The 68,817-nt window shown below is 55.2% G+C and overlaps 2 protein-coding genes across 47 annotated transcripts in view; both read left to right on the plus strand.

Annotated features, from left to right (window-relative positions):
* Positions 1–3,067: 3,067 nt before the first annotated feature.
* Positions 3,068–57,986, plus strand: MAST3 (microtubule associated serine/threonine kinase 3). Of its 46 annotated transcripts, none has more exons than XM_054539910.2 (29): positions 3,079–3,144; positions 12,886–12,917; positions 28,602–28,690; positions 28,767–28,839; positions 29,022–29,042; positions 29,586–29,664; positions 30,131–30,288; positions 30,494–30,569; positions 30,853–31,062; positions 31,180–31,281; positions 31,557–31,689; positions 35,014–35,072; positions 35,480–35,565; positions 37,098–37,306; positions 38,496–38,634; positions 41,169–41,301; positions 41,407–41,572; positions 42,312–42,413; positions 43,825–43,947; positions 45,597–45,706; positions 48,177–48,310; positions 50,050–50,294; positions 50,751–50,978; positions 51,285–51,511; positions 52,024–52,146; positions 53,158–53,321; positions 53,718–53,899; positions 55,489–55,907; positions 57,622–57,986. In XM_054539910.2, exons 1-29 carry the CDS (start codon positions 3,106–3,108, stop codon positions 57,805–57,807), a joined length of 4,047 nt encoding a protein of 1,348 aa, XP_054395885.2. In that variant the 5' UTR covers positions 3,079–3,105; the 3' UTR covers positions 57,808–57,986. The 46 variants fall into 46 exon arrangements, with proteins under 46 accessions (XP_054395897.2, XP_054395899.2, XP_054395885.2 ...); XM_063719349.1 differs by having other exon boundaries at positions 28,770–28,839; XM_054539922.2 differs by having other exon boundaries at positions 3,068–3,144; positions 28,770–28,839; positions 53,158–53,294; positions 55,489–57,986.
* A 1,479-nt stretch (positions 57,987–59,465) lies between these two features.
* PIK3R2 (phosphoinositide-3-kinase regulatory subunit 2) overlaps positions 59,466–68,817 on the plus strand; it is a 17,363-nt gene continuing 8,011 nt past the window's right edge. The window contains exons 1-9 of the mRNA XM_024238433.3: positions 59,466–59,601; positions 61,707–62,450; positions 66,713–66,805; positions 67,163–67,213; positions 67,298–67,429; positions 67,523–67,736; positions 68,209–68,294; positions 68,445–68,553; positions 68,651–68,749. Of these exons, the coding sequence (XP_024094201.1) occupies positions 62,129–62,450; positions 66,713–66,805; positions 67,163–67,213; positions 67,298–67,429; positions 67,523–67,736; positions 68,209–68,294; positions 68,445–68,553; positions 68,651–68,749 (1,106 nt within the window). The 5' untranslated portion in view covers positions 59,466–59,601; positions 61,707–62,128. The remainder of the gene's footprint in view (positions 59,602–61,706; positions 62,451–66,712; positions 66,806–67,162; positions 67,214–67,297; positions 67,430–67,522; positions 67,737–68,208; positions 68,295–68,444; positions 68,554–68,650; positions 68,750–68,817) is intronic.

The raw sequence follows: 68,817 nt of genomic DNA on the forward strand, positions 1-68,817 counted from the left end.
CACCTCAGCCTCCCAAAGTGCTGGGATTACAGACATGAGCCAGCACACAAGGCCAACACATTGTTTTTTAATGTAACTATGTCCCAAGTACTGAAGGGGGCATACTTATACTGAAAAAACATTCATTGTTTATGGAAATTTAAATTTAACTGGGTGTTTGCTTTGGAAAACAGCCTGGTTCTCTTTTACAAATTTAAAACATAGAGTTGCCGGGCGCGGTGGCTCATGCCTGTAATCCCAGCACTTTGGGAAGCCAAGGCAGGAGGATCGCTTGAGCCCAAGAGTTTGAGATCAGCCTGGGCAACATGGCGAAATCTTGTCTCTACAAAAAATACAAAAAATTAGCTGGGCATGGTGGCGTGTGCCTGTAGTCTCAGCTACTCCGCACTCCAGCCTGGGCGAAAGAGCAAGACCCTGTCCCAAAACAAAACAAAACAAAACAACCCAAAACATAGAGTAACACCATATGACCCCGGAAGTCCATTCCTAGGTATGTACCCAAGAGAACCAAAACATATCCACAAAGGCAGGGGGCGGTAGCTCACACCTGTAATCCCAGCCCTTTGGGAGGCCAAGGTGGGTGGATCACTTAAAGGTCAGGAGTTCGAGACCAGCCTGGCCAACATGGTGAAACCCGGTCTCTACTAAAAATGCAAAAATTAGCTGGGAGTGGTGGCGAGTGTCTGTCGAAATCCTAGCTACTCAGGAGGCTGAGGCAGGAGAATCAATTGAACCTGGGAGGCAGAGGTTGCAGTGAGCCAAGATCCCGCGACTGCACTCCAGCCTGGGCATCAGAGCAACACTTCATCTCAAAAAAAAAAAAAAAAAATCTATGCAAAACGTTGTATGCCAATGTTTATAGCAGCTCTATTCAGAATAGCTACCAAAAAGTGAAAAAATCCAAGTGACCACCAACAAATGAGTGGATCAACAAAATGTACATGTACATATATACAATGGAATATTATTTGGTCATGAAACGGAACGAAGTACAGATATTTGCCACCACATGGGTGCACCTTGAAAGCATGATGCTGAAAGAAGCCAGACACATAAGGCCACATGTTATATGTTTTCATTTTTATGAAATATCCAGCACAGGAAAATTCATAGAACGGGAAGCAGATTGGTAGTTGCCAGGGGCTGAGAGAGGGGGAATAAGGACTGGCTGCTAATAGGTACAGGGTTTCTTTCAGGGATGATACAAATGTCCTGGAATTAGATCGTGGTGATGGTTACACAACTCTATGAGTATGCTTAAAACACTGAATTAATTGCACACTTTAAAAGCGTGAATTTTATGGTATGTGAATTATATGTCAATTTTTAAAATTGTATGAGAAAAACAAGTTTTCCCTGGCATCCTGTATTATTTGCTCAATCTGGCCACCATAACTTGATGCAATTCTACAGTACCTCATGGACAATCGGGCCCAGTGACCCTTCCTAGGGTCCCCTCGAGCCTGAAAACATACTCCAGTGTCCAAACTGTACAGTGGGGCAGCCAAAGACAACTGCGGCTGCAGAGAAAGTGCGAGTCCCAGGGAAAGAAAAAATGCAGGTGCTAAGCCAGGCACAGTGGCTCATGCCTGTAGTCCCAGCGCTTTGGGAGGCTGACGCAGGAGCATCAGTTGAGGCCAGGAGTTCGAGACCAGCATGGGAAACATGGCGGTACCCCATCTCTACAAAAAAAAAAAACACAAAAATTAGCCAGGCATGGTGGCATGTGCCTGTGGTCCCACCTACTCTGGGAGCTGGGGTATGGGGGCTGAGGCGGGAAGATCGCTTGAACCCGGGAGGTAGAGGCTGCAATGAGACAAGATTGCACCACTGCACTCCAGCCTGGGTGACAGAGAGAGACCCTGACTCAAAAAAAACACCAAAACTCTTTGGCCTGTAATCCCAGCACTTTTGGAGGCTAAGGTGGGTGAATCACCTGAGGTCAGGAGTTCGAGACCAGCCTGGCCAACACGGTGAGACCTCATCTCTACTAAAAATACAAAAAATCAGCCTGGTGTGGTGGTGGGCACCTGTAGTCCTAGCTACTAGAGAGGCTGAGGCACGAGAATAGCTTGAACCCAGGAGGCAGGGGTTGCCGAGATCATGCCACTGTACTCTAGTCTGGGCGACACAGCGAGACTCATTTCATAAATTTAAAAAAAAAAAAAAAGTTTTGGTGTTTTGGCCATATGTGGTGGCTGACACCTGTAATTCCAACACTTTGGGAGGCCTAGGCAGAAGGATCATTTGAGGCCAGGAGTTCAAGACCAGCCTGGGCAACCTAGTGAGATCCCCGTCTCTAAAAATAAAATAAAAAATAAAAGTTTTGATATTTTGTTCATCATAAATGTTTTCATTAATTTTATGCTTTTAAAATGTTATTTCTCTTGATGGCTGAGTTTTTTGGGGCCCCCTTAAATTTTGCACAGGGGTGAGATCCTCACTTGCCTCACCCTAGAACTCGTTCTGCTGTGCGTACTGGGCACATTTTTGTTGTTGTTTTGTTTTTGTTTTTGAGACAGAGTCTCGCTCTGTCGCCCAGTCTGGAGTGCAGGGGCGCTGTCCCGGCTCACTGTAACCTCCGCCTCTTGGATTCAAGCGATTCTCCTGCCTCAGTCTTCTGAGTAGCTGGGATTACAGGCGCGCGTCACCACCCCCAAGTAATTTTTTTTTTTTTTTTTTTTTTTTTTTAGTAGAGACAGGGTTTCACCATGTTGGCCAGGGTGGTCTCGAACTCCTGACCTCAAGTGATCTGCCCACCTCGGCCTCCCAAAGTGTTGGGATACAGGCGTGAGCCACTGCGCTCTGCCAATGCGCTGGGCACATTGATTAACCTATCTTAGCCTCAGTTTCTTCATCTGCAAAATGGGGCTGAATGATGCTCCGTTACTTCTGAGAGGATTCATGCAAAATATTTACTTCTGTGCTCTGCTGGAGGGGCGGGGCCAGCTCGCCCAGTTGGGGCGGGGCCCTGTGGTCGGGCTCCCCGGGAGGGGCGGGGCCAGGCCGCGTCAGCTGACCGGCCTGGCCAATGGCACCTGGAGGCGGGGCCTGGCAGGCCGGGGCGGGGCCGGGGGCGGGCCTGGCGGCGCGGACTCCCGGGCCATGGACGAGTCGAGCCTCCTGCGGCGCCGCGGGCTCCAGGTGAGGCCCTTGCGCGGGCGGGCGGGAGGCGGAGGGCGCGGCCAAGTGCACGCGGCCTGAAAGGTGCCGAGGGGGCGGGGCCTTCACGGGCTGTAGGGAAACTGAGGCAGAGGGTGGGGAACGCTCAGATCGCTTATTTTTGACCACCCGCTTCTCAAAGTGCTTTTTCTCCTGGTGGGAAGGGGGAAGGTGCCCCCTTGGACATCTAGGGAAACTGAGGCTCCAAGCGATGGCGTGGGAGGAAGAGGCTGAGGGCTTTGCCCCTCCCCACCAGCTGTTCTAATAATAATGCTAGCAACAGCAGCCAGAGAGCTCACCATATGTTCATGGTTGTTTTAGTCCTATTACTAGCGATGTATTAATATTAGTTCATATGTATTAATACCTCCTTGGGTCGTCGCTGCACCACAGTACACCCTCAGCTCAGCCCTACGACGACCTAGGGAGGTTGGGGCTGTCAGGCGCCCATTTGTCAGAATAAGGAAACTGAGGCTCTAGTCCCGGAAAGCCACTCTCCAGAGGTCGCCTAGCTGGGATTCGATCCTGCGCCCTCAACCAGCTCTCTTACGGCACAAGGCGCTGCCAACCAGCAGTGTGACCTGGGGGGAGGGCACCCTTGCTTCTCTGGGCCTCAGTTTTCCAACGAGCCATAGGGTCCTCCTTTTACCGAGTTTATGTTTGGGAGGCTGTGTCATCAGGAGGTAGGGACACAGGAGTCGGGGACAGCAGACCTAAGTTTGAAGCCACACAGGGGCTACATGACCCTAGGCAGCCACCCCTTGACTTCTCTGGGCCTCAATTTCCCCATCATAAGAAATGAAAAACGGGAATTAAGATTTGGCCATTTTCCTCTGGGACTTAGACCACACCCTTAAGAAGCCACCAAGTTTTCAGGTATGGAACCTGGCATTCAGCACTTACCCAACGAACATTTATGGAGTGCCTGCTGTGTGCCTGGCTCTGGAGAGGCAGCAGAGTGTTCTGCAACCTCTGGAGCTGCCCTCCTAGAAATCCCAACCTGTTGGGGGAGGTAGACGCCAGAGCAGCGGTGACCCCACGGAGTGATCAGTTGTGATAAGGGACTCAACAGCAAGTGAAGGAGGCGCCTGACTCAGGCATTGCTGGGAGCCCTGGGGTAGAGGAGGCAGCCAAGGGTGGCGAGGCATTGCAGCGGGGGGCGGTATTTAGGGAAATGAGAGAGGTTGACAGAAGCTGGAACCTAAGGAGGACTGAGCAGGTGGAGTGGGGGTCGGGGACTGAGGTTAGCTCTGGGCGGGTTGAGGGGGTGAGAGGAATGGTGCCGGCGGGTCTCCAACCTAGAGCCGCACCGGTAGCTGCGGGACTGCGAACTCAGCAGGTGATGGGAAGCCAGGTCGGGAGTGGTCAGGGAAGGCACGGGCTGAGCTGCAGATCAGAGACACCCGGTCTCTGGCCGCGCGGGGGTGGGGCAGAACAGGAGGCGCTGAGGCCAGAGGCAAGAGTGGGGGACTTGGGCGGAAAGGAGGGGGCGGGGCGGGATTGGCGAGCAGCGTGGTGTTGGTGGGGGGGCAGCCCCGCCTCCAGCCCCAGTTAGATGCCAACCCGCCCGCAGCCTCTTAAAATAGAGAAACCGCCTCCGGGTAGGCGAATGGGGGTGCTGCTGACGTCAAGAAGTGGGGCCTGTTCCATGGTGGGGGGGTCAAACATTTCCTGATGGTAAGTTCTGTGTTACAAAAGGGGAAACTGAGGTTCAGAGAAGCATAGCCACTGTCCGGGTTTCACCAAGTATAGGTGACAGAGTCAGACAGGATTTGAACCCAAGCAGTTCCGGCTTCCTCTCCAAACCAACCCAGCACAGGCGTCCCTCCACGAAGGTGGAAGAATGAGCACGGATTTCCCGACTGAATGAGGACATTCCGGGCAGAGGCCACAGCATGTGCAAAGGCCCAGAGGCATGTAGCCTTTCTTACCTGTTTATATGGGGAAACAAGAACTTGAACCTATTTCTTAGCACTAGAGGCTGATGGCTAGGACTTAATGCTTCCAGGGCCTTCAGTGCTGATTTTGAAGAGGTTAGACTTTCCCCCTAGGGTGATGGGGAGCTATGGAAGGTGCTGGAGCAGGAGAGGACATGCCCATATTGAGGGGCTGGGAAGACTCCTCTGGAGGGCTAGAAACAGGAGTAGGGGAATCAAAAAGGGCAGGAAGCCAGGAAGGAGCATGGAATGAAAGTCGAAATGTGCCAGGTGTGGTGGCTCATGACTGTAGTCCCAGCTACTCAGGAGGCTGAGGCAGAAGGGTCTTTTTTTTTTGAGAAGGAATCTTGCTCTGTTACCCAGGCTGGAGTCCAGTGGCTCAATCTTGGCTCACTGCAACCTCCACCTCCCGGGTTCAAGTAATTCTCCCTGCCTCAGCCTCCCGAGTAGCTGGGATTACAGGCATATGTCACCACGCCCGGCTAATTTTTGTATTTTTAGTAGAGACGGGGTTTTGCCATGTTGGCCAGGCTGGTCTCAAACTCCTGACCTCAGGTGATCCGTCCACCTCGGCCTCCCAAAGTGCCGGAATTACAGGCGTGAGCCACTGCGCCCAGCCAAGAAGGATCTCTTGAGCCCAGGAGTTTGAGGCTGTAGTGAGCCGTGATCACGAGACCCTATCTCAAAAATAAAAATAAAGGTCCAAGTGGGAGAAGATTAAAATAATAATAAAATAATAGCAAAGTGGGAATAACCGTTCATATTAACAGGCTAAGCCCTGTCATGCATTCAATTCTCCTAACAGCCCGAGTGGTCAGTGCTATTATTCGTTCCATTTTTCAGAGAAAGAAACTGAGGCCCAAAGAGGGAAGTACCCACCAGGAAGCCAGAGAAATTCTAACCAATCTGGCACCTGAAGGTGTTGTCTTCATCAGCCCCAGTTTGGGGTCTCTTTTGACTGGAAACCTTGTTAATGGTCCAGGAGCACCCCAGCCAATCAGGGGGTAGATCGCTGATGCGAGCCAATCAGATTTCCTGGAGGCCAAAGGCCAAAGAGTCCATTCACAAACGAGTGCTGACTGGCCAATCCAGACGGATAGCCAAGGGCATCCTCTCCGGTGGTGACAATGTGAGGCGTGCTGTGTTGGCTGTGTGCAGGAGAGGTCTGAAAAAGGATCCGGCCTGGCCCGCGGGCGGCCAGTTTGCGACAGCCCCGGGTCCAGGGAGGAGGTGGAGACCTTCCCAGTTTGGGTTAAACTCAGCCTCACGCATAAGGTGTGCAGGCACCGGGTAACGTGAGCTGTTATTACTACTACTACTATTATCTTATTACATTTATCATCTCCTGCTTGGACCTTTGCTTTACACATGACCGAATTTCAAAACACCAGGTCCCACAAACAGAGCATCCCCCAGCAGAGAACGGCTAGAGCCTGTATCTGGACTTTGTCTCTGCCGCTGCTGGGGTGGCTCCCCTAGGTTCAGCCCTCAAAGGTGATCCTGCTTTCTCATGGAGCGCTTCCACTTATTTTCCTCCTCCTCCTCCTTCTCCTCCTTCTCCTTCTTCTCCTCCTCCTCCTCTTCCTCCTCCTCCTCTTCCTCCTCCTCCTCCTGGAAGCCCTCGGGCTGGTGCCATGTGGTCCATGCTGACTTCTCTCCCATTTAATTCCAGGGGCATCGAACTTCCAACCGGGCTTGGTGCCCAGCAGGCTGAGTCTCACCTCCCTTTGCACGTGCTGTTTGCTGGGCATGGACTGGTGTTTTCCATGTGCCTGCTGGCTTTGTCTGACACCCCCTACACCAGGAAGCCCCTTACCTCCCCTCTCTGTGTGCCTCCAACCCCACTTCTCCCTTCGAGTCTCTCTTTTTTTAGACAGGATCTTGCCCTGTCACCCAGGCTGGAGTGCAGTGGCCCAGGAGGGAGTGCAGTGGCGCCATCTTGGCTCACTGCAGCCTCCATCACCTGGATACAAGCGATTCTCACTGCCTCAGCCTCCTGAGTAGCTGGATTACAGGCGAGCCCCACCACACCCGAGTAATTTAATTTTTGTATTTTTTAGTAGAGATGGTGTTTCACCATGTTGGCCAGAATGGCCTCAAACTGTTTTAAACTCTTTTTTTTTTTTTTTGAGATGGAGTCTTTCTCTGTCACCCAGGCTGGAGTGCAGTGGCGTGATCTCCGCTCACTTCAAGCTTCGCCTCCCAGGTTCACGCCATTCTCCTGCCTCAGCCTCCCAAGTAGCCGGGACTACAGGCGCCTGCCTGTAATTTTTTGTATTTTTAGTAGAGACGGGGTTTCACCGTGTTAGCCAGGATGGTCTCGATCTCCTGACTTCGTGATCCTCCCGCCTCAGCCTCCCAAAGTGCTGGGATTACAAGCGTGAGCCACTGCGCCCGGCCTTTTTTTTTTTGAAACGGAGTTTCACTCTTTCCCTCTTCTTGCCCAGGCTGGAGTGCAATGGCACGATCTCGGCTCACTGCAACTTCTGCCCCCGAGTTCAAGCGATTCTCCTGCTTCAGCCTCCGAAGTAGCTGGGATTACAGGCGTGCGCCACCACATCCTGCTAATTTTGTATTTTTAGTAGAGACGGGGTTTCTCCATGTTGGTCAGGCTGGTCTCGAACCCCCAACCTCAGGTGATCCGCCTGCCTCGGCCTCCCAAAGTCCTGGGATTACAGGCGTGAGCCACCGCTCCTGGCCACCTTTTTTTTTTTTTTTTTAAGACGGAGTCTCACTCTGTCACCCAGGCTAGAGTGCAATGGTGTGGTCTCGGCTCACTGCAACCTCCGCCTCCCGGGTTCAAGCAATTCTCCTGCCTCGGCCTCCCAAATAGCTGGGACTACAGGCGCCTGCCACCACATCCGGCTAATTTTTGTATTTTTAGTGGAGACGGGGTTTCACTATGTTGGCCAGGCTGATCTTGAACTTCTGACCTCGTGATCCGCCCACCTCGGCCTCCCAAAGTGCTCGGATTACAGGCGTGAGCCACTGCACCTGGCTCAAACTCTTGATCTTAAGTGATCCTCCCACCTCAGCCTCCCAAAGTGCTGGGATTACAGGCATGAGCCACGGCACCCAGCTGCTTCGGGTCTCTCTTAATCCCTCCAGTATGGGGATGCTCCTGCTGTGCTATGTCTTTCCAAAATGGGATTTCCTCAAGGTGGGGCTAAAGCTTGTGGGGGAGGCAGCATCCCCCAGCCTGAGCAAGCGCAGACGGGTATACCATAAATATTACCTTTAAAGGGCTGTTTCAGGGGGTCGGGGCCTCCCCAACCTCCACTCCTCTGGGTGGGAACCACTCCCAGGGGAACAGCAGGCACAGAGTGGGCTGTGGGCGGAAGCAGATGGTGCGGGGACTGAAGGGCCCGGGAGTGGTGCCAGGAAGTTCTGTGTGGTCCAGCTTCCCTGGGAGCCTTTGCAGGGAGCTGCCAGTTTTGCCTCACCTTTCTCTGCCACTTTAAAAAAAACATCTTCAGGCCAGGCACAGTGGCTCACGCCTGTAATCCAGCATTTTGGGAGGCTGAGACGGGAGGACCGCTTGAGGTCAGGAGGTCAAGACAAGCCTGACCAACATGGTAAAATCCCATTTCTACTAAAAATACAAAATTAGCCAAGTGTGGTGGTGGGCGCCTGTAATCCCAGCTACTTGGGAGGCTGAGGCAGGAGAATCGATTGAACCCGGGAGGCAGAGGTTGCAGTGAGCCAAGATCGCATCATTGCACTCCAGCCTGGGTGACAGAGCAAGACTCCATCTGAAAAAAAACAAACAAACGAAATATTCACATCTTTTTGTCTTTTGGAAGCAACTTTCAACTGGTGGTTATTATTCACCTCTTGATCATTGTCTTTACTCCCATCCATCAAGGTCCCCCGCAGCACCAGGCCCTGAGCTTGCTACTCATTGATTCCTCCAGGAACCCTATGTCACTGGGCCATTTTCCACATGAGGAAACTGAGGCACAGAGGGGTTAAGTCACTTGTCGGGTCACACAGTGCAGGAGTGGGGGAGCCAGACTGGGAACCTAGGACTGTCAGAGTTTTGGAAGGACTGTCAGAGTTTTGGAAGGAAATGCCTGGATGGGGTGCAAGTGGGTCCCCCCACCAGGGTTCAAATCCCTCCCTGTTTCACGTGGGGTAGTGGAGGAAGTGGTATAAGATCCCACAACTGTCTGGGTACAGTGGCTCATGCCAGTAATCCCAGCACTTTGGGAGGCCAAGGCAGGTGGATCACTTGAGACCAGGAGTTCAAGACCAGCCTGGGCAACATGGTGAAACCTCATCTCTACAAAAAATACAAAAATTAGCTGGGTGTGGTGGTACATGCCCACAATCCCAGCTACTCGGGAGGCAGAGGTTGCAGTGAGCCAAGATTGCACCACTGCATTCCGGTCTGGGCGACACAGCGAGATGCTGTCTCAAAAAAAAAAAAAAAAAAAAAAAAAAATCCCACAACTATTGGAAGGGGCAGAAGGAGACCCTAATGGCCACGGTGATGGTCACCATGACTGCTTGAACTAAACGTCGTGAGTTGTCTGTCCTCAGACATACTCAAGCAGTCAGGGAGAGCTCCGAGGGGTAGATTATTCTCCTCCCATAGTGACAGCTTGGTTTTCTGAGCGCAGAGCAGCTGAAGTCAGGCCTAGGGTGACGCCACACCCCCGCGACCCTTCCCCGCCTCTCCCGGGAGGCCTTGCCTTCCTAGCTGGGTCATCCGGCAGCCCAGCAGCTTCCGCCCCCCTCCAATTGGCTGTAGGGGCCGATGTCGTCACTGGTTGCTATGGCGAACACCCAGCTCACGACGTGGGCAGCCTGGAGCCCACCAAAGTAAAAATAGTCGTGTGTCCCCAACGTGGCCGCCCTGATGTGTGTGGAGGGAGGGTGTCCTGAGACCCAGTTTCCTGCCTCTCACTCCACTAAGAGACGTGGGCAGCCGGCTTTCCTCTGCACCTAAGTTTCCCTGCCAGTAAAACAGCCCCTGCCCGCGGTTCGTATGAGGCGGCTCAGTAAATGCAAGGACATTTACCAGGTATTATGATAGCTTCCATAGTCCCTTGCTGAGCTCAACAATAGTACAACAGCACACAACGGCAGCAATAGTAATGGCTGATCATGATTAACCCAGAACCCTACTCACATCATCTCCAGTTACAGATGGGGAAACTGAGGCACAGGGCATACAAATAACTTGCATGGCCAGGAAGAAACAGAGAATTGAACTGGACCCACGTCTGGGTGTCCCCAGATTCTAAACTTGTGCCACATGGCATTTTGAGAATTTAAAAACCCTCCTGATTGACCGGGTGCGATGGCTTACGCTGTAATCCCAGCCCTTTGAGAGGCTAAGGCGGATGGATCACTTGAGGTCAGGAGTTCGAGACCAGCCTGGGCAACATAGTGAAACCTTGTCTCTGCTAAATATACAAAAATTAGCCAGGCGTGCTGGCACACACCTATAACCGCAGTTACTTGGGAGGCTGAGTCAGGAGAATCTCTTGAACCCGAGAGGCAGAGGTTTCAGTGAACCAATATTGCACCACTGCACTCCAGCCTGGTGACACAGTGAGACTCCATCTAAACAAACAAACAAACAAACAAAAAACTGTTTTTTTGGCCAGGCATGGTGGTTTACGCCTGTAATCCCAGCATTTTGTAATCCCAGCATTTTGGGAGGCCAAAGTGGGTGGATCACCTGAGGTCAAGAGTTCGAGACTAGCCTGGGCAACATGGCGAAACCCTGTCTCTACTAAAAAAAAAAAAAAAAAAAAAAAAAAAGTCCCAGCTACTCAGGAGGCTGAGGCAGGAGAATCACTTGAACCCGGGAGACAGAGGTTGCAGCGAGCCGAGATTGCGTCATTGCACTCCAGCCTGGGCAACAAGAGCAAAAGTCTGTCTAAAAAAAACAAAAACAACAACAACAAAAAGCCCTCTTGAGCAGGCCATGTCTGAGGATGGACTATGAGGTCACAGTGGAACACAAGCTCAGGGCTTTCTATCCTGCATGTGGTGAGGGCACCCAGAGTTGGTGCAGGTCGGCTTGCTGAGCTCTAAAAGGGTCTTCAAAAGGGAGTCACCCATCAGCCGTCCTCCCCATGCCCCCGCTGGTACCCAGGGCCCAAACCTGCGTAGACTTTGCAGCGAGTGAGGAGAGAATGGCGTTCAGACCTAGACCCAGGAGGAGAGGGACAACTGAGACGGGACAGGGAGAGGACAACTCAGGAATCTCTGTTTTCTCAACAGATTATTAGTTTTTAGCCACTACTGACATATTTCTTCATAAATACAACTAATTTGTAATTTTAAATAAAATAATAATTATTATTTTTTAGACTTAGGGTCTTGCTCTGTCACCCAGACTAGAGTGCAATGGTATTATCATAGTTCACTGCAACCTCCAATTCCTGGGGTCAAGCAATCCTCCCACCTCAGTCTCCTGAGTAGCTGGGATTACAGGCGTGCGACACCACACCTAACTAATTTCTTTTTTTCTTTTTTGAGACGGAATCTCGCATTGTTGCCAGGCTAGAGTGCAATGGCACCATCTCAGCTCACTGCAACCTCCGCCTCCCAGGTTCAAGCGATCCTCCTGAGTAGCTGGGACTACAGGCGTACAACACCACACCCAGCTAATTTTTGTATTTTTAGTAGAGACAGGGTTTCACCATGTTGGCCAGGATGATCTTGATCTCTTGACCTCGTGATCTGCCCGCCTTGGCCTCCCAAAGTACTGGTATTACAGGCACGAGCCACCGCACTCGGCCCTTCTTACTTATTTATTTATTTATTTATTTTTGAGATGGAGTTTCGCTCTTGTTGCCCAGGCTGGAGTGCAATGGTGCAATCTCGGTTCACTGCAACCTCCGCCTCCCGGGTTCAAGCAATTCTCCCGCCTCAGTCTCCCAAGTAGCTGGGATTACAGGCACCCACCACCACGCCTGGCTAATTTTGTATTTTTAGTAGAGATGGGGTTTAGTAGAGATGGGGCCAACATGTTGGCCAGGCTGGTCTTGAACTCCTGACCTCAGGTGATCCGCCCACCTCGGCCTCCCAAAGCTTGGGATTACAGGTGTGAGCCACTGCGCCTGGCCAGCCCGGCCTTTTTTTTTGAGACAGGGCTCAAGCAAACCTCTTACCTCAGCCCCCCAAGTAGCTAGGAGTACAGGCTTGAGCCGCCATGCCCAGCTAAATTTTTTTTTTTTTTTTTTTTTTTATAGAGACGGGGTTTCATTATGTTGCCCAGGCTAGTTTCAAACTCCTGAACTCAAGTGATCCATCCGCCTTGGCCTCCCAAAGTGCCAGAATTACAGGCGTGAGCCACCGCACCTGGCTAATTTTTAAAAAATTTTTTGTAGAGATGGAGTCTTGCTGTGTTGCCCAGTCTAGCTTAAACTTCTGGGCTCAAACAACCCTCCTGCTTTGGCCTCCCAAAGTACTGAGATCACAGGTGTGAGCCACCGTGCCCAGCCTAAAATATTTTTTAATGCAGGTATGGTAGGAGCCGGGTGGGGAATTAGATTGTGAATCTGGAGGGCCTCCAGGAAGAAGGGATGTTGAGTTCAGACATGGAGTATGAGCTGCAGTTAATTAGGGCCGGAAGGGAGGGAAGGCTGTTCTGAGAGAGCGCACAGATAGTGTGCAAAGGCCTTGAGGCAGGGCTGAGCCCAGTGTGTAGAGCAGAAAAGATGCATTGGTTGGGGCAGGGGATTGGGGATTGTGGGTGTGCATCAACGGCCAGGGGTTCTGAGGGCTAGTCTCTCTGAGAATGATCCCCATTTCTGTCTCATTGCAGAAGGAGCTGAGCCTGCCACGCCGAGGACGTGGGTGAGTTCACCTGGGGCTGGCGGGCTGGGTGGGCCCCGGTGGTCTTGGAAGTGGATATTTCAGCAACAGCCACTGAATTGTGAATGTATTTAATAATTACAGCAACACACCTCATGTTCATTCTTGCCCTCGTGTTTGCAAAGTACTTCACAAGCACCTGGCCTCTCGCCACAAACATGGGAGGCCATGCCAGTTTGCAAATGAGGAAGCTGAGGTGCAAAGGGGTTTCATCACCAGCTAAGGGCACTCAGCTGGGAAGGAGAGAAACTTGTCTGGAATCCAGAGTCCAGATGTTGAATTTCAACCGAAGTGTATTAGAACTGGCTTGAATGCCTCCCATGACGGGGAGCTCACTTCCTTTTGGGGAACACCAGCAGAAAATTATCTCTCAGCTGGGCACGGTGGCTGCCGCCTGTAATCCCAGCACTTTGGAAGGCTGAGGCAGGCGGATCACTTGAGGCCAGAAGTTCAAGACCAGCCTGGCCAACATGGTGAAACCCCATCTCTACTAAAAATACAAAAAAACTAACCAGGCGTGGTGGTGCACGCTTGTAATCCCAGGTACTCAGGAGGCTGAGGCAGGAGATTCGCTTGAAGTGCAGTGGAGGTTGCAGTGAACCGAGCTCCCACCACCAGACTTCAACCTGGGCAACAGAGCGAGACTCCATCTAAAAAAAAAAGAAAAGAAAAAATCATCTCTCTCAGGGTCACATCAGTGTTCCTGCAGGTTGGGTTTTTTTATTTTGTTTTGTTTTTGAGACTGGGTCTCTCTCTGGCAGGTTGGGTTTTTTTGTTTTGTTTTGTTTTTGAGACTGGGTCTCTCTCTGTAGTAGAGTGCAGTAGTGTCATCTTGGCTCACTGCAACCACTGCCTTCCAGGTTCAAGAGAGTCTCCCACCTCAGCCTCCAGAGTAGCTGAGACTACAGATGCGAGCCTCCACACCCGACCTGTGTGTTTAGTAGAGACAGGGTCTCACTATGTTGCCCAGGCTGGTCTCAAACTCCTGGACTCAAGCGATCTGCCTGCCTCAACCTCCCAAAGTGCTGGGATTACAGGCATGAGCCACCATGCCCAGTCTAGGTTACCATTTTTTATCCCCAAAGCTTAGAGAACATTATTGTTCAATGCCTTCATTCATTTACAGATGAAAGAAACCAAAGGCCGGGGTGGGGAAGGTTTTACCTTGAGCTAGTGGTCTGGAAGTGTGTGACTGTGGACACCCCATCTTTGGGAGCTGCTTTTGCCTGAGTTGGGGGTGGGAATCACTCAATGAACATTTTTTGAGCACCTGCTGTACACTGGGCCCTGCTGAAGGCAGAGGGGATACAGACAATTCAATCTCAGAGCAATGGTTGAAGTTTTGTATGCAGGAGAGAGATTAACCAGAGAAAGAGACAGAGGTGCTGGGGGTGGCTTTATCCTGAAGATCTGGGGCCTCTTGGAGGAAGTGACCTTTGAGCTTAGATCTGGAAGAAGAGGAGGAGCTGGCAGCAGGGAAGTCTGGGGAGAATGGCATTCTAGGCAGCAGGAACAGCGTGGGCAAAGTTTCTGGGGTGCCAGCATGCTTGGCATTAGAAGAACAGCATGAAGACAAAGGTAGCTGAGTGGAGTGAGTGGAGATGAGGTGGCAGGACAGGAAAAGGAGGAGGTCCTGGGAATGGGGTCAGAGTGGCCCCGAAGCCCAGGCCATCTGCTCCTGTTCCAGTGGGGATGATACAGTTGGTGGGGAGGTGCTTGAAGGCTCCAGTGGTTGGGGGTTGCTGGGGGACTCGGACATTGCCCCCAGAGCCGGCACTGTTTCCAGCCTTGGCCCAAGCGGTGGGCAAAGTGTTGGACCGTGAATCAATGAGGACTGCCGAGGGCAAAGTCCTGGACCTTGGGGCAGGACAGAGCCAAAGACTCCACAAGGGATGTCCATTCCCTGCCACCTTCCCTGTGCCCTACTGGGTCCACCGGGGCCTCAAGAGGGCCAGAGTGAGACACAGACACCCCCAGACCGTGGGGTTTGCGCTGAGAGGGAGGGAGGACAGAGCTGGCGGCGCCTGGTGCTGGTGGGGGTACAGGGACAGCTTGGCGGAGGAGGGGCTGGTGGGGTTGGGATCGTATATGGGTGAGGGGGGCGACCTTCCTGGCAGAGGAAACAGCTGGAAGCCAGGGGACTGGAGGTGTGGTCAGAGCCTCTAGTGTGCGCGGGGATGCGGAGACCCGAGCGGGTTAGGACCTCAGTGCTGAGCAGCTGGCCGGGATGCGGGGTTGGGGAGTTGGGGCGGACTGCGCTGAGATCCCGGCTCCCAGAGAGCCCCAGGGCCAGGGCGAAGGCTGAGGCCGGGCCGGGGCGGGGAGAGGCAGGGTCAGGCCATGGAGCAATCGCGCCGACCGCGGAGCCAGTGACCGCCCTTCCCTTCCGGGACGCAGCTCAGGGGCTCCCGACCCGGCGGCCTCGGCGTCCCTGCGGCAGACAGGGCGGCACCCGCGGCTCCCCTCTCCCGCTGCGCGACCCTCGCTGCCGGGCCGGGCCTGCGCGCAGGTGCGGAGCTGCGAGCCCCGCCCCGAGGCGGAGCCAGCCGGGCCCCCAGCGGCCCAGCCCCCGCGTCTAGTCCGCCGCACCAGCCAGGCGTCTGTCCCTGCGTCCGTGTGTCCGTCCGTCGGTCCGATCGCGCCACGATCAGGGCTTCCGGGGACCACCAAGGGGGCGTCGGTACCCGGCCGCACAGAGGCGGCCTCTGCCTCGGCATGAAGTCCCGCAGGGACAAGCTGCACATCCCGGCGCTGACCCTCGAGTGAGTGTTGGGCAGGGCGGGGGTGTGGGGTGGTGCAGGGAGGACAGGATGACAACTACCCTCCCCCCACGTCTCTGTTCGTGTCGCCCAGAAACGCACCGCCGCCTCCGGGGAGCCCTCCCGGGCCATCGGTCTGGCCCCGCCCTCACGTCCTGAGCTGAACCCAGAATCCCCGGTCTTGGGCCCCTACTCCCTGAGGGAACCGCAGCCGCCATCCGGAGATCCGGATTCGGCCACACGAAGGGGCGGCCTCCAGGTTCACCGTCCCCGGCCTCTTTCTTTGCAGTCTGTCTCCGAGCAGCCAGAGCCCGTCCCTGCTGGGTCCCAGCAGCCCCTGCAGCCCCTGTAGCCCCTCCTTGGGCCTGCACCCCTGGAGGTAAGTGACAGCGCGTGTGGGCGGGGCGCAGACATCGCCCTGGCACCCCGGAGCCTTGGAAACCCGCCAGACTCATCACTCTCCTCAAGATACTGTAGGTTGGTGACATCACCTCTCTGGGCCTCAGTTTACCCCTCCACATAATGGCACTGCGATCCGTTCTAGGGGCTTAATGGGAAAATTCCATTTTCAGCCAGGCCAGCATCTGACAGGTGGCTAAGGAAAGGGAAGAACTTAAGCTGTTGCCCAAGGACTTCCCCGAGACAGGTGCCGGATTCCCAAGCTGCTCAGGGCACTCCCTGCTGAATCGGCCTGGACTCCTGGGTGGTGACCTCAGGGAGAAAGCTCCTCCCTCTAAACACACACGCACACCCAAGCCTGAGAGGCCACCAACGAGAGCCCTGTGAATTGAGCTTAACCAAAGTGGTGCCAGGAGAAAAGAACCAGGGTGACTGAGCGCTCCCTAACCCCTTCCTGATCCCTACTTCCCAGTTAAGAAAACTGAGGCTCAGAGAGGAGATGCCAGTTTTCCTGATTCAGTCCATCCCCTGAGGGCCAAGCATCAGGGACAGCTTTGCTACCAGGTCTGTTGAGGGTCCTACTGGCCAGTTGGTTGACTCTGTGACTGGCCAGGTTTCAGGACAGGAAGGAGTTTTGTGAGCTCCTCTCATGGTTTGGGCAAAAGTTTAGGGAGGGACAGATGTGAGGTCAATGATGTCTATTAGAGTTATGTGGCCCATCAACCATTTACACTTTAGTATGAATGAGCTGCTTAAATCTTTCCACAGACTTTTTTTTGTTTTGTTTTTTGAGGCAGAGTCTTGTTCTGTCCCCTAGGCTGGAGTGCAGTGGTGCAATCTCAGCTTACTGCAACCTCCACCTCCTGGGTTCAAGCAATTCTCCTCTTGTAGCCTCCCAAGTAGCAAGGACTATAGGCACCTGCCACCACATCCAGCTAATTTTTGTATTTTAGTAGAGATGGGGTTTCACCATGTTGGCCAGGCTGCTCGCAAACCCCTGACCTCAAGTGATCTGCCTGCCTCAGCCTCCCCAAGTGCTGGGATTACAGGCATAAGCCACAAACTGGGCCATCCACAGACCTTTAATGGAGAGAAGAGAGAACAATATAGAGCCCACATTTGGGTGCTGGACAACAGGGAGGTACCTTCATTCAGGTGCCAAGCACTTATGAGACACCTACTGAGATCCAGGTGCTAAAGGCATTGCTATAAAGAAAACATAGTCCCTTCATCAATGGCTTCTCAGTCAGCTTGGGGAATTCAGTGATAAAATGAATGGATAAACAAGATGTATTCAGACAGGGACCTCTTGGGGAGGTGATGTTTGAGCCAAGGCCTGGGCACAGCTAAAGGAAGATTGGCACCAGGCAGTGGGTACTGCATGTGCAAAGGTCCTGTGGCAGGACTGAGGTGGTGGGTTTTTTGTTTTTGTTTTTTGAGACAGAGTCTCACTTTGTCGCCCAGGTTGGACTGCAGTGGCATGATCTCGGCTCACTGCAACCTCTGCCTCCCAGGTTCAAGTGATTCTCCTGCTTCAGGCTCCGAGTAGCTGAGACTACAGGCGTGCCACCACGCCCAGCTAATTTTTTGTTTGTTTGTTTGAGAAAGGATCTTGCTCTGTTGCCCAGGCTAGAGTCCAGTGGTGCCATCTCTGCTCACTGCAACCTCTGCCTCCTAGGTTCATGTGATTCTCCTGCCTCAGCCTCCCACGTAGCTGAGATTACAGGCACATGCCAACACTCCCGGCTAATTTTTGTATTTTCAGTAAAGATGGGGTTTCACCGTGTTGGCTAGGCTGGTCTCGAACTCCTGACCTCAAGTGATTCTCCCACCTTGGCCTCTCAAAGTGGTGGGATTACAGGCATGAACCACCAAGCCTAGCCTAATGTTTGTATTTTTAGTAGAGGTGGGGTTTCGTTATGTTGGCCAGGCTGGTCTTGAACTCCTGACCTCAGGCGATCCACCCACCTTAGCTTCCCAAAGTGCTAGGATTATAGGCGTGAGCCACTGTGCCCCGCCTGAGATTTTTTTTAAGCCTCTGTATCTGCCTTGAGGGGAGAAAGTTCTGCTGGGGCCAGGAATGGAGGTGGCCAGAGAGAAGGAGGTGGCTAGGACAACATCCGGGACCAAGTCGAGGCATCCAATGGGAATCAGAGACTGCCATCACCCCCATTTAGTGAAGAAAACAGGGGCATAGGACCTCAGAATGTGTTATCAGGAGCATCCTAGGAAGGTTTTGGGCCAGATCTGACTCTGTCTAAATCCTTGGCTTCCACCCCAGGTGAGGACATGATGAAGGGAGGCACTCTTGTGTTGGAGGCCGCTGAGCAGATTTGACCAGTTTTAACTGGGAGGGGAGGGAGGAAGTATCTGGGACTGAGAAAGACCATAAGGCTGCCTCACTCACCACCAGGGGGCAGCAGAGCCTCATTGCCTTGGGCCTGGCAGGGGAATGGGTCCCTGGCAGGGAAATAGGTGCCTGCCTGCCGTGTTCCAAGCATCCTAGGAATAAGCTCATAATTGTCCCAACAGGGTCCAGCCTCTGCAACTCCCCTGCCTCCTTTTTTTTTTTTTTTTGAGACAGTCTTGATTTGTTGCCCAGGCTGGGGTGCAGTGGTGTGATCTCTGCTCACTGCCACCTCCACCTCCTGGGTTCATGCGAGTCTCCTGCCTCAGCCTCCTGAGTAGCTGGGATTACAGGCATGCACCACTACACCCAGCTAACATTTGGGTGTTTTTTTGTTTGTTTGTTTGAGATGGAGTTTTCCTCTTGTTGCACAGGTTGCAGTGAAGTGGCACGATCTTGGCTCACTGCAACCTCCGCCTCCTGGAATCAAATGATTTTCCTGCCTCAGCCTCGTGAGTAGCTGGGATTACAGGCGTCTGCCACCACTCCCGGCTAATTTTTTGTATTTTTAGTAGAGATGGGGTTTCACCATGTTGGCCAGGCTGGTCTCAAACTCCTGACTTCAGGTGATCCACCTGCCATGGCCTCCCACAGTGCTGGAATTACAAGTGTGAGCCACCGCACCCGGCCTAATCTTTATACTTTTAGTAGAGACAGGGTTTCACCATGTTGACCAGGCTGGTCTGGAACTCCTGACCTCAGGTGATCCACCCACCTTGGCTTCCCAAAGTGCTAGGATTATAGGCGTGAGCCACTGTGCCCCGCCTGAGATTTTTTTTAAGCCTCTGTATCTGCCTTGGGGGGAGAAAGTTCTGCTGGGGCCAGGAATGGAGGTGGCCAGAGAGAAGGAGGTGGCTAGGACAACATCCGGGACCAAGTCGAGGCATCCAATGGGAATCAGAGACTGCCATCATCCCCATTTAGTGAAGAAAACAGGGGCATAGGACCTCAGAATGTGTTATCAGGAGCATCCTAGGAAGGTTTTGGGCCAGATCTGACTCTGTCTAAATCCTTGGCTTCCACCCCAGGTGAGGACATGATGAAGGGAGGCACTCTTGTGTTGGAGGCCGCTGAGCAGATTTGACCAGTTTTAACTGGGAGGGGAGGGAGGAAGTATCTGGGACTGAGAAAGACCATAAGGCTGCCTCACTCACCACCAGGGGGCAGCAGAGCCACATTGCCTTGGGCCTGGCAGGGGAATGGGTCCCTGGCAGGGAAATGGGTGCCTGCCTGCCTGCCATTTTCCAAGCATCGTAGGAATAAGCTCATAATTGTCCCAACAGGGTCCAGCCTCTGCAACTCCCCTGCCTCCTTTTTTTTTTTTTTTTTTTTTTTGAGACAGTCTTGATTTGTTGCCCAGGCTGGGGTGCAGTGGTGTGATCTCAGCTCACTGCCACCTCCGCCTCCTGGGTTCATGCGAGTCTCCTGCCTCAGCCTCCTGAGTAGCTGGGATTACAGGCATGCACCACTACACCCAGCTAACATTTGGGTGTTTTTTGTTTGTTTGTTTGAGATGGAGTTTTCCTCTTGTTGCACAGGCTGCAGTGAAGTGGCACGATCTTGGCTCACTGCAACCTCCGCCTCCTGGAATCAAATGATTTTCCTGCCTCAGCCTCGTGAGTAGCTGGGATTACAGGCGTCTGCCACCACTCCCAGCTAATTTTTTGTATTTTTAGTAGAGATGGGGTTTCACCATGTTGGCCAGGCTGGTCTCAAACTCCTGACTTCAGGTGATCCACCTGCCATGGCCTCCCACAGTGCTGGAATTACAAGTGTGAGCCACCGCACCTAGCCTAATCTTTATATTTTTAGTAGAGACAGGGTTTCACCATGTTGACCAGGCTGGTCTGGAACTCCTGACCTCAGGTGATCCACCCACCTTGGCCTCCCACAGTGCTGGAATTACAGGCATGAGCCATTGTGCCTGGCCTTGCAACTTCCCTGCTCCCATTCTCTCCATCTCCCCGTCGCTCACTTGGCTCCAGCCACACGGCTGATCCTCCAGAATGCAGGCTGGTCCAGCCTCAGGGCCTTTGCACTTGCCGTCCCCATTGCCCAGAGCTCCGTTCCCTCCTTTCTTCTTCTATCACATCCTCATCAAGTCCTCAGCCTCAGATAGGAAGCCTTCCCCAACCACCCCCTCCTTCCAGGCCCCACAAACATGGGGTATAACATGCATTATACCTGTCCATTTCCACATCCAGACCCCAGGGATTTTCTTTTTTTTTTTTTTTGAGACAGTCTTGCTCTGTCACCCAGGTTGCAGTAGTGCAATGTCTCGGTTCACTGCAAACTTTGCCTCCTGGGTTCAAGCGATTCTCCTGCCTCAGCCTCCCGAATAGCTGGGATTACAAACATGCGCCACCACGCCCGGCCAATTTTGTATTTTTAGTAGAGACAGGGTTTCACCATGTTGGCCAGGCTGGTCACGAACTCCTGAGTTCAAGTGATCTGCCCAACTCAGCCTCCCAAAATGTTGGGATTACAGGCATGAGCCACGGCACCCAGCCAACCCCAGAGATTTAATTTCCACATTGTCTTGTGTGATTATCCAGTTATTTTTCTCACCCAGAGGTTTGACAGCCTCTCCGGGACCAGACCTTGTCCGTCCTGGTCATATCATAGCCTCAGGGCAGGCCCAGGGTGTATACAGCAGGTGCTCAGTTAATGCATGTGGCTTAGATGAATGGGCAGTATCTGGGAGGGCTGTCCTTGTGGTGGTGATGGCATTGGGGGTTGGGGGTGTTGTTGAAGAAGGCCATGAGTTGGGCACTCATAGACAAAGTGGCTGTTCCAGGCAGCAACAGCATCGTCAGAGACACATTCCTGCTGGAGCCTCAAATCCCAACGGCAGGAAGAATGTGGATTTTCTACCTAGGGCACTAGGAGCCATAGAGTGTGGTGCTGGGAGGGGCACAGATATATGGGCAGGTGGGAAGTGCTGGGGCAGTCCCACTAAAAAGGGGCCGTTGAAACGGGGTATCTGTATATCTACCTGAGACTTTGGCATTTACAGCCACAGCACAGGCAGGGAGAGTCAAATACCAATGTCACAGAGTTTGCCAGGGACAGGGCTAGGATGTGACCCCTGGGAGAGGGATTCACCCAGGAATGCAGTTTTGTTTTGCCGTAAGAGCAATAGGGAGCCATGGAGGGTTCGTGAGCAGGGGAAGGGCATGATCTGGGGAGCAGTGGGCTGACACCAGAGATCAGTGGCTCAGCCAGTGTTTCATGGAAGGCCTTCACCGTGGCAGCAGGCCCTCTGGATTGTCAGCTGCAGCCCTGTTTTGCAGAGGGGGAAACTGAGGACAAATGAGCATGGGAGAAGGTTCTCTCCCTGCTACAGATGTCAGGGCAGTGGGTGTAGGTAATAGGGGGTGTGTAGGTGTTACTGGGTGTAGCTGTGGCTGGGGACGAGGGGGCAGCGCCTTTACTGAGTGTGTGCAAAGGTGTGTCCCCGTGCATATGGGGTGGCTCAGCACGTAGTGACAGCAAGTGGAGACTGTGGCCCCATCCCCACTTGGGTCCCCAGACTCAAGAGAATCTGTACCCCGCATGAGGCTTGGGCTGCATACCTGGGGGTCGTAGGTGAGCACTCCCATACTCATCACCATCTCTGGTGGTCCCAAAACCACCATCTCCCCTGGTCTCAAAACAAGTCCCAAATCCACCCACTTTTCTCCATAGCTTCAATATTCCCCTCCCAGACACCGTCCCAGACCCTTACTGGCCTCCTACTACCTTCATTCCTGTCCTCCAACAGTCTGCTCCCCATAGCAGACACAAGGGGGTTTACAAACGTAGTCCAGATCATACCCCTTCTCTGCTCAAGCACCCTTCATGGCTCCCCATTGCTCCTACAATAAAATTGCACTCCTCCCTGCAGCCCACAAGGCTTATGTGGTCAGCCCCGCTGGCATTTTGCCCTCAGTGCTGCCTCAGAGAGCTGTGCCCTTTGCCTGGGACACGCTTTCTACATAGCCAGCTCCTTCCTCCTCCATTTCTGGCTGGCTGCAGCATTATCTCCTCTGAGAAGCCTCCTGGCTAAAATTGCCCCTTGCATATTCTCTCCTTTCTCTTCCCTTCTCAGCCTTGGTATTTGAAATTATCTTTTTTTTTTTTTTTTTTTTTTTTGAGATGGAGTCTCACTCTGTCACCCAGGCTGGGGTGCATTGGTGCGATCTCGGCCCACTGCAACCTCCACCTCCCGGGTACAAGTGATTCTGCTGCCTCAGCCTCCTGAGCAGCTGGGAATACAGGCATGCACCACCATGCCCAGCTATTTCTTTTCTATTTTTATTTATTTTTTATTTTTATTTTTTATTTATTTATTTTTTTGAGACAGAGTTTCGCTTTTGTTGCCCAGGATGGAGTGCAATGGTGCTATCTCGGCTCACTGCAACCTCCGCCTCCTGGGTTCAAACGATTCTCCTGCCTCAGCCTCCCTAGTAGTTGGGATTATAGGGACGTGCCACCACGCCCAGCTAATTTTGTATTTTTTTAGTAGAGGCTGGGTTTCACCATGTTGGCCAGGCTGGTCTCAAACTCCTGACCTCAGGTGATCCACCCGCTTCAGCCTCCCAAAGTGCTGGGATTACAGGCGTGAGCCACCACGCCCAGTCGAAATTATCTTGCTCATTGAATTGTTTCCTGTTGGCTGGGCACGGTGGCTCACGCCTGTAATCCCGGCACTTTGGGAGGCCGAGGCGGGTGGATCACCTGAGGTCAGGAGTTTGAGATGGGCCTGGCCAACATGGTGAAACTCCGTCTCTACTAAAAAATACAAAAAATTAGTTGGGTGTGGTGGTGCAACACCTGTAATCCCAGCTACTCGGGAGGCTGAGACAGGAGAATCGTTTGAACCCAGGAGGCGGGGGTTGCAGTGAGCCGAGATGGTGCCACTGCACTCCACCACACTTGGCCTCGCCCAGGCTGATTTTTTTCTTTCTTTTTTTTTTTTTTTGTGATGGAATCTTGCTCTGTCGCCCAGGCTGGAGTGCAGTGGGGCGCGATCTCGGCTCACTGCAAGCTCCGCCTCCCAGGTTCACGCCATTCTCCTGCCTCAGCCTCTGGAGTAGCTGGGACTACAGGCGCCCGCCACTACGCCCGGCTGGTTTTAAACCAAGGCTGGGAAAAGCCGGATGGAGGTTGGGTGTGGTGGCTCACGCCTGTAATCCCAGCTACTTGGAGGCTGAGGCAGAAGACTCACTTGAACCCGGGAGGCGGAGGCTGCAGTAAACTGAGATTGCGCCATTGCACTCCAGCCTGGGAAACGAGAGCGAAACTCTGTCTCAAAAAAAAATTGTCTCTTTAGATATGAAGCCTGGGCCCCAGCATTGGGCCTGGGCTGGGTCCCAAAGTGTCCTGGGGCCCAGGAAGGGGCATCCCTCATGATGACACTGCCCCTGACTTGCCTGGGCTGTCATGACAGGAGGAAGCATTAATTCAGTCCCTACGGTGGGAGACACTTCTGCTTCCATAGGGGCTTCCATAGTGAACACATATTGTACCCTCGGCCCTGTTCAGGCTCTGTGTCTCAGATTTTATTCTGTTTTCAGTATGGGGGATGTTATGCATGGGGAAACAGAGGCCTGGAAGTTAGCCTGATGCTATCGTTTATAGAGATAAATTATATATAGATATGAAACATACACCAGGTGCCCTTGGAAGCGCCCCCTTACATCTGATTTGTGTAATCCTCATGTCAGTCCAGTTTTCCTCCAGTTTCACAGTTGAGGAGACTGAGGCTGGAGTTCAATCAGGTGGCTGGTTCCTAACTGAGGCAGGGCTGATGGCCTTTCCCGCCACACACAGGCAGAGCATGTCAGACGCCCCGACTCAATTTGCCAAACACACCCTCTATGCCAGTCCGGTGCTGGGAGCTGCTGGGACCCTAAGGAACCCTCAACCTGGGGAAGACAGAGCCGGAAGGACAGGAAAGCGGGTTTTTCAGAGGAGAGGACGCAGTTTTGCCAGGCTAGATTCCAAGCAGTGGGGCCAGGGTGGGCGTGGTACCATGAGCCGGGCCAGGACGCTGGGGTGGGTCTTGGGTACTGCACTGAGAAGGGGTCAGTGCTCCGGGAGAGAGGAAAAAGAGGGAGGGAGCGATTAGATTTACATTTTAGCAGAAAGGAGCCAAAATGCCTGCCCCTGGCTCGAGGTTAAGGTGCTGCCAACGCCCCGCCCCCGCCGCCCGCGGTCGTAGCAACGCCCGGTCTCAGCCGCCCGCGGCCCTAGCAACGCTCCGCCTCTCCGCCCGCGGCCATGGCAGCGCCCCGCCCACTCGCCGGCCCGCGGGTCTGCCGGCCTCGCTTCCGCGTCGCTCGCTCCGCCTCCCTGCAGGCCCCGCCCCCAACGGCCCCGCCCCCGCACTCGCCTGGGCGGAGTTCCCGGCCGCGCTCGGGGGCGCGCGCTTCCTTCTCGCCGCCCCCCTATCCCCGCAGCCCCGTGCGCCCTCCTCCCTGTCCGGCTCCGCGGGGCTCTTGGGGCCGATCCCGCCGCCGAGGTTCGCGCCCCGCCGCCGCCGGCTGCGCCCCCGCGCCTTCCCGGCCTCGGGCGGCGGCGGCGGCACAAAGGGAAGCAGCATGTCCGACCCCAGCTACTGGACGGCGGTGGCGGCTCCCGGCCATCGCAGCCGCCTGGCAAAAGGCGCGCTGCTGCAGCGCTCCAAGAGGTAGGGGGCACGGCGCCGGCGAAGGCTCGGCGGCTAGCCGAGCAAACAGGAGTTGCCAGAAGTGTGTCCTGGCCGCGTGGCGCGGACCACGGCGAGCGTCTGTCTGTGGCAGCAGTGGGAAGGGGGGAGGACGCCTGTGGATTGAGGTGTCCCCTGGGGTCCCTGGCACCCTCCTTTCGCCCCTCGTTCCCTGGACTGGGGTGTCTGTCCGCCAGCGTCGCAGCTGGGGTGGTGACAGACAGGAGTGAGTTGAGACTGAGCTAGGATTTGAACCCGGGTGTCCAGGGCTGGGCAGAACCAGGGAGGAACTTCTTGGAAAAACTGAGGCTGATCTGCCCCTGGGGGCCCATTCAGCAGAAATGTTGGCTCAGAAGCAAATATTTACTGCACGAGGCTGGCATTTGGGTGGGGTGTCAGGAGTCCAGATAGTTGGGGTTAACCCCCGCCAAAGCCTCACCACTCTTGGAGTCTCAGTTTCCCCTTTTGAAAAGCAGAGAGGATAAGTGAGGGCTGTGGATTCTACCAGACCTGGGTTCAAATTTCGACTCAGCCACTACCAGGCTGTGTGACCTCAAGTAGCTCCTTAACCTCTCTGTGCTTGGGTTTCTCATTGGTGCTGGACTGGGGCAAAGTCTGGGCGGTGGGACCAGCTACCGAAAGACCTTGAATGCTGAGTCCAGGGCTTAAACTTCCCTCCAAGATCGTGGGGAGCATTCGAGGGGGAATATGGGTGCCAGAGGGATGAGGTGCAGGAGGCTGGCTTCAGGCCCCTGCTTTCTGCCACATTCTCTCTGTTGTGTCCTGGGTACCAAGAGAGGATGGTTCTCAAATGGCAACTTCTCGAGGTCCTGGATCCCCTCCAGGAAGAGTTGAACAAACAGTCGGCCCTGCATAGATGCTTGAGAAGTGAACAGATGATGCTTAGTTCTCCTTTGAGGCCGCACATTTGGCCGTGTTTTCAAGAAGACCTCGCCCAAGAACAGGAGGGAGGGCAACCAAGTGTTTTTCCCAAATGCTTTTGGAAGCAGCAAGTGATACAGCAGGATCAGGGAGGGAGGGTGCTGGTGGTGCAGTGTGGGGGCGAGGAACCAGGTGAGGGGCTGGGAGAGGATGTGGAGACAGCCAGGTGAGCGTGCATTGAGGGGTTGGCAGGAAGTTTTGCAGAAACCTGTGGGTTTCACTTTTGCTTCTGCAGCTCAGGCTGGGAGACAATCACTGTGACTGTTGACATCTGTGGCTTCAGTTGCCCAGTCTGGGAAATGGGCTCAGCTGGTCATTCCCAACTCGGGCTTGTTGGGATTGGCACATGTTGGGGATGTAATTCACTCAGGAGGCATTGCCTGCCCTCCCGGCGTGAGCCAGGCCCTGTGAGCATTGTCTAGGCAAAGACAACAGTGTATGTACCCGAGTCCAGCCCAAAGCTGAGCACTGGATGTGGTAGGTTTCATCCTTCAAGGTAGAGATGAGGAAACTGAGGCTCAAGGGGCAGCCACACGTGGAGACGTAGACAGGCTGGGCCTCTTCTCCCTGCCCACCTTGTCACCTGTGTCCTTTGATGATTGTACGCTTGTTCTCCCATGGATTGAACTGCTCCACGCATTCTGCCTGGGACCCCATTTCTGCACCTCGGAGGCCCCGAGACTTCATCTCTCCCTCCCGGCGAGGTTCTCCCGCCGCTGAGCTGCGTTGGCGGCTTGGGGTGTGTGGGCTGATGCTCTTGTGGAGCAGAGCTGTTGCTGGGCAACTACTCTGGTGGGGCGGGGGACGGTGTCGCTCCCAACTTCCTTCTGTCAAGGTGTGGGCTGAGGCCAGGGCCCAGGTGGGAGAGGAGGCCAGGCAGGGTGTGAGAGACCTGGGCCAGGGATCTGGTGGCCAGAAGGGAACTGGGATGGAAAGAGGAAAACATGTGGGCAGAAGTTCAGCAGAACAGGCAGGACTGTGAAAGAGGTTGCATTTAGGGTTTCTAGTTGGGTTGCATTGGCATTTTAGGGGCATCTTGAGAAGAAGGAGGGTTGTCAAGAGATGGGAGCAGGGGCTTCAGGAGGGGTGTATAGAATGGGGTGTCTCAGCCCATATCTGGGCTCCAGGGTGTGTTTGGTCCACCTGATTTGCTGGTGCTGCTGGCAGTAGCCATGGTACAGGGAAAGGTGTGGGGGTGGGACTGTGACACAGAACCCTGAAAAGCTGGGCCAGGGGCTCCTGGCCATATGTAGTGTCCACCATCAGGCTAGAAGCACTTCATGCCATTGCTGTTAATAACAACACTGCCAATAGTTTGTGTTTGTTTTTGTTATTGTTTTTGAGACGAAGTTTCACTCGTGTCGCCCAGGCTGGAATGCAGTGGCGCTATCTCAGCCCACCGCAACCTCTGCCTCCTGGGTTCAAGCGATTCTCTGCCTCAGCCTCCTGAGTAGCTGGGATTATAAGCGTGCACTACCACACCTGGCTAATTTTTGGGTTTTTTGTTTCGTTTTGTTTTTTGAGACGGAGTTTCGCTCTTGTTGCCCAGGCTGGAGTGTAATGGCATGATCTCGGCTCACCACAACCTCCACCTCCTGGGTTCAAGCGATTCTTCTGCCTCAGCCTCCCAAGTAGCTGGGATTACAGGCATGCATCACCACGCCCAGCTAATTTTGTATTTTTAGTAGAGAAAGGGTTCCTCTGTGTTGGTCAGGCTGGTCTCGAACTCCTAATCTCAGGTGATCTACCCACCTTGGCCTCCCAAAGTACTGGGATTACAGGCGTGAGTCACCATGCCCGGCCTAATTTTTGTGTTTTTAGTAGAGATGGGTTTCACCATGTTTACCAGGATGGTCTCAAACACCTGACCTCAGGTGATCCGCATGCCTCCGCCTCCCAAAGTGCTGGGATTACAGGGATGAGCCACTGTGCCCAGCCTTGTTTTTGTTTTTTTTAAGAGAGAGGGCCTTGTTCTGTCACCTAGGCTGGAGTGCTGTGGCACGATCATGGCTCACTGCAGCCTTGACCTTCTGAGGCTCAAGTCATCCTCTTGCCTCAGCCTCCTGAGTAGCTGGGACTACAGGCGTGCACCACCACACCCAGCTAATTTTTAAATTTTGTATAGAGACGGGGTCTTGCTATGTTGCCCAGGCTGGTCTTGAACTCCTGGCTTCAGAGGATCCTCCCACCTTGGCATCCCAAAGCACTGGGGTTACTGGCGTGAGCCACCATGCCTGGCCAGCAGTAGTGTCAATAATAAGGAATGTTAGTCGAGGGGTGACTCCCTCCTGCGCCTTGAAGACCTGGCTAAGAGCCATGGGGGAACCCAGCTGGGGGCAGAGTGGGAGTGGCCATGTCCAACATCCCATCCTTCTCCAGAACGGGCTGTGCGTGTGATTTAGGCTGGGCAGGTGGCTTAGCGCGGGGTCCTGGGCAGCCACCTACCCTGTCCCCTTTTCCCCCCACAGCTGCCGCAGCGGGAACCGCAAGAGCTTGGTGGTAGGAACGCCCTCCCCGACCCTCTCCCGGCCCCTGTCGCCATTGTCGGTCCCAACGGGTGAGTGTGGGAGCAGCCAGCGGGTGCTGTGTCCTGCCTTTGCCCCGCTGACTCAGTTTCCCCGCCTCCTCCTCAGCAGGCAGCAGCCCCTTGGATAGTCCTCGGAATTTCTCGGCTGCCTCTGCCCTCAATTTCCCCTTTGCCCGGAGGTGAGTGATTGCCGGCTTTGGGAGACAGTGTGGGCACACGGGCAGGGGTTGGGCGGGGCACGTGCTCAGTGGCTAGACCTGGCTCCTCATTCATTTCACTCACCTTTTCCCTTCCCCTGGCCCGTCTGGTGGTGGTCTCCCCTTCTGTCTCCCATCCCTGGCAAATGCATGCCATCTTGCAGCCACATCCCACGCACGGACAGGTAATTTCAACCAGCCCAGGGGGTGGGGGGTCGTGGGGGGATATAGCCCTAAGAATCATTAACTCACTAAAGAAATGATTCATTCATTCACTTAACAAGAGCTGATTGAGCACCTGTCATGTGCCAGATGCTTGCATTTCATTTATTTATTCATACAACAACATTCATTAAGCACCTGCTGTGTGTATGCTCTGTGCTGCCGGCTGAGGGCATGGTCGCAAATGGGCGGCTGGCCCTGAGCCCCTGGGGAGTCCTCCGTTTGGTGGGGGGTGGTCAATGTGTGCCCCAGAAGCTACAGCTCAGAGGTTGAAGCTTTGACTGGACACAGTGGCAGCTGGAGTCACGGGGGGGCTTCCTGGAAGAGGTACCTAAAGACAGAGAACATGCAGTGGACTTGGTCAGCCTGTGTCTCTGTTCTTGGTTATTTTCAGGAGATCCTTCCTACAACAGGGCCAGAATATGCTGGCCACAGTGTCTGTTCTTAGTCCCCACAAACCACAGGGGCCAGGCCTTCCTTCCATCTGTTCTTGTTCCCCTCTCCAGGGCAGACGGCAGAAGATGGTCCCTCGCGTCTCTCCCATCTTCCGGCTATGGAACCAACACACCCAGCTCCACCCTCTCGGTACCCATAGCCCCACCTTGGCAGGTGGACAGGCAGATGCCGGGTTGGGGTGGGGGACACATCTTTGTGTGTTTTTTTCAAGGTGTTGGATAGTTGTGCAGTCAGCAAACATACTAGTTACTTCCTCCATGCACGCCCCATTCTGGGAAATGCAGGGTCCCCTGAGAAGACCCAACCTTGGCCCCAAAATAGTCCCCGGTTGGGGAGATACAGATATCCTCAGCCTATGGGTCAGGGCCTGACTAGAGGGGGACTTGGGGCTGCCCAGGGGTACAGGCAGGGAGGACTTCCTGGAGGAGAGGGCATCAGAGCTAGGGTTTTGAGGGATGCATAGGAGCTAGGCAGGAGAAAGAATGTTACCTTCTGATGGCCAGCAGGCAGCCTGGGCCTTGAGGGGTGGTGCTGGGGTCCTGGCCACAGCACTGACGGTGAACTCATGGCTCTAATCCCCACCACTCTCTACCAGTCAAGCTCATCCTCCCGGGAACGTCTCCACCAGCTTCCCTTCCAGCCGACGCCGGACGAGCTGCACTTCCTGTCCAAGCACTTCCGCAGCTCAGAGAATGTGCTTGATGAGGAAGGCGGCCGGTCACCCCGCCTCCGCCCCCGCTCTCGCAGTCTCAGGTGGGCCTCGACCTCTGGCCCCAGCCCCGGCCCCTCCCTGGGCTGGCATGGAGGCCCAAGTTGTGGCTCCTCCTCCACCCCAGCCCTGACCCTGCCTGAGCCTAGCCTCTGATTCTTGTCCCTCAACCCTGGCTCAGAGCCCCCGACATCCTCCCCTGGGGTTGGTCTCAGGTCCCATATCACAAGCCAGCTGTCTTCCTTTCAGCCCGGGCCGCGCAACGGGGACCTTCGACAATGAAATTGTCATGATGAATCATGTGTACCGGGAGAGGTTCCCCAAGGTGGGCAGCGCCTGGCGGCTGGACTAGCCCCTGTGCTTCTCTCCACATTGCTGTCCCTCCATGGAACTCTGTCTTCCTGGCTATGTCCCCTTTGCCAGTCTGTTCATTTCTGTCTTTCCTTCCCCTTCCATTGAAAGATGTTGTTCCTCCTGTGCCAGCCCTCCCACCTGATCACCCCATTGCCCTATCTCCTCTCTCCCCAACCATGCCTCTCCTGCCCCCTTCTGCGCGTGTCACTCCAGCCCCGCCCTCTGACCAGGTCGCCCTGTCTCGCCCCACCCAGGCCACAGCACAGATGGAGGGCCGTCTGCAGGAGTTCCTGACGGCCTATGCGCCTGGCGCCCGGCTGGCGCTGGCTGATGGCGTCTTGGGCTTCATCCACCACCAGATCGTCGAGCTGGCCCGAGACTGCTTGGCCAAGTCTGGCGAGAACCTCGTCACCTCCCGCTACTTCCTAGAGATGCAGGAGAAGCTGGAGCGGCTTCTGCAGGATGTGCGTGGTTTTTCGCATGTTGAGGTTTTGCATGCAGTGGGACGCGGAGTGAGGGGGGGTCCCCGGGCCAGACAGTGCTGAGGACCTGTGGGTGATGCCACGACCCACCTCCCCCAGGCCCATGAGCGCTCGGACAGTGAGGAGGTCAGCTTCATCGTCCAGCTTGTCCGGAAACTGCTGATCATCATCTCACGGCCAGCTCGGCTGCTGGAGTGTCTGGTAAGTTTCTTTTTCTACGGCCAGCTTGGGGTCCGGGCAGAACTGAGATTGGGACCACAACAGTCCTGCCAAGATACAGGTGACAGTTCCCATCATGTAGGGCTTTGAGAGGAACACAGGGTGCTGTTGGGCTAGCATGGGCTTCCCTGAGGAGGAAGCGGGAGCGGAGACCCAGGGGGTGAGCTGGGAAGGGTTCTCCAGGCAGAGGGAACAGCATGTGCAGAGACCTGCAGGTGGAACCAAGCCCCGGGTGACCAGCCCTCCTGTGCCCCTAGGAGTTTGACCCTGAGGAATTTTACCACCTGCTGGAGGCGGCTGAGGGCCATGCGCGGGAGGGCCAAGGCATTAAGACTGACCTTCCACAGTACATCATTGGGCAGCTGGGCCTGGCCAAGGACCCCCTGGAGGGTAAGCCGGGATGGGAAGAGGAAACCAAGGCTGGGAAAGGCCGGATGGAGACCAGGCACGGTGGCTCACACCTTTAATACCAGCACTTTGGGAAGCTGAGGCGGGCAGATCACTTGAGGCCAGGAGTTCGAGACCAGCCTGGCCAATATGGTGAAACCCCCCTCTCTACTAAAAATACAAAAATTAGCTAAGTGTGGTGGCGCATGCCTGTAATCCCAGCTACTCAGGAGGCTGAGGCACAAGAATTGCTTGAACTCAGGAGATGGAGGTTGCAGTGAGCTGAGATCGCGCCACTGCACTCCAACCTGGGCGACAGAGCGAGACCCTGTCTCAAAAAAACAAAAAAAGAAAGAAAGGGCAGATGAAGCCAGGATTCAAACACAGGATTCCAGAACCACCACACTGTTCTATGTCTCTCTGTGGCCTTGCTCTTAGGTCCCCTGCAGGAATTATGCTGAGACCCTCTGATCTTTTGGGGCCCAGGGGCCTCAGTGTCCTCAAATGCCAAGTTAAGATGGCCGGGAAGCCTGGGGACCAGTGTTAGCAGTGGCCTTCCCTTTGTCCTGCAAATTCACAAATGGCTTTACCAATTTCTGTGGCCTTTACTGTAGCCCAGAAAGTGGATTTGGAGTCAAACAGGACAACCCGTAGGTAAGAAGATGGTCAAAAACTCCCACAGCCGGCCGGGTGCGGTGGATCACACCTGTAATCCCAGCACTTTTGGGAGGCCGAGGTGGGTGGATCACAAGGTCAGGAGTTCAAGACCAGCCAGGACAACATGGTGAAACCCCATCTCTACTAAAGATACAAAAATTAGCCAGGTGTGGTGGCGTGTGCCTGTAATCCCAGCTACTGGGGAGGCTGAGGCAGGAGAATCACTTGAACCCTGGAGGCGGAGGTTGCAGTGAGCCAAGATCACGCCACTTCATTCCAGCCTGGGCAACAGGGCGAGACTCTGTCTCAAAAAAAAAAAAAAAAAAAAAAAACAACTCCCACAGCCAGCCAGGTGCAGTGGCTCACGCCTATAATCCCATAATCCCAGCACTTTGTGAGACTGAGGCGGGTGGATCACTTGAGCTCAGGAATTCAAGACTAGCCTGGCCAATATGCGGAAACTCCATCTCTACTAAAAACAAATATTAGCTGGGTGTGGTGGCAGGTGCCTGTAGATCCCAGCTACTTGGGAGGCTGAGGCAGGAGAATAGCTTGAACTCAGGAGGCAGAGGTTGCAGTGAGCCAAGATCACGCCACTGCACTCTAGCCTGAGCGAAAGAGTGAGCCTACATTAAAAAAAAAAAAAAAAAAAAAAAAGATGTAGCTGGGTGTAGCAGTGCGCGCCTGTAGTCCCAGCTACTCAGGAGGCTAAGGTGGGAAGATTGCTTGAGCTTGGCAGGTTGAGACTGCAATGAGCTATGATCACACCACTGTCCTCCAGCCTGGGTGACAAAGCCAGACCCTGTCTCAAAAAGAGAAAAAAAAAAAATTTCCACAAATAGCCAGGCTAAGAGGAACTGAAAGCTGGAGCATTGAACTTGGACCTAGCCTGGTCCAGCAGTAGCCAGGGGAGGCTCTGGGAGGAGGCAGTGTTCAAACTGAGGCCTGGAGGGCAGGAGGTAACCAGGTTGCAGATCCAAAGGAAAGAGTGAAACAGTCAGCATAGGCATAGACCCTAAGGTTGGACCATTCCTGGAGTGGGACTGACCTGCCACTGTCCCCATTTAAAGCTGGGGAGGCCCGGCATGGTAGCTCACACTTGTAATCCCAGCATTTTGGGAGGCCAATGCAGGAGGATCACTTGAAGCCAGGAGTTTGAGACCAGCTTGGGCAACATAGTGAGATCTCGTCTCTATTAAAAAAACAATTAGCCAGGCATGATGGCACATGCCTGTAGTCCTAGCTACCTGGGGGGCTGAAGTGGGAAGATTGCTTGAGCCCAGGGGTTTGAGGCTGCAGTGAGCTATGATCGCACCACTGCACTCCAGCCTGGGCGATATAGCAAGACCCCATCTTTACAAAAAGTATTTTTAAAAATTAGCCAGGTGTGGCTGTAGTCCCACCTACTCGAGAGGCTGAGGTGGGAGGATCGCTTCAGTTTAGGAGACTGAAGCTGCAGTGAGCCATGATGGCACCACTGCACTCCAGCCTGGGTGACACAGCAAGAGCCTGTCTCTGAAATAATCATACTTGGCCGGGTGCGGTGGCTCACGCCTGTAATCCCAGCACTTTGGGAGGCCAAGGCGGGCAGATCACCTGAGGTCAGTAGTTAGAGATGAGCCTGGCCAAGGTGGTGAAACCCTGTCTCTACTAAAAATACAAAAATTAGGCTGGGCCTAGTGGCTCATACCTGTAATCCCAGCACTTTGGGAGGCCGAGGCAGGCAGATCACCTGAGGTCAGGAGTTCAAGACCAGCCTGGCCAACATGGTGAAACCCCATCTCTACTAAAAATACAAAAATTAGCCGGGTGTGGTGGCAGGCGCCTGTAATCCCAGCCACTCGGGAGGCTGAGGCAGGAGAATCTCTTCAACTCAGGTGGTGGAGGTTGCAGTGAGCCGAGATCGCGCCACTGCACTCCAGCCTGGGCGACACAGTGAGACTGCGTCTCAAAAAATAAAAATAAAAATACAAAAATTAGCTGGGCGTGGTGGCACACGCCTGTAATCCCAGCTACTTGGGAGGCTGAGACAGGAGAATCACTTGAACCCAAGAGGCAGAGGTTGCAGTGAGCTGAGATCACACCACTGCACTCCAGCCTGGGTGACAGAGCGAGACTCCATCTCAAATAAATAAATTAATTAAATAATCATACTAATAAAAAATAAAGCTGGGGAAACTGAGGCTCCAGGCAGATAAGGCTGAGCAGGGAATCAAACCCAGGTGTACCTAAGGCCAGATCACATGTGGTCTGTGGCTCGACCATGTTTGCCAGGCATTCGCTAGGGGCTGCCCCTCTGCCGAGGCCTGGGGCAAGAACATATTGGACCCTCCACCTGGGCTGCACCCTGAGCTGAGGAAGATGTTAGGAGCTGACGCCCAGGGGGCCTGTGTCACATCCCGTGTTCACAGGCTCAAGGCTCAGAGCCTGAGTTTGATCATGACTGAGCACTTCAGAGCCAGGGCAGCCCACTGGCCCTTCTAGAAGGTTCCTAAGTCATTGCTTCATCCAGCCTCCCGGTTGTGGCTTCATGACAGTGTCATGGGAGCTGGTCAGGGGAGGCACCGCATCCCCAGCCTGGGGTGAGAACTCTAGAGGCCTCAGGGAATTGCTGGGTGATGCATGGTGAGGCAGGGAGGCCCCAGCTGAGCCTCCTCCCTCATCTTGCAGAGATGGTGCCACTGAGTCACCTCGAAGAAGAACAGCCCCCAGCACCTGAGTCCCCGGAGGTGAGTAGCTGAGGCTGGGGGCCCCCGCTCATCTTGTTCTTTCCAGAGTGGACCAGGCACCCACAGAAAGGGCTGGGTTTGCTGAGGTCTTGCATGTAGCTTAATTAGCATCGGTTGACTTTGGAGGCAAGGTGACGGCACGTGGGACTGCCCTGCCTCGGAAGTCAGGTGGGGGCGGTGCTGGAGGGGCACCGGAAAGGTGAGTTTTGCAGGACGTGTAAGAGTTTCCCAGGAGGAGGGCACAGCTGTGTGCAAAAAAGTACAGAAAGTCAGAAGCTGAGTTGGAGAAGTTTGGACAGGGGAGGAGGTAGCATCGGGCACCAGGACCAGTGGTTTGGGCTTGGGGGCAGGAGAAGCCTGGCCAGCTCTACAGCGGGGCAGGACCCTAAGCCCTTCCCATCCCCTAGAGCCGCGCCCTGGTCGGCCAGTCACGGAGGAAGCCATGCGAAAGCGACTTTGAGACCATCAAACTCATTAGCAACGGAGCCTATGGGTGAGTCCGAGTCCTGCATAGACCCATTTCACAGATGCCTGAGGGGATGGTTGAGGCCCAGACAGCCCCTGCATCCCCCTCCCACCCCAGCAGGGCTCACACATTCACCCTTGAATGGGCAGAGAGGGCACCTGAGGCCTGGAGGGGGAAGTGGAGACACGCCATATCGAGGTTGCGGCCTCATGTGTGCTCTGTCCACGAGCCAGGCCTTTACCTGCCCCAAGTGTAGGGCGTTCTAGGGGCTTGGGGGCTGATCAAGGAAATAGATGCCCACCCAGTGGGAGTAGCACACAGTGAGCTTTATTTAGGTGCTGCTTCGAATGGCAGGCTTGCATACAAGGGAAGTCCCTCATAGCATAAGCCCTTTGGAGGCTGAGGTTCCCGGAGTCACCATCAAGAGGGAGAGGCCGGCAAAGGAACTCCCTGGGGAGAGGGGGATCAGAGAAGGGGCTTACGTGTCTAGGTGATGTTGTTCAACAGCATGGGCACTCAATCTCTGGGTCAGAGACTCCCTGCAGGGCGGTAGCAGCTTAGGGTCTTGAAATCCACAAAGTTCATCTTATCCATGGCTCAGAGATGGTGCAGTTTCACGAGTCTGCAAAGCAAACAGGCTCTCAGTGGCTAAAATTTTGCTTATTTGGGCTGTGTGTAAAACAAATGGATGTGTAAAACTTTGAGCTTCGTGCTAGCAGGCTTTTAAAAGAGCTAGACCGGGTGTGGAGGCACTTTGGGAGGCCAAGGTAGGAGGATCGCTTGAGGCCAGGAGTTCGAGACCAGCCTGGGCAACATGGCAAAACCCCATCAATACTAAAAATAGAATAATTAGCTGGGCATAATGGCACATGCCTGTAATTCCAGCTACTTGGTAGGCTGAAGTTGGAGGATCACCTGAACCCAGGAGGCAGAGGTTGCAGTGAGCCGAGATCGCCCCACTGCACTCCAGCCTGGGTGACACAGTGAGACCATCTCAAAAAAAAAAAAAAAGAAAGAAATACACAAGCAACCAGGTGCAGTGGCTCTCGCCTATAATCCCAGCACTTTGGGAGCCCGAGGTGGGAGGATCACTTGAGGCCAGGAGTTTGAGACTAGCCTCTGCAACATAGCGAGACCTCATCTCTACAAAAAATTTAAACATTAGCCAGGCTCTGGTGTGGGAGGATCATTTGAGCCCGGGGGGTGGTCAAAACTATAGTGAGCCATGATCTCATGACTGTGCTCCAGCCTGGGCAACAGAGTGACGTGCCATCTCAAAAAACATAAAATAAGATAAAATAAAAATAAAAGAAACATACAACCTAGAGGCCAATATACAAGGGCCATGTGCAGCCCATTTATATGACCCCCAGCCATGGTGGCTTAAACCCAAAGGTGGCTGCTCTGGGAGGGGGACCAGGTAAGGAGAAAGGGTGGCCCAGATGGAGGGCACACCACAGGCAAAGGCCAGGCAGGTTGGGATCTGGGCTCAAGTTGAGCTGTAGTGCCTGCCGGGGCCTCGATCTCCAGTCCCAGCAAGCCTGGCCCTCTGTCCGCAGGGCCGTCTACCTGGTGCGGCACCGTGACACGCGGCAGCGCTTTGCCATCAAGAAGATCAACAAACAGAACTTGATCCTGCGTAACCAGATCCAGCAGGTCTTTGTGGAGCGTGACATTCTCACCTTTGCTGAGAACCCCTTTGTGGTCAGCATGTTCTGCTCCTTTGAGACCCGGCGCCACCTGTGTATGGTCATGGAATACGTGGAAGGTATGCTCACTGGGGCTTGCATGCCTCCAGCGATGGGGAACTCACCCCTCCCCTCCACGCCTGGGAGAAAATTTTTAGACCAAGTTGAGGTCTGTTCTGTCCTCCATGAGGTCTCTCACCCTGCTTTGGGGGACCCTCAGGAACCCCAGTCTGGGGTAGGGAGCCCAGCCATGGGGGTTTAGGGCTGGAGGAGCCCAGACAGGAGTGTGTGAGGATAGGACCCTGGAGGCAAGAGGAGGGTGGCCATCCTAGGTGAGGGGAACTGATGGGCAGAGGCCTGGAGGCCAGAAGTGAAGGCAGGGAGATGTATGGTTCAGGCAGGTAAAGCACTATTACCAAAGTACTCCCAGGCGAGACAGTGAACATGCACTTAGGAGACACCAGCTGTATACAGCACTAATTGCTGCCCTGTTGGGGAGAATCAGAAGGCAGGGTCTCAGCTTGGCGCGCTGGCTCACGCCTGTAGTCCCAACACTTTGGGAGGCCGAAGTGGGCTGATCGCTTGAGGTCAGGACTTCGAGACCAGCCTAAGCAACATGGCGAAACCCCCATTCACACCTATAGTCCCAGCTACTCGGGAGGCTGAAGCAGGAGATTTGCTTGAACTCTGGAGGCGCAGCTTGCAGTGAGCCGAGACTGCGCCACTGCACTCTAGCCTGGGCAACAGAGTGAGACTCTGTCTCAAAAAAATAAATAAAAATTTAAAAAATAGGCCGGGCGCGGTGGCCATCGCCTGTAATCTCAGCACTTTGGGAGGCCAAGGCTGGTGGATCACGAGGTCAAGAGATTGAGACCATCCTGGCCAACATAGTGAAGCCCCATCTCTACTAAGAGTACAAAAATTAGCTGGGTGTGGTGGTGTGCAGCCTGTAATCCCAGCTACTCTGGAGGCTGGGGCAGGAGACTCGCTTGAACCCGGGAGGCGGAGGTTGCAGTGAGCCGAGATCGCGCCACTGCACTCCAGCCTGGTGACAGAGCAAGACTCTCAAAAAGAAAAAAAAAAATTAAAAAATTAAAAATAAATGAAGATAGGGTCCGCCCCTTCCCTCTCCCCCGACCCTCCCCGCTGAGACAGAACAAACCGGGGACCCTTTGCAGGAGGTAAAGCGAGGAGGATGCGTAGGCATTGGGTATAACCTAAGGGGTGGGCGGGGGCTGGGCCTCCTGACTACATCCGCCCCTCTTCCAGGCGGCGACTGCGCCACGCTCTTGAAGAACATGGGCCCGCTGCCCGTGGACATGGCCCGCCTGTACTTCGCCGAGACGGTGTTGGCGCTGGAGTACCTGCATAACTATGGCATCGTGCACCGTGACCTCAAACCAGACAAGTGAGCTGAGCTAGCATGCGCGGGGCCTCGGGGAGGGCGGGGCCAGAGAGGATTGGGGGCGGGGCCAGAGAGGGTCAGGGCGGGGCCAAAGAGGATCAGGGGCAGAGCCTCTGAGGTGCATCCCGGGACCCTTCAGGAGCCCCATCTGTCTGAGCTCTGTTGGTACCTCCTGACAGGAAGGCAGGGAATGAGCACATGGTGAACATCTTGTGTGTACAGAGGAGAGGAGAGCAGACACTTAATAGGCGTCTGCTGTATGCAGGGGAAGGCCGGTGCACTTATGGAGGTGCTGCCAATCAAGGGGAGAGGATGTGCACTTAGGATGCACACACTGTATACAGGAGATGGGGTGCGCACCCAGAGCTGCTGCTGCACAAGGGGAGAGAACATGCACTTATAAGATACCAGCTACATCCACAGAACAGGATTATGCAATTTGCGAGACCTTACATGTAAAGACAGTGACCGTGCATGTCTTGAGCACCTGCTGTATATTAGTGCAGGAAAGCAAGGAAGAGAACGTGTTTACTGAGAGCCTTAGGATGTTTATTTTATTCTAGTATGTAGTAAGCACCTACTGCATGCCAGACCCTCTATGGGCAATTGGGAGACACAGGGCCACCTGCTTTGAAACCCCTGTATTATTTTCTCCTCTGCATTTATTGAGTGCCTGCTGTGTACAGGGAAAAAGGAATGTCCGTTTATCAAGTGTCCTCAAGATATGACGCAAGAACTGACATTCCTCACATACATGTATGGAGATGTGAACATAAGTGTTAAGAGCCTTGCGTGTAGGCCAGGCTCGGTGGCTCACACCTATAATCCCAGCACTTTGGGAGGCCAAGGCAGGTGGATCACCTGAGGTCAGGAGTTCAAGCCCAGCCTGGCCAACATAGTTAAACCTTGTCTCTACTAAAAATACAAAAATCAGCTGGGAGTGGTAGTGCGCACCTGTAGTCCCAGCTACTCAGGAGGCTGAGGCAGGAGAATCACTTGAACCCGGAAGGCAGAGGTTGCAGTGAGCCAAGATCGTGCCACTGCACCCAAGCCTGGGCGACAGAGCGAGACTCCATCTAAAAAAAAAAAAAGCGCCTTGCATGTTTTCAGGGCATTTTGCAGTTGGCAAGTGGCTTAGAAAACAGACATGTATTTGGCACCTGCTGTATACCTGGGCCTGTGCTCGATGCTCTAAGGAACTCAGAAGTATGAATAACTCCTTACACACTAACGTTGGGTTTCTATATCACATTTTCTTGGTTGGCATGTACTTGTTAGGCACCAGGTGTGTACAAAATAGGCAGAAGAACAGTTATTAGGCAATGACTGTGTACCTGGCCCAGAACACTTTATCTTTATTTATTTATTTATTTTTTGAGACAGGGACAGTCTCTGTCGCCCAGGCTGGAGTACAGTGGCGCAGTCTTGGCTCACTGCAACCTCCGCCTACCGGGTTCAAGCAATATTCCTGCCTCAGCTTCCCGAGTAGCTGAGATTACAGGCATGTGCCACTACGCCCAGCTAATTTTTTTTTTGAGATGGAGTCTTGCTCTGTCGCCAGGCTGGAGTGCAATGGTGCGATCTCAGCTCACTGCAACCTCAGACTCCCTGGTTCAAGCGATTCTCTTGCCTCAGCCTTCCAAGTAGCTGGGATTACAGGCATGCGCCACCACGCCCAGATAATTTTTGTATTTTTAGTAGAGACGGGGTTTCACCATGTTGGTCAGGCTGGTTTTGAACTCCCAACCTCAGGTGATCCGCCGGCCTCAGCCTTCCAAAGTGCTGGGATTACAGTTGTGAGCCACCGTGCCCGGCAAATGAACTCATTTTTAAAACTCTCGCGCAGGTACAGTATACATTGCTGTTTAGGTTTTCCTATGGACCTAAATATATAAATGTTTTGCTACATCATAGTGTCTTATGCACCAGCTGTATGAAGTCGCATTTCCGTGCACCTTCTGGGTGCATCTGCCACTTAAAAATACATTCCAGAGAATTCACTGTGTATAACCATCATTTAATGAACTATGTAGTCAGTACCTCCTGTTTGCTCCAGCTCTGTAAAGAAACAATTCTGGGCCGGCACTTTGGGAGGCCAAGGCGGGTGAATTGCCTGAGATCAGGAGTTCGAGACCAGCCTGACCAACATGGCAAAACCCCGTCTTTACTAAAAATACACTAAAAAATATATATATATACACACACACATATACATACACACAGTAGAGACGAGGCATGCTGGCTCACACCTGTCATGCCAGCACTTTCAAAGGTGGGAGGATTGCTTGAGGCCAGCAATTCAAGACCAGCCTGGGCAACATAGCAAGACCTCATGTCTACAAAAAAAAACCTTAGCCGGGTGTGGTGGTGTGCACCTGTAGTTCCAGCTACTTGGGAGGCTGAGCAGGAGGATCGCTAGGGCCCAGGAGTTGGAGGCAGAGCTCCGCCCATCTCAGGTGGAGCCAAGGTCTGGGGCAGAAGGAGAGGCCAGGCACCCCAGCCCCCCAGCTCTGAGCACACCCCTAACCTGCCCACAGTCTGCTCATCACCTCGCTTGGCCACATCAAGCTCACGGACTTCGGCCTGTCCAAGATCGGCCTCATGAGCATGGCCACCAACCTCTATGAGGGCCACATCGAGAAGGACGCCCGAGAGTTCATTGACAAGCAGGTGGGCAGGCAGGTGGGTGGGCAGCCCTGGGATGCCTCCTCCTCTCTCCTGGGGCCTCTCTTGGGCTGGGGGCTGGCCTCAGTTTCCCCGTTCTGCCTGGCCCAGGTGTGTGGGACGCCGGAGTACATAGCCCCCGAGGTGATCTTCCGCCAGGGCTATGGGAAGCCAGTGGACTGGTGGGCCATGGGCGTCGTCCTCTATGAGTTTCTGGTGGGCTGCGTGCCTTTCTTTGGAGACACCCCCGAGGAACTCTTCGGTCAGGTGGTCAGCGGTGCGTTTCCTCCATGGGCCCGGGTTTGAGCTGCAGCCCCACCAGAGCTCTGGGCAGCGGTCCTCCACCCGCATGTCAGGGAGAGAAGCAGGAAGAGGGGAGGGAGTTGGATGCCAGGTGGGGAGGCGGCGGGGTGCTGAGTGAGGCGGGTGGCTGGATTAATTATAGGGTCACGGAGGCTTCACTGAAGTGACATGTGAGGCTGGGCATGGTGGCTCACACCTGTAATTCCAGCACTTTGGGAGGCTAAGGCAGGAGGATCATATAAGGCCGGGAGTTTAACACCAGCCTGGACAACATGGTGAAACCCCATCTCTACTAAAAATACAAAAATTAGCCGCGCATGGTGGCGGGCACCTGTAATCCCAGCTACTTGGGAGGCTGAGGCAAGAGAATCACTTGAACCCAGGAGGCAGAGGTTGCAGTGAGCTGAGATTGTGCCACTGCACTCCAGCCTGGGCGACAGAGCAAGACTTCATCTCAAAAAATAAAAAACAGAAGTGACATGTGAGCAGAGACCTGCAAGAACCTGAGAATGACAAGAAGGCATAGAGACAGAAAAGGGAAAGGTGGCTCTGAACATAGGGCACAGCTGTGGCAAAGGCTGTCAGTGGGTACCGAGCCTGCCACGTTGAAGGGGCAGAGGAGGCCAGTGGTTTGGAGTACAGTGAAGTGAGGGGAAATGGTGGATGGTACTAGAAAGGGGTACCCTGCCTTCTCCCTCCCTCCCTCATTTTAGATGAGATCATGTGGCCAGAGGGAGACGAGGCCCTTCCAGCGGACGCCCAGGACCTCATCACCAGGTTGCTCCGGCAGAGCCCGCTGGACCGTCTGGGCACTGGTATGTAGTGTGGGGGAGAACCCAGGTGGGTGGCTCCTTCAGGCCCTGGGACCCAGGAAACGGAGGCATAGCGCCCGGGGTAGACAAGAGTTCTACTTGGGAAGCTGCATGGAGGAGGGAGTTTGCAGCTAGGGTTTTGAAGGATGCACAGGAGTTCTCCAGGAACTATCACAAGACCTTGGAAAGAATAGAAAGTAGCTGGGTCTGGTGCCTATATGGAGCACTGAGCCTGAATAAGTATGTGAGGCTGTGAAATCACCAGGACCTGTGTCAAAGGCCCAGAAGATCCTACTGTCCCAGTTTTCCTAGTCACCTGGTTAATCATTAAGGGACCGTTTGAGACTCATGCAGCCACCCATCACATGGCCACTATGGCTCCTGTACATGACTGAGGCTTCGCTATGGGAGACGGTTGGGTCCAAGGTCGGGGATGATCACCTGCTCTGTGGAGCAGAAACAAGTGGGAGGAGCCCGGGAAGGAGGCCCTTGTAAGGCTCTGGGCTTTCTCTAGGCGGTGTGGTCCCAGATGGCAGCAGAGAGAAGGGCAGAATCTTTGGAACCTGGGCAGCCTGGGTGCTTTTTTATTTTTCTGAGATTAGATCTCACTCTGTCACTCAGGCTGGAGTGGAGTTGCACAATCTTGGCTCACTGCAACCTCCGCCTCCCAGGCTCAAGCGATCCTCCCACCTCAGCCTCCCGAGTAGCTGGAACCACAGGCATGTGCCATCATGCCCGGCTAATTTTTATACTTTTGGTAGAGACGAGATTTCACCATGTTGCCCAGGCTGGTCTCAAACTCCTGACCTCAAGTGATCTGCCCGCCTCAGCCTCCCAAAGTGCTGGCATTACAGGCATGAGCCACCATGCCTGGCTGCTGGCCTGGGTTTGAATCCTGGCTTGGTCCCTCTCCAAGCTCCTAAATGACAGCAGATTTTTGTTCCCATTTTTCTGGTTCTTTTTTGTTGTTGTTGTTGTTGTTGTTGTTGTTGTTGTTGTTGTTGTTGTCGTTTGAGACAGAGTCTCACTTTGTTGCCCAGGTTGGAGTGCAGTGGTGCTATCTCAGCTCACTGCTGCAATCTCCACCTCCCAGGTTCAAGCGATTCTCTTGCCTCAGCCTCCCGAGTAGCTGGGAATACAGGCATCAGCCACCACACCCTGCTAATTTTTGTGTTTTTAGAAGAGATGGGGTTTTGCCATGCTGGCCAGGCTGGTCTTGAACTCCTGACCTCAGGTGATCCTCCCTTCTTGGCCTCCCAAAGTGCTGGGATTACAGGTGTGAGCCACTGCGCCCAGCCCATTTTTCTGGTTCTGTGTTGTCCCCACCCTGTGTCCAGCATGGGCCGTAGGGGTGGGGGGCATCCTGTGGCGGGTGAGGTGAGGACCCGCAGGGCTCAGCTGGGCATATCTGCAGGTGGCACCCACGAAGTGAAGCAGCACCCCTTTTTCCTGGCCCTGGATTGGGCAGGGCTTCTCCGACACAAAGCTGAGTTCGTGCCCCAGCTCGAAGCCGAGGATGATACCAGCTACTTTGACAGTAAGGAGGGGTCCCCCTGGCAGGGGAGGCTCTGCCATCCCTCAATCCCTGGGGGCAGAGGGCTGTGTGCCAGGCATTCCACCCGAGCTTGGCACCTCACCCTAGGCCTGGAGCTTCCGACTTCCTGAGCCTTCCAAGAATCTAGGGTGTGTGTCGGCCGCCCCCTGGCTGGATTTCCTGTGCGTCTGGGCTCAGGAGGCCACAGCATCCCTCAGGCTTCAGAAGGAGAAACCAAGGCACCAAGTGTGGCAGACCCTTGTCTGGGGTTCCCCAGCAAGTTGGGCCTCCTGGGTGTCCATCCCTGACCAGGCATGGGGCCCCATCTGTTATCCAGGAGGGTAGGGCGCCTCTTGCAGCTTTAGTGGAGGGGTCCCTGCAGGGGCACTGTAGGTGAGCTCTCAGGGATGACTCTCTCCCTACTTGGGGGTCCTGCCCTTCAGTGTCCAGCACCTCCTTCAGAACTTGCTTCATGTCAGAGGTCTTCTCTGAGCTTCTGTTTCCTCTTCTGTAAAATGAGGAACATCCTTTATGTTTGAGATGCACAATTTTGGCCAGGCGCAGTGGCTCAAGCCTTTAATCCCAGAACTTTGGGAGGCCGAGGTGGGTAGATCACCTGAGGTCAGGAGTTTGAGACCAGCCTGCCTGACCAACATGGAGAAACCCCATCTCTACCAAAAATACAAAAAATTAGGCAGGCATGGTGGTACATGCCTGTAATCCCAGCTATTCGGGAGGCTGAGGCACGAGAATTGCTTGATCCCGGGAGGTGGAGGTTGCAGTGAGCTGAGATGGCACCATTGCACTCCAGCCTGGGCAACAAGAGCAAAACTGCCTCAAAAAAAAAAAAAAAAGATGCACAATTTTACCTAATTCTGTGTGACCCATTTCAAGGAATCACTGAAGCTCAGAAATAGGAATTTCCACCCCTGGTCCCACAACCTGTTTTTTTGTTTTTTGGTTGTTTTTTTTGAGACAGAGTCTCGCTCTGTCGCCCAGGCTGGAGTGCAGTGGCGCGATCTCGTTTCACTGGAACCTCTGCCTCCCGGTTTCAAGCAATTATCTGCCTCAGCCTCCTGAGTAGTTGGGATTACAGGTGCCTGCCACCATGCTTGGCTAATTGCTCCCACAACTTTTTAATTATTTATTTTTTGAGATGGAGTCTCGCTCTGTCACCCAGGCTGGAGTGCAGTGGTGCGATTTCGACTCACCACAACCTCTGCCTCCCAGGCTCAAGCGATTCTCCTGCCTCAGCCTCCCAAGTAGCTGGGATTACAGGCGCGTAGCACTACTGCCCAGCTAATATTTGTATTTGTAGTAGAGACGGGGTTTCACCATGTTGGCCAGGCTGGTCTCAAACTCCTGACCTCTAGTGATCCACCCGCCTCGGCCTCTCAAAGCGCTGGGATTACAGGCGTGAGCCGCCGCGCCCGGCCCCACAACTTTTTAGGGACACAGCTGGTGTTGATCCCCAGATATCTGCTCTGCCACCCAAGCCTCCTGTGGTCCTTAAACACACCAGGCACTGTCCCACCTCAGAGCCTTTGCCCTGGCAGTGACCCTATCCTGAAATGCCCTCCCCGCATCGCCACACTGCCCTCGAGATCATCTCTGGGCATCAGGCGTGCTGCATGTGCCTCTCCCTCCCACAGCACGTTCAGAACGTTACCGCCATCTGGGCTCCGAGGACGATGAGACCAATGATGAAGAATCGTCCACAGAGATCCCCCAGTTCTCCTCCTGCTCCCACCGGTTCAGCAAGGTGGGTCCGGGTCCTGAGGGGAGCCACTGCTCAGAAAACATTGCATGATGTCTGTTTGCTTTCGTATCTGTTTTTTGATTTTGCTTTGTTTTCTTCTGTAGAGATGAGGTCTTGCTATGCTGCCCAGGCTGGTCTCCAACTCCTGAACTCAAGTGATCCTCCCACCTCGGCCTCCCAAAGTGCTAGGAATTGTATTGTTTTTTTGTTTTGTTTTGTTTGAGACGGAGTCTCGCTCTGTTGCCCAGGCTGGAGTGCAATGGCGCAGTCTCGGCTCACTGCAACCTCTGCCTTCCGGGTTCAAGCGATTCTCCTGCCTCAGCCTTCCGAGTATCTGGGATTACAGACGTCTGCCACCACACCCAGCTAATTTTTTTGTATTTTTAGTAGAGATGGGGTTTCACCATGTTGGCGAGGCTGGTCTCAAACTCCTGACCTCAGGCTATCCTCCTGCCTCAGCCTCCCAAAGTACTGGGATTACAGGCATGAGCCACCGCACCTGGTCAAATTTTTTTGTATTTTTAGTAGAGATGGTGTTTCACCATGTTGGCCAGGCTGGTCTCAAACTCTTGACCTCGTGATCTGCCCGCCTCGGCCTCCTAAAGCGCTGGGATTACAGGCATGAGCCATCGCACCCGGCCTTGTTTTTTGTTTTGTTTTGTTTTGTTTTTTTGATTTGCTTTTGTTTTAGCCATTTTAAGGCAATTTCCAAGGCGGGCGGATCACTTGAGGTCAGGAGTTCAAGACCAGCCTGACTAACATGGTGAAGCCCTGTCTCTACTAAAAATACAAAAATTAGCCAGGCGTGGTGGCGGGTGCCTGTAACCCCAGCTACTCGGGAGGCTGAGGCAAGAGTATTGCCTGAATCCCAGAGGTGGAAGCTGCAGTAAGCTGAGATCACACCGCTGCATTCCAGCCTGGGCGACAGAGCGAGACTCTGTCTCAAAAAATAATGATAATAATAAAATAAAGTGTACAATTTCGTGGCATTCATTACATTCACAATGCTGTGCAACCATCACCTCTATCTAGCTCTCAAATGTTTGATTCCCCCAAAAATTTGTACCCATTAGCAACCACTCCCCATTTGTCCTCCTTCAGCTTCCATCTTTATGGATTTGCCTGTTCTGGGCATTTCATATCAATGCAATCTCACACTATGTGGCCTTTTGGGTCTGGCTTCTCTTACTCAGCATCATGTACTCAAGGCTCATCCCTACTGCAGTGTAGACCAGTGCTTGCTTCCTTTTTATGGCTGCATAATATTCCATCATATGGATGGAACACATTGTTTATCCACCCATCTTTGATGCACATTTGGGTCTATTCCACCTTGTGAATACAGGTACCATGCTGGGTGTTATTTTAGTTTATTTACTTATTTATTTATTTATCGAGATGGAGTCTTGCTCTGTTGCCCAGGCTGGAGTGCAATGGTGCAATCTCAGCTCACTGCAACCTCCACCTTCTGGGTTCAAGCGATTCTCCTGCCTCAGCCTCCCGAGTAGCTGGGATTACAGGTGCGCGCCACCACACCCAGTTAATTTTTGTATTTTTAGTAGCAACGGGGTTTCACCATGTTGCCCAGGCTGGTTTCAAACTCCTGTCCTCAAGCGATCTACCCGCCTCAGCCTCCCAAAGTCCTGGGATTAAAGGCATGAACCACCGCGCCTGGCCCTGGATGTTATTTTATAACCTCACGAGCTTAACTTACATTCCCTACTTTGTTTATGATCTGATCAAAAAATGCTCCACTCTGCTTTAGGCCTGTGCCCCAGGCAGGACTTTCTAGTCAGCAGCAAAAACGCAGCTTGGTAGCCTGACCCCTGAGCCTCAGTTTTTCCATCTGTACAATGGGCTAAAGTCTATGCTCTTTTAGGGATGTGGGGAGTGAGAATTTAGAGAAGTGACTCATACCGAAGCACCTGGTACATAGGAATCACCGGACTAAGCCCGCTTTCTTTTTTTTTTTTTTTTTTGAAACAGAGTCTCGCTCTGTCTCCTAGGCTGGAGTGCAGTGGCACGATCTTGGCTCACTGCAACCTCCGCTTTCCGGGTTCAAGCCATTCTCCTGCCTCAGCCTCCCAAGTAGCTGGGACTACAGGCATGTGCCACCACACCCAGCTAATTTTTGTATTTTTAGTAGAGACAGGTTTTCACCATGTTGGCCAGGCTGGTCTTGAACGCCTGGCCTCAAGTGATCCGCCCACCTCAGCCTCCCAAAGTGCTGGGATTACAGGCGTAAGTCACCAGGCCCGGTCTAATCCAGCTTTCTTGCCACCTTTGTTGTTACTGGTTTTTTTGTTTGGGTTTCTTTTTTTTTCTTTTTTTGAGACAGGGTTTTGCTATGTTGCCCAGGCTAGTCTCAAACTCCTGGGCTTAAGCAATCCTCCCAGCTGGGCCTCCGAAAGTGCTGGGATTACAGGCATGAGCCACTGCACCCGGCTTACCATTCTTTTATCTTGCCTCCCAGGTCTACAGCAGCTCTGAGTTCCTGGCCGTCCAGCCCACTCCTACCTTTGCTGAAAGGAGCTTCAGTGAAGACCGGGAGGAGGGGTGGGAGCGCAGCGAAGTGGACTATGGCCGCCGGCTGAGTGCTGACATCCGGTAGGTGGCCTGGGGAAGTGTAGGCAGATCCAGCTTCCAAGCCTGCTGGGAGGTAGAGACACAAAATGTGATGCAAAGGGAGTTTCCTAGTGGCCAAGTAGAAAAGGGTCAAACATATTGACCAGCCTGTCAGGTCCCTGACAACCTTGCTCCCTTTGGCTCTGTGTTTCTCCCCATGCAAACATAAAACAGCTTTGTACCATCATGCTGCTAGGCACACTTTTCCTTCTGTCCAGAATGCCCTTTGCTTACTAACTCCTGTTCATCCTTCAAAGCTCAAACTCAACAGAAACAGTCAATGTCTACTAGAGGATGGGTGTTGGAAGCTGGTCTTTTTTTTTTGAGACGGAGTCTCGCTGTGTCACACAGGCTGGAGTGCAGTGGTGCAGTCTCGCCTCACTGCAAGCTCCGCCTCCCGGTTTCACGCCATTCTCCTGCCTCAGCCTCCTGAGTAGGTGGGACTACAGACGCCTGCCACCACACCTGGCTAATTTTTTTATATTTTTAGTAGAGACGGGGTTTTGCCGTGTTAGCCAGGATGGTCTTGATCTCCTGACCTCGTGATCCGCCCTCCTCAGCCTCCCAAAGTGCTAGGATTACAGGGGTGAGCCAATGTGCCTGGTCTTTTTTTTTTTCTTTTTTTAAGAGACTGGTTCTCACTCTGTCTCCCAGACTAGAGTGCAGTGGCACGATCATAGCTCACTGCAGCTTCAGACTCCTGGGCTCAAGAGATCCTCTCAAGTAGCTGGGACTACAGGCGTGCACCACGGCACCCGGCTAATTTTTTAAACAATTTTTTGTAGGCCAGGTGCAGGGCTTACACCTGTAATCCCATCACTTTGGGAAGCCGAGGCAGGTGGATTACCTGAGGTCAGGAGTTCAAGACCAGTCTGGTCAACATGGCGAAACCCCGTCTCTACTAAAAATACAAAAAAATTAGCCAGGCATAGTGGTGCACGCCTGTAATCCCAGCTACTTGGGAGGCTTAGGTACAAGAATTGTTTGAACCTGGGAGGCGGAGGTTACAGTCAGCCAAGATCGTGCCACTGCACTCTGGCCAGGGTGACAGAGCGAGACTCTTGTCTCAAAAAAAAAAAAAAAAGACAAAAAACAAAAAATTGTAGAGATGGGGTCTCCTTATGTTGCCCAGCCTGGTCTCGAACTCCTGGCCTCAAACAATCCTCCTGTCTCAGCCTCCCAAAATGCTGGAATTATAGGTGTCAGCCACTGCACTCAGCCTGGAAGCTGGGTTTTAAAAGTTGAATAGGAAGCCGGGTGCAGTGGCTCACACCTGTAATCCCAGCACTTTGGGACCCCAAGGCAGGCGGGTCACTTGAGCTCAGGAATTCAGGATCAGTCTGGCCAACATGGTGTAACCCCATCTCTACTAAAAATACAAAAATTAGCCCAGTGTGGTGGCAGGCACCCGTAATCCCAGCTACGTGGGAGGCTGAGGCAGGAGAATCACTTGAGCCCTGGGGGCAGTGGTTGTAGTGAGCTGAGATTGCACCACTGCACTTCAGCCTGGGTGACAGAGTGAGACCCTGTCTTTAAAAAAAAAGGTGAATAAGCGGTCTCCAGGTGGACAGAGAGGACAGTGCAGACAGAAGGAACTCGTCCTGTCTATGCAAATTGCCCCTGACTGCAGACCGAGAGTTAAGATGTGACCATGAAAGGTGGCTGAGTATCCTGGGGTGCAGGTGCCTGGCAGGGGTGATGCAGGCTCTTCCTCCCTGCAGGCTGAGGTCCTGGACATCCTCTGGATCCTCCTGTCAGTCATCTTCGTCCCAGCCCGAGCGGGGTCCCAGCCCATCTCTCCTGAATACCATCAGCCTGGACACAATGCCCAAGTTTGCCTTCTCATCAGAGGATGAGGGGGCAGCCCCAGCCCCTGCAGGCCCCAAGAGGCCCGTCTTCATTCTAGGGGAGCCTGACCCCCCACCAGCGGCCACCCCAGTGATGCCCAAGCCCTCGAGCCTTTCTGGTAAGTTGGGCCCTGAGTAAGAGGGATGATGTCATGGAAGTTTCCCAGAGGAGGGGCTATTTGAGATGGGTTTTCAAGGATGAGTAGGAGTTCTCCACAGCCAACAAAGGCTTTAAGAGAGGAGAAGCTAGGGTCCCAGAGAGACCTCCAGCCCCCAAGGAACCCCAGTCTAGGGTAAATGCCCCCAGCTTCAGAGTCAGGATGGGACACCTAGCTCCCAAGATGGGGGAACTAAGGGTCTAAATGGGTGTGGAGGAAGGCTTCCTGGAGGAGGGGACTTGAAGACTTTTGCATAGAGTATAATTTGGGAAGGGAGTGCAAGAAGAGGGAACTGCATGAGCAAAGGCCAGGAGGCTGGACTGTGTAAATAGCGACCAGGGAGGAAGGGCCTTAAGGTCCCTTTAGGACCACATGGTGAGTTTGAGGGGCACCCGGCTGACCCTTCTGACCCTCTAGCCGACACAGCTGCTCTCAGCCATGCCCGCCTACGAAGCAACAGCATCGGCGCCCGACACTCCACACCAAGGCCTCTGGATGCCGGCCGGGGCCGCCGCCTTGGGGGCCCAAGAGACCCAGCCCCTGAGAAGTCCAGAGCGTCCTCCAGCAGTGGCAGTGGTGGCGGCGGTGGGGGCCGTGTGCCCAAGTCGGCCTCTGTCTCTGCCCTGTCCCTCATCATCACGGCAGGTAATGCCCAAGGCCTCCTCTCACCTTTGTCTGCACCCATTTTAACCAACAGGATGGGGGCCCTTCCTGAGTTGGGGAGGCTGGGGATGAGCCCCAGAACAGGGGAGGAGGAGCAGGACACATGGAGAGCTGGGGAGATAGTGTTCCCAGTAGAGGCCACTGCACGTGCAAAGGCCTGGTGGGGTGACCATGCTTGGGACATTGAAGCAACAGCAAAGTGGCCAGGGTGGTCGTTGTGGTGGGAAAGAGGGGGCCCCAGGGAAGACCTGCGAGGGAGTGAGTGACCCCCTCCCTAACCCCCTGCAGATGATGGCAGCGGCGGCCCCCTCATGAGCCCCCTTTCCCCACGCTCTCTGTCCTCGAACCCGTCGTCCCGTGACTCTTCGCCGAGCCGAGACCCGTCCCCGGTGTGTGGCAGCCTGCGGCCCCCCATCGTCATCCACAGCTCCGGCAAGAAGTACGGCTTCAGCCTACGGGCGATCCGCGTCTACATGGGTGATAGCGACGTCTACACTGTGCACCACGTCGTCTGGGTGAGTGCCAAGTGGGAATGGCAGGGACCCGGGTTCTAGTTTGACTCTGCCCAGTCACGTCCCTTCTCAGAGCTGCATTTTGGAGCCTGGCAGGGTTAGGTAGACAGAGCTGGTGCCACCGAGTTCATCTTGGTCCCTGTCATTTGGCAGGGAGGAGGTCAGATGAGAGAGACAAGGATGGATGGATGGAAGCTCACAGATCCCAAGTGGCATTAACCTCCCAGCTCCATATGGGGACGAACTGGGCATGTTATCCTCCCTCTCCCAGCCCAAGGGCGTCGGGGCATGCCCTCCCTATTGGTTGCTCCCTGAACAGACATAGAAGGCTTTCTGGAGGAGGGGGCGTAGGAGCTGGGGCTTTGATGGGTGAGTAGGAGTTCCCCAGGATCAGGGAAACTGAGGCAGCACAAGAGGCAGCAGCTTGCTGGGGTCCCACAGCAGACCCAGCGTGGGCTGGGGTCTCCAGATATGGGGCCCAGGCCATTGACCCCACCGTTCTTGTCTGCCCCCAGAGTGTGGAGGACGGAAGCCCCGCCCAGGAGGCGGGCCTGCGGGCCGGGGACCTCATCACCCACATCAACGGGGAGTCGGTGCTGGGGCTGGTGCACATGGACGTCGTGGAGCTGCTGCTGAAGGTGCGGCACCCCCACTGCCCACCCTCAGGGCTCCCCGGCACCCCTTGGCCGCAGCTCCCGGTTCCCTGTGGTTCTCCGCGTCCAGACACACAACCCCACATTCAATGTCAACTACAGGCCTGGCATATCTACTTCCTTCTGCCCAGAATACATGTCTTTCTTCAGCCCCCAGCATCACCCCTTAGAGCTGCTCCTCCAGGAAGCCCTCCCTTCTCCCTGGGCACCCTCACATCTGTTATTCCCTCTGGCCTGAGGCCTGGAGGTAGGAGATGGGCTCAAGACAGGAGGAAGGGCCGGGCGCAGTGGCACACACCTGTAATCCCAGCACTTTGGGAGGCCGAGGCGGGAGGATCACCTGAGCTCAGGACTTTGAGACCAGCCTGGGCAACAGAGCGAGACTCCATCTCTGCAAAAAATTAAAAAATAAAATTAGCTAGGCGTGGTGGCATGCGCCTATAGTCCTAGGTACTTGGGAGTCTGAGGTGAGAGGATCGCTTGGGCCCAGGAGGTTGAGGCCATAGTGAGCCATGATCGTGCCATACTGCACTCCACCCTGGGAGACGGAGTGAGACCCTGGTTCTAAAAAAATAGAGGGCTCTCATGTGGGCAGCTGCGTGGGTGGTTCATTGGATAGCTGGACACTGGACAGGTGTCTTTGGCCTAATGACTCATGGGCCATTAGGTGAATGATTGGGGGATGGGGAGATGTTGGGGTGATTAATGGGTGGATACCAGATACGTGGGTGACAGACCCTGGGAGGGTGGAGAGTGAAGAGGGCAGGCCTCGATGGGCGTTGACCGCAGAGGGAAGGATCTTTAGCAGGAGGGGTGGTGCTCCCTGGGCTATTGTTTGACCGGATATATTGGGTAGGTCACTGGTTGTGTGGATGAATGGATGTTGGGGTGGTGGGTCCCAGCTGGTGCCGGGAGTGAACGGGACATAACAGCTGCCTGGCAAGTGCTGGGCCCTGTGAGAAGCACAGAGGCAACCCCTCACCATCCCTCCCACAGAGCGGCAACAAGATATCCCTGCGGACCACGGCCCTGGAGAACACCTCCATCAAGGTGGGCCCCGCCCGGAAGAATGTGGCCAAGGGCCGCATGGCACGCAGGAGCAAGCGGAGCCGTCGGCGGGAGACCCAGGATCGGTGCGCGGCAGTGACCACCAGGGAGCGGTACACAGGGGGCGGGCCATGGGGACTGGGGTTCTTTTTTTCTTTTCTTTTTCTTTTTCTTTTTTTTTTTTTTTGAGACAGAGTCTTGCTCTGTTGCCCAGGCTGGAGTGCAGTGGCTCAATCTCGGCTCACTGCAACCTCCACCTCCCGGGTTCAAGCAACTGTCCTGCCTCAGCCCCCTAAGTAGCTGGGATTACGGGAGTGCACCATCATGCCCAGCTAATTCTTATATTTTCAGTAGAGACAGGGTTTCACCATGTTGGCCAGGCTGGTCTCGAACTCCTGACCTTAAATGATCCGTCTTCCTCAGCCTCTGAAAGTGCTGGGATTACAGGTGTGAGCCACCATGCCTGGCCAGGAGCAGGGGTTCTGAAGCCTCCGGTTTTCTTACCCCAGGCGAAAGTCACTCTTCAAGAAGATCTCCAAGCAGACCTCCGTGCTGCACACCAGCCGCAGCTTCTCCTCCGGACTCCACCACTCACTGTCATCCAGTGAGAGCCTCCCCGGCTCGCCCACCCACAGCCTCTCCCCCAGCCCCACCACTCCCTGCCGAAGCCCAGCCCCTGATGTCCCAGCAGGTGGGTGCACCCTGACCCCCCGCCGCCCCGGCTACCCTGGGAGCAAGGGCTGGTGGGCCCCAGGAGGGAGGAAGGAGTTTGGGGGATGGAATGACGCAATGTAGGGAAAAAGATGACCAGGATCCTGGTGTCTAGCAGGGAACCTGGGAGTACTTAGAGACGAGTGCAGGTGCCAGGGAAGGATGTACCCAGCAGAGGAAACATCATGGACAAATGGGGCTAGACAGGAGGGTGGGAAAACTGAGAAGAGGCCAGGCACGGAGGCTCATACCTGTAATCCCAACACTTTGGGAGCCCGAGGCAGGAGGATCACTGAGCCCAGGAGTTTGAGACCAGCCTGGGCAACACAGGGAGACCCCATCTGTACAAAACAAAAAAATTAGGTGGGTGTGAGGCCGGGCATGGAGGCTCACACCTGTAATCCCAGCACTTTGGGAGGCCGAGGCAGGTGGATCACCTGAGGTCAGGAGTTCAAGACCAGCCTGACCAACATGGAGAAACCCCGTCTCTACTAAAAATACAAAATCAGCCAGGCGTGGTGGCACGTGCCTGTAATCCCAGCTACTAGGGAGGCTGAGGCAGGAGAATCGCTTGAACCCGGGAGGCGGAGGTTGCGGTGAGCCGAGATTGTGCCATTGCACTCCAGCCTGGGCAACAACAGCAAAACTCCATCTCAAAAAAAAAAAATTAGGTGGGTGTGGTGGTGCACACCTGTGGTCCCAGCTACTCTGGAGGCTGAGATGGGAGGATCACTTGAGCCCAGGAGGTCAAGGCTGCAGTGAGCCATGATTGCACCACTGTACTCCAGCCTGGGCAACAGAGTGAGACCCCGTCTCAAAAAACAAAAGGGAAAAACAAACAAACAAACAAAAAACACAAGTGATACAGAGAAGGCTTTCTGGAGGAGGGGGAGTAGTAGGAGGTGGGGCTTTGATGGGTGAGTAGGAGTTCACCAGAGCTAGGCCAAGGTAACAACCCTGAGCAGGAGGCAGAAAAGTCTGGCATGAACCAGGCATGATGGCTCATGCCTATAATCCCAGCACTTTGGGAGGCCAAAGCAGGCGGATCACTTGAGGTCAGGAGTTTGAGACCAGCCTGGCCAACATGGTGAAACCCCAACTCTACTGAAAATACAAAAATTAGCCAGGTGTGGTGGCACATGCCTGTAGTCCCAGTTACTTAGAGGGCCAAGGCACGAGAATCACTTGAACCTGGGAGGTGAAGGTTGCAGTGAGCCAAGATCACGCCACTGCACTCCAGGCTGGGTCACAGAGCGAGACTCTATTAAAAAAAAAAAAAAAAAAAAAAAAAATTAACCAGCCATGGTGGCGTGCACCTATTGTCCCAGCTACTCGGGAGGCTGAGTTGTGAGGATCGTTTCAGCCCAGGATGTTGAGGCTATGATTGAGCCAGTGCACTGCAGCCTGGGCAACAGAGCAAGACCCTGTCTCAAAAACAAAAACAACCAGGCATGATGGGTGGCCACATGGGAGGATGTGGGCTTTAGCAGTTTTTGTCAGTCCCACAGCTCCACTTCCAGGCTGGGGACATTGAGGCCAGCAGCCCTGACCTACGCTTATCACCCACAGATACCACTGCATCCCCACCCAGCGCATCCCCGAGCTCCAGCAGCCCCGCCTCCCCAGCTGCTGCTGGCCACACCCGCCCCAGCTCCCTGCACGGCCTGGCTGCCAAGCTTGGGCCACCCCGCCCCAAGACTGGCCGCCGCAAGTCCACCAGCAGCATCCCGCCCTCCCCACTGGCCTGCCCGCCCATCTCTGCGCCCCCACCCCGCTCGCCCTCGCCCCTGCCCGGGCACCCACCCCCACCTGCCCGATCCCCGCGGCTGCGCCGGGGCCAGTCGGCTGACAAGCTGGGCACAGGGGAGCGGCTGGATGGGGAGGCGGGGCGGCGCAGTCGTGGGCCAGAGGCCGAGCTCGTGGTCATGCGGCGGCTGCACCTGTCCGAGCGCCGAGACTCCTTCAAGAAGCAGGAGGCCGTGCAGGAGGTTAGCTTCGATGAGCCGCAGGAGGAGGCCACTGGGCTGCCTGCCTCAGTGCCACAGATCGCCGTGGAGGGCGAGGAAGCCGTGCCAGTAGCTCTCGGGCCCACCGGGAGAGACTGATCCCCGGCCAGGTCTCTCCCTGGCCTCAAAGTTACGCGTTTTCTTGTGCAATGTTTTTTCCGTAACGTCACGCCTGGATGGGGACTGAGCCACCAGCCTGACACCCAGAAGGCGAGAAGCCATCTTGGTCCTTGCTGGAAGGTGGAGACATCGCTTGTGTTCTGGTGTCAATCAGGGGGCTGGATGGGGCAAGAATGGGGGACAAGGGTGGCTTTGTAAATAGCAGCAAATCCCTGCAACTAATTTATTACTTTTTTTTTCTTTTTTTTCTTTTGAGACAGAGTCTTACTCTGTTGCCCAGGCTGGAGTGCAGTGGCGTGATCTCGGCTCACTGCAACCTCCGCCTCCCAAGTTCAAGTGATTGTCCTGCCTCAGCTTCCCAAGTAGCTGGGATTAGAGGCACCCGCCACTATGCCCAGCTAATTTTTTGTATTTTTAGTACAGACGGGGTTTCATCATGTTGGTCAGGCTGGGCTCGAACTCCTGACCTCATGATTCGCCCGCCTTGGCCGCCCAAAGTGCTGGGATTACAGGCATGAGCCACTGGGCCCAGCCTAATTTATTACTTTTTATAAGCGATAGCCGTACTGAGCCGCCCCCTGAAGGCGGCTGCCAGGTCTTGCCCCAGGCACCTGGGACTCTGTTTGCAGGCCCTGCCCCTCTGGGCTGAGAAGGAAGCACTTTGGACAAGTCATCTGTGTTTGTGTTTTCTAGTTTTTCTGTACTTTTTAAGTGTTTTGTGTTACCTGGTCTCGTTCCCCTCCCCACACCCACCCATTTGAGGGGATGGAGTTGAAGTCACCTGGTCACCTGTACCGGCCCAGTTCGGATACAACCTGGAGTGTCCGTAAATAATTCCTCTCACCCACAAAACAACGTAATCCCAGCGATGGACTGGATTCTGAAGGCCACTTCCCACCATCATAGCTGCCATCCCCAGGCAGTGCCTGCTCTATATATAGAGTCTGCCTCCAATCCTGCTGGCTTCAGCCTGGAGAAGGGATGTGGGAGCTGGAGCTTTGATGGATGAATAGGTGTTCACCAGATCTGGGCAGAGGGGTCATCCACTCCCCAGGTGAGCACTGATAAAGGAAGGTCCAGGCCTCACCTGGCACTGCCAAGGCAGCCCCTCCGGAAATGCTCGGCTATCTCGGGGCACACTCCAGTATGCCAGTCCTGCGGGATTACGTTCAGCTACTTCCAGAAACACTCAGTGTCCCCTCCCCTCAGGCTCCACCTCGGCCTCGCCTTGTCCAGTCTACCCTGGACAAGATGCCATGTGTTTGAGGCCCAGCAGAGTAAGCCCTTGGCCGTGATGTGTCTGAAACACCTGTTAGGGGTTCCCTCCATATGTCAGAGCCTCTCTGGGATGTTCAAGCCAGAAAACCCAGTCGAGGCTCGAGTTTGAATTTCAGCTTCACTGTGTGGCTCTGGGAAAATGGCTTTCCCACTCTGTGCCTCAGTTTCCTTGTGTTTACAAGACTAATCCCATTGACTGTTTATTAAGCACCTACTGTGTGCCAAGCGCTTTTACGTGGCTTCTCCCTCAGCCAGCCTTGAGAAGGCTGGAGGTGGTGTCATCACCTCCGTTTTACAGACAGAGCAGCTGAGACCCCAGCGAGGGGCGGAGACCTGTCCCACCATCACCCAGCAGGAGTCGTGTCAGAACGGAGCATCAGCCAGACCCTGTTGTGGGCGTTGTCATCAAGGGAGCTTGAATGGAGGGTCTGGTGTCAGATACAGCCGACTCCAGCCCCAGCTCATCCCCCATGATGCTGTGTGATCCACTGGGCACTCTGGTGAGGGAGCTTTCCAGACATCAACGGCCCACTCTGCTTCCCTTTCTGAGTCCCCTGTCCAGCACTGCCTAGTGTTGGAGGGTAGACCAAGGCTCTGCATGATTCACCCCCTCCTTCCATCCTGGAGCTGGCAGTGAATAAAAGCCCGTATTTACAAAGATGAGCTCCAAACGTCTGGATCTGTGAGGGGCTGAGAAAGGAGGAAGGGAAGAGTGGGGAGGGGAGCGGAGTGAAATAGACCCATGGCTCAAAGTCATTGCAGGTGGGTTTTGAGGGCTGCACAGCAGTTCGCTGTTGAGATTCCTCCTGATGCCATTGCTGGTACCAGCCTCCGGCTACCCTCTCCCTGTGAGTACTCCATCATAGCTCTGCCCTTAAAACCTTCCTCCAGACATCTGGGCCCTGAGCTATGTTTTTTATTTTTATGTTTTTGAGACAAGGTCTCGCTCTGTAACCCAGGTTGGAGTACAGTGGCGCAATCACGGCACACTGCAGCCTCGAACTCCTGGGCGCCCTGAGCTATGTTAATAAGATAAATAAGCGGCGGGGCGCGGTGGCTCACGCCTGTAATCCCAGCACTTTGGGAGGCCGAGGCGGGCGGATCTCCTGAGGTCGGGAGTTCCAAACCAGCCTGACCAACATGGAGAAACCCGTCTCTACTAAAAATACAAAATTAGCCGGGTGTGGTGGCGCATGCCTGTAATCCCAGCTACTCAGGAGGCTGAGGCAGGAGAATCGCTTGAACTCGGGAGGTGGAGGTTGTGGCGAGCCGAGATAGCACCATTGCACTCCCAGCCTGGGCAACAAGAACGAAACTCCGTCTCAAAAAATAATAATAATAAAATAAGCAATCGTCGCGTCCTTTCTATCCTGGTGTTAGCTTGCGCTCTGCCATAAAACTCCCTCTAGCCGAACCCAGCCCAGCCCTAGAGCAATCCGTTACTTCCGGGGTGCTCAGCCGGCTTGCAAACACTCTCGGCTACAGCCCTATCTCCAAGTGCGTTCGGCTATTTCCGGAAACAGTCGGCATCCCGGCTCCAGTCCGCTAAGTTGTAGTGCCCGTAGGGGTCGAGATCGTTGGCTGTTTCCGGACGCTCTGGGTTGCCATGGAAACTCCTTCAACCCTAGCTTTCTCCGACCTCTGCTTTTTGCGGCAGGCCCTTTCCCCGCTCTACTGCCCCCTGTTTGCTGAGCTTGAGAACGCCTCATTTGTCCCCCTGGAACCATCTATGCTTCAGCAATTTCCATAAGCTGGCGGTCGCCTCTGGGTCTAAACTCCCAAGGCCTCCACTGGGCACTGAGCACATTCGGTTATTTCCAGAAACGCTCCGCGGTCTCGGGGATCAGCCTCCGTTGTGCCAGTCCAGCCGGAGAGAGTGTTCGGCCATTTCCGAAAGCGCTCGGGCGTCTCTAAGCCCAGCCGAGCCCAGCCGAGCCCAGCCTCGGATCCCTCGCCGACCCGAGTGCACTCGGCTACCTCCGGAAATGCTCGGCTGTCTCGGGGCACCCTCTAGTCACCAGTCCCGCGGGATTACGTTCGGCTACTTCCGGAAACACTCGGGTGCCCCCTTCCCTCAGGCTCCGCCTCGGCCTCGGTTCCCCCGCCCGGCCCGAATACGCTCGGGCATTTCCGCCGGGGGCGGGCCAGACCGCTCGGAACCGTGGCGGCGGCGGAGGCGGGGATCCCGCGGCTGCGGCGACGGTGGCCGCGGTGGAGCCACGGGGCGGGCTCGGCTTGGTGTGACGGCGGCTGCGGCGGCGGTGGCGGCCGCGACCAGGTGAGTCCTGACTGGCCCTCGTGGCGGGGGCGGCTGGGAGTGTGTTTAAATGCGGGGCGCCCGGGGGCAGTGCCGGGCCCCGGTGGAAGCCAGAACGCAAGCGCCAGGCTGCGTCGGGCCCCGCGGGAGCTGGGGGGGCCGCAGGGAACGGGGGGCCTCGGGCTCGGCTCCGCAGCGGTGCAGCCTCCCTGGGACGGTCGGGGCAGAATGGGGGGGACTTCCCGCGTCCAAGATACCGGACTGGAGCCGCGGCCCCAAATGAAGGGAGGCCCTGTCTGGAATGGGGCTTCGAATAGCACCGAGGGGCGCCCAGGCATTGTGCGGGACAGAATGGGGTGCGGGAGGGCCGGGGTTCGAACCCACTTCCGGTCCCCTAGCCTGGTGGCCGGGTCCACGCAGACCCAAGTGCGCGTCTGTGTGAGCGCTCAGGCCCTGCCTTCACCCGCGGAGCCCCCAGCCCTGCCTGCCCCGCCCCTCCTGCCTCCCGGATTCGGGGAGCGCTGCTCCCGGGGCGCGCACACCGGGGCGTGGGGGCGGGCTGGCAGGCAGATCCAGGCGGTTTCCTGGGCATCCCCTCTCGGGGCCTCAGTTTCCCCACCTGTAGAATGAGGGTAACAGAGGCCTGGGAGTGGGTAAGTTGGGCACCCGAGAATGTGGCGCCCCTCCGCCCTGCTCGGACACCTCTTGGGGCTCCCCATGACTGAAGGATGCTCAGAGCCTCCACCTGACACTCGGGCCTCTTGGTGGATAGCACCTATCCTTATAACCACCCTGAATCCTTGACAAGCGACTTAACCCGTTGCCAAGCCTTTGCATGTGCTGTTCCCTCTGCTTATCGCGCCTTCCTATCCGCTGTGATGATCCATTCTCTAGAACAGCAAGTCCATCCCCCCACCCTAGCCCTGTCCATCACAGGGGGTCTGAACCCGCCGGGCTAGGCTGGGAATGTGTGCCCATCTCTGCCTCCCCAGGCTGGGGCTCCTGGGGAATGATCGATGCCCTGCTGCCGGCAGCCTCCCCTCCTCCTCAGCTGCAGTACCCCCACCTTCTCCTGGCTCCCTGTCCCTTCCTGGGGCTAAGATTCCCTCTAAGCACCTCCCCATCTGCATTTTGTGCCTACTCTGGGCCCCAGGCTGGAGCTACCTGCCAGCCCACTCACTCCTCCTCTGCAGAGACTGGAGGTCCATTTCCTTGGACTCACCTCGAGGCCTTTGCTTGGGCAGGGGCCTCTTCCTGGACTTCGTTCCCTACCTCTTAGTTCAGCTGGCCTGACCTCTCCATGGAGCTCCCAAAGCACCCGGAGTGGCCCCCATTGCGTCCTCCCTGCCCTAGGTATATGGCCACCTGGCTGCTGCCCCGTCATGTCCAGCTGGGCCAAGTCGGCAGATCTAGGTGTAAGTCCTGGCTTCCTCCTGGCCTACTGCACGGCCCTAGATACCTCCCTGCTCTGAGCCTCAGTTTCCCCATCTGTAACAGGGGTGATGAAAAGCCTGTTTACTGGCCGGGAGGACTGCTTCAGCCCAGGAGTTTGGGACCAACCTGGGCAACATAGCAAGACCCCACCTCTATTGGGAAAAAAAAAAAAAAGGCTGGGCAAGGTGGCTCATGCCTGTAATCCCAGCACTTTGGGAGGCCAAGGCGAGCGGATCACTTGAGGTCAGGAGTTCAAGACCGGCCTGGCCAACATGGTGAAACCTCGTCTCTACTAAAAATACAAAAATTAGCTGGGCGTGGTGGCCTGCTACTCGGGAGGCTGAGGCAGGAGAATCGCTTGAACCTGGGAGACAGGTTGCAGTGAGCTGAGATCACACCATTGCACTCCAGCCTGGGCAACATAGCAAGACTCTATCTCAAAAAAAAAAAAACTGATTTACTGAGCATGTAGTATACCTGGGGCAGGTTCTTGGGAACTCTATTCCCAGCAGCTCCAAGGGAAGGCTGTCAGTATACCCATTTTACAGATGGAGAAGCTGAGGCCCTGAGAGGGACTGGCCCCAGGGTCACCCAGTGATTCAGGGAATTCCAAATCAGGATTTAGGCCCATCTCCATGTTGGGGGTGAGAGGAGTTGGCCTGGCTAACGCTGCCCTATCCCTGTCTCCCCAGGTCGGCGTCCTCGGCTGGCCGAGCATGGTGGCAGCCTGCACCCTTGGCTCCTCGTCTGGTGCAGCCAGCAGAGCCGCCAGCCTTGGGCGCCCATGGCCCTCCGTGTGAGGGCGTGAGCGGCCTGCCCCAGCCTCACCTGCTGATGGAGGACTCAATGGCCCAGTGACCTGACACCACGCTACCAACTCCCTCCCACCAGTTGACGAATGGTGGACCCAGCGACGAGTGGCCCTTGTAAGGGTCATGGAATAATTTGAAGCGAGGCATGAGCGGCCCCCGTGGTCGCCTGTGACTGCTGGAGATAGAGGTCCCAGCACCCCAAGCCAACCCAGCGGACCCTCCCAGCCCTGCTCCAGCCAATGGGGCCAGTGGGGCTCCAAGCAGCCACCTAACCATCCAGACCCCACCCCACCCACGTGGCCATGGCGGGCCCTGAGGGCTTCCAGTACCGCGCTCTGTACCCGTTCCGCCGGGAGCGGCCGGAGGACCTGGAGCTGCTGCCCGGCGACGTGCTGGTAGTGAGCCGGGCGGCCTTGCAGGCACTGGGCGTGGCCGAGGGTGGCGAGCGCTGCCCACAGAGCGTGGGCTGGATGCCCGGCCTCAATGAGCGCACACGGCAGCGAGGTGACTTCCCTGGCACCTACGTGGAGTTCCTAGGGCCCGTGGCCCTGGCCCGGCCCGGCCCTCGCCCACGGGGCCCCCGCCCACTGCCCGCCAGGCCCCGTGATGGGGCCCCTGAGCCAGGTGAGCAGCAAGCAGGGGCCCTGGAAAAGGGGGGGTGGTCCCCTCAGACCCTTGGTCTCCTCTTCTGTCCAGTGAGGCAATGGGATCTCCAAGGAAGGAGGAAAAAGGACATTTGGTCATTTGACAAGTGTCTTCAGTGCTAGACTCAGCAGTGGACACAAGGCCTGTTCCTGCCCTGACGAGCTTCTGGTTCAGGAAGGGATGAGAGTGTGTTTAGGAGGTGACACATGTCATGAGGAAGGGGGCTTGCATGGGAAGATGAGAGAGTGGAAGCTCAAGGCAGTGGGGGCAGTGAGGGCAGAGGCTGTGGAGTAGAACTCTAATGGCAGGAACGGCCAGCAGGAGGACCAGAGGGAGGAAGGGGAGAGCAATGTGCGCTGGCCTGGAGGACTTATTGGGATTGATTTTGAGGACAATGGAGAGTGTTCAGTAGGATTCAGAGGCTCAGCCTATCTTCATCCTGCATTTTGCAGACAGGGTCCCTTGAAGAACCCCTTTGGAGACCCTGATTTCCAAAATGAAGCCACAAGGAGGGTGGGATGTGGGCTGCTCAGCTGAGGCCACACAGCACAGTGGGGTATGAGGACCCCCACATCCCTCTTCAAAGACCCTTGGCCATCGCCACTTGCCAGGGGTGTGCCAGGTGTGGAGAATCAGAGGCACCAAGCCCACTCAGTGACTGCTGTTTGATGGGCAGGGAGTGTGGGCTCTGGCAGGGGAAACTGAGGCCTAGGTTGCAAGGAGGAGGCTGAGAGGTGCTGCATGCCCAGCACAGTCTGCTCCGACCCTCCCAGCAGCCCAGCAAAAGGCCCTGTGTGCAGACTGGGAGGTCTGAGTGCAAGGCCGTCAAATGCCGCACTTGGAACTAGCTGGTCACCCAGGGAGGCCAAAGCCCCAGGAGGTGCCAGGCCTGCTTTGTGCCAGGGTGACATTGCCTAAAGGCAAACCAGAGTTCCCCAGCGCAGGGCGGAATAGGGGATGCCAAGGTGGTGCGACGCTGGCCCCGGCCTCCCAGCATCTGGTATCTCCAGGGCCCAGGCCTGAGTCCCGCCTCGGCCTGAAGGAGCAGGAGGCGGCCCCGTCCGGGCTCCCGGCCAGAATCTGCCTCTCCCCCTGGTAACAGCCACCTCCCTCCTCTGCCTGGCCTCTGTCCAGCCACCATACATGGCCCCACGTGGGGCGGCTGCCCAGCCCCACCCTCTGAATCTTCCAGGGTTATGTGACCTCGGCCAGAACCCGCCCCCTCGAGGCCTCAGTTTCCTCATCTGGAAACAACAGGGTTGGTCCCTGGGGATGCTGGGACCCAACCCCTCGGAAATGTGCCAAAGTCACCTGAGCCCCACCTGGCTGTGCACCCACGGGGGAGGTTGCAGCCCCTCTGAGCCACAATTCCTCCCCTGTGAAGTCGGGGTGATGTAGTTCTGATGGGAACCCCCTCCCCATTCTGCAGACTGATCCCAGGCCACTCTCAGGGTTGAGTTTCCCAACCCACCGGCTAGAGTGTCACCCACCTCCTCCTTGTCCTTTTCCTTTTTTTTTTTTTTTTTTTTTTGGCGTTTTCGTTGCAGCTGGGCCTTTCTCCAGCTTGAGGCGCCACCTGGCCCATCACTCAGGGAGGCCCCGCAGGCCCCGGCTTGCCCCTGCTGTGTGCCAGGGCGTCCCCGCCGAGGGCCAGAGCAGCGTCCAATGGTGGCAGACAGCGAGCTGCTGAGACGGGGATGCTGCACACAAAAGGCCCTGTGGAGCTGGGAAGCCAGGGCTGGGAGGGGGCTGGGCCCAGGATGCCGCTGGCACCCGCTAGGAGGGGTTTCAGCTTTTCCAAAAGGGGAGCAATAATTTTCTTTCTCCTCTAAATTTTAATTTGGGGAAGAAATAATTTTTTAGAAGCAAAATGATTAAGAAAACGGGTCATGGTCCTTGGAAGGAAGCTGTTCTGACCCAGGCCAGGATATTTTTCTTTTCTTTCCTTTCAACCGCTTTTTTGTTTGCATCGAGAAGGGAGAAGCAGGCCGGGCACAGTGGCTCATTCCTGTAATCCCAGCACTTTGGGAGGCCAAGGCGGGTGGATCACTTGAGGTCAGGAGTTCAAGACCAGCCTGGCCAACAGGCTGAAACCCTGTCTCTACTAAAATAATACCAAAATTAGCCAGGCACGGTGGCACCCACCTATAATTCCAGCTACTCAGGAGGCTAAGTCACGAGAATCGCTTGAACCCGGGAGATGGAGGTTGCAGTGATCCAAGATCATGCCACTGCACACCAGCCTGGGTGACAGAGCAAGACTCCATCTCAAAAAAAAAAAAAAAAAACAAAAAAACGAGGAGGCCAAGGCAAGTGGATCGCTTGGGGCCAGGAGTTCGAGGCTGCAGTGAGCTAGGATTGCGCGACTGCACTCCAACCTGGGTGACAGAGCAAGAACCTGTCTCAAAAAAAATAAAAGGCAATGTCATTGGCCTATTTTTCATTTGAAGGAACTGAGGCCCAGAGAGGGCAGGTCCTGTGGCCAAGATTGCACAGCAGGTTGTGGCGGAGCCCAAAACCTGCTATATGACTTTCAGTGGCTGCCGCAAAAATTACCACCGACTAGGTGGCTTCAAACAATGGAAATGTATTTATTAATTAACGTATCTTTCTGTTTCGTTTTGAGATGGAGTTTCGCTCTTGTCGCCCAGGCTGGAGTGCAATGGCGCAGTCTCGGCTCCTGCAGCCTCTGCCTCCCGGGTTCAAGCAATTCTCCTGCCTCAGCCTCCCGAGTAGCTGGGATTACAGGCACGCGCCACCACACCTGGCTAATTTTTGTATTTCTAGTAGAGACAGGGTTTCACCATGTTGGTCAGGCTGGTCTCAAACTCCTGACCACAAGTGATACGCTCACCTCGGCCTCCCAAAGTGCTGGGATTACAGGCGTGAGCCACCGCGCCTGGCCTCTTTTTTTTTTTTTTTTTTTTTAATTATTATTTAAGAGATGGGATCTCGCTCTGTTGCCCAGGCTGGTCTTGAACTCCTGGACTCAAACGATCCTCCCGCCTTGGCCTCCCAAAGCGTTGAGATTACAGACGTGAGCCTTTGTGCCCCACCACAACAGAAACTTACTCCGTCATGTTTCTGGAGGCTGGAAGTCCAAAATCAGGGTCGTGCCCCCTCTGAAGTCTCCTTCCTTCCAGCTTCTGGTGCCTCCAGGCATTCATTCCTCTCGTGCGTGGGTTGATTATTCCAGTCTCTGCCTTGGCTTTCTCTTCTTTTTTTTTGAAACAGAGTCTCACTCTGTCACCCAGCCTGGAGTGCTGTGGCATGATCTCAGCTCACTGCAACCTCCGCCTCCTGGGTTCAAGCAATTCACCTGCCTCAGCCTCCCGAGTAGCTGGGATTACAGGTGTGCACCACCACACCTGGCTCATTTTTTTTTTTGTATTTTTAGTAGAGATGGGGTTTCACCATGTTGGCCAGGCTGGTCTTCAACTCTTAACCTCAAGTGACCTGCTGGTCTCAGCCTCCCAAAGTACTAGGATTACAGGCGTGAGCCACCGTGCCCGGCCTATTGATTTATTTTTGAAATGGAGTCTTGCTCTGTCGCCCAGGCTGGAGTGCAGTGGTGCAATCTTGGCTCACTGCAACCTCCGCCTCCCGGGTTTAAGCGATTCGCCTGCCTCAACCTCCCGAGTAGCTGGGATTACAGGCACCCACCACCACGCCCAGCTAATTTTTCTGATTTTAGTAGAGACGGGTTCGCCATGTTGGTCAGGCTGGTTCGAATTCCTGGCCTCAGGTGATCCACCCACCTCGGTCTCCCAAAGTGCTGGGATTCCAGGCTTGAGCCGCCATGCTGGCCGGCTTCCTCTTGTTACAAGGACATCAGCCAGTGGGTTTAGTGTCCACCCTAATGCCAGGCTGGTCTCATATACAGATTCTTGCTTTCCTTACACCTGCAAAGACCTATTTCCAAATAAGGTCACAGGTACCAGGGATGAGAACTTGGACATATCTTTTTGGGGACTTTATTCAGCGCACTCCACCTAGTCTGTGAAGTTGTGTGAACTCCTTGTATTTTAACCCAGAAAATTGTGTCCCATCAATTCTGCCCTCTCCCAGCCCCTCCACCCAAGGTCTTGCAGCCTCCTGCAGACGGGAGTCAAGGTGCCAAGCACTTGCCTGAGCTGGGCCCTGCCTCAAACTGCCCCAGCTGAGGTCCAGCCGGCAAAGAGAGGGGCTGGGCTCCTTCCGGGAACCCCAGCAACATGCAACCCCCCTGTTTCCCCCACCAGGCCTCACACTCCCCGACTTGCCTGAGCAGTTCTCCCCACCTGATGTGGCTCCCCCTCTTCTGGTGAAGCTTGTGGAGGCCATTGAAAGGACAGGTGAGTTCCAGCCTGGCTGCAGCCCCTGGATTCTGCTTGCTTACCTCTAGTGACAGGCGACTCATCCCCTCACAGGGCCTCCAAGCTCATGCTGCACGGAAACAGGCTGAGCCTGGATGCCCTGGGCCTCTATGTTGAATAGGGCACAGAGTGACTCCTAAGGGAAGATGGGAAGGTGAACATGACCAGGCCACTGCATGTGCTGTGCCCTCTCCCAGTTCTCCCTCCCCACCCCTCCCATGCCCTTATCTCTGGGCAGCAAAGGGAGACTGCAGGGGGGTTGAGCGGCCAGTCCAGGCCTCACAGGGGGTCGGGGCAGCATTTGAGAGCTGACTCGCCTGTCCCCCTCACCCCCAGGGCTGGACAGCGAATCTCACTACCGCCCGGAGCTGCCCGCACCGCGTACAGGTGAAGGGGAGCCTCAATGGGGTTAGGGGGAGGCTGAGGGCCCCAGTACATATGAGCTGGACATGTGCCCCCCTGCACCCGCAGACTGGTCCCTGAGCGACGTGGATCAGTGGGACGCGGCAGCCCTGGCTGACGGCATTAAGAGCTTCCTGCTGGCACTGCCCGCGCCGCTCGTGACCCCCGAGGCCTCGGCCGAGGCGCGCCGGGCCCTGCGGGGTGAGTCTGGCGGGGAGCCCGGGGGAAGGAGGGGGCTGTAGCGGGCGGGAGGGCCCAGGCCCGGCTCACCCTGCCCTGGCCATCTGTCCGCAGAGGCCGCGGGACCCGTGGGGCCGGCGCTGGAGCCACCGACGCTGCCGCTGCACCGCGCGCTCACGCTGCGCTTCCTGCTCCAGCACCTGGGCCGCGTGGCCCGCCGCGCCCCGGCCCTGGGTCCCGCGGTCCGGGCCCTGGGCGCCACCTTTGGGCCGCTGCTGCTGCGCGCGCCGCCGCCGTCCTCGCCGCCGCCAGGGGGCGCTCCCGACGGGTGAGGGGCGGGGCGGAGCCGGAGCGAGCAGGGGTGGAGTTTGGGGTGGGGTGGGCGGGGCATGGCCAGAGTGAGCGGCGTCTAGACCCTAAGAAGAGAGGGGGACGGGGTCCAGAGTGAGAAGCTGCGTTCTTGTGATGACGGAGAGGGGACCTGGGCTCCTGAGTCGTGGGACAGAAGGTGAAGGGGCCTAGTCCCGAAGCATGTGGGTGGTGCCTGCACCTTCCCTTCTGCTCATCGCAGCTCCGGTACTGCTCTCTCGCTCGCCTTTGTGTGAGAATCTATGGAGCACTTACTGCATACAGCTATGAGGGAGCTGGCCTCGCACATGTGCCTGTATCATCTCCTCCTCCGCCCTGCACATACCGTCTCGTAATATACCCCCAGGCGTGCAAGCGCACGCACAATCCTGTGCACATGCGTGGGCAGACAGGCCTTACCCAGCCCTCAGCACACTCCCCTTCCCCCTAAGGAGTGAGCCCAGCCCTGACTTCCCGGCGCTGCTGGTGGAGAAGCTGCTTCAGGAGCACTTGGAAGAGCAGGAGGTTGCACCCCCAGGTGAGTCCCCTGTATTGCTGTCATTTCTTCCCGTTGGGGGCCGTAAATACTGATCCCTGAGTGCTGCCGGCATCAGCAGGCCGGTTGCAGTGGGAGGCAGCCACAGTATACAGTCGGTGCTCAGGATGCATTTGTTTTCCTGTCCCCCAGCGCTGCCGCCTAAACCCCCCAAGGCAAAGCCGGCCCCTACAGGCCTGGCCAATGGAGGGAGCCCACCCTCCCTGCAGGATGCTGAGTGGTACTGGGGGGACATTTCAAGGTAGGTTGCTGGCAGGGGGCCAGGGACCAAGGAGGTGTCACAGGGTGAGCGGGGTCTCCAGGCGGCTCGGCAGTCCCAATGTTGGATGTTCCCACAGGGAGGAGGTGAACGAGAAACTCCGGGACACTCCTGATGGCACCTTCCTAGTCCGAGATGCTTCTAGCAAGATCCAGGGCGAGTACACGCTGACCCTCAGGTGGGGGCCTGTCCCTGCAAGGATAGATGGGGGTCACAGGTCATGGAGACTGGGAGTTCAGAGGGGAT

The sequence above is a fragment of the Pongo abelii genome, chromosome 20, assembly GCF_028885655.2.
Source record: "Pongo abelii isolate AG06213 chromosome 20, NHGRI_mPonAbe1-v2.0_pri, whole genome shotgun sequence".
Taxonomy (NCBI): Eukaryota; Metazoa; Chordata; class Mammalia; order Primates; family Hominidae; genus Pongo; species Pongo abelii.

Excerpts from the sequence above, each read along its gene's own strand:
- MAST3 (XM_054539908.2), top strand. The coding sequence starts at position 25,085 with ATGTCCGACCCCAGCTACTGGACGGCGGTGGCGGCTCCCGGCCATCGC. Across the intron at positions 31,063-31,179 it reads TGGAGCGGCTTCTGCAGGAT|GCCCATGAGCGCTCGGACAG; the intron begins GTGCGTGGTTTT and ends CACCTCCCCCAG. Across the intron at positions 31,282-31,556 it reads CTCGGCTGCTGGAGTGTCTG|GAGTTTGACCCTGAGGAATT; the intron begins GTAAGTTTCTTT and ends CTGTGCCCCTAG.